General features: G+C 39.0%; 4 protein-coding genes across 6 annotated transcripts; 2 read left to right on the top strand and 2 right to left on the bottom strand.

The window, feature by feature from the left end:
* The first annotated feature begins 4,608 nt into the window (after positions 1-4,608).
* On the top strand, positions 4,609-7,663 carry LOC131312532 (putative clathrin assembly protein At2g25430). 2 transcript variants are annotated; one of them, XM_058340373.1, is made up of 2 exons: positions 4,609-4,824; positions 5,434-7,663. In XM_058340373.1, exon 2 carries the CDS (start codon positions 5,453-5,455, stop codon positions 7,397-7,399), a length of 1,947 nt encoding a protein of 648 aa, XP_058196356.1. In that variant the 5' UTR covers positions 4,609-4,824; positions 5,434-5,452; the 3' UTR covers positions 7,400-7,663. The 2 variants fall into 2 exon arrangements, with proteins under 2 accessions (XP_058196356.1, XP_058196363.1); XM_058340380.1 differs by having other exon boundaries at positions 4,628-4,968.
* Positions 7,664-19,322: 11,659 nt separating this feature from the next.
* Positions 19,323-20,414, bottom strand: LOC131317527 (glycosyltransferase BC10). The gene has a single exon (XM_058347074.1). It carries the CDS (start codon positions 20,412-20,414, stop codon positions 19,323-19,325), a length of 1,092 nt encoding a protein of 363 aa, XP_058203057.1.
* A 15,223-nt stretch (positions 20,415-35,637) lies between these two features.
* On the top strand, positions 35,638-44,141 carry LOC131315939 (GDSL esterase/lipase At1g29670-like). Its single transcript, XM_058345186.1, has 5 exons — positions 35,638-36,502; positions 38,497-38,630; positions 40,215-40,460; positions 42,650-42,890; positions 43,775-44,141. The coding sequence occupies exons 1-5, from the start codon at positions 36,271-36,273 to the stop codon at positions 43,963-43,965; spliced, it is 1,044 nt and encodes a 347-aa protein (XP_058201169.1). The 5' UTR covers positions 35,638-36,270; the 3' UTR covers positions 43,966-44,141.
* A 1,881-nt stretch (positions 44,142-46,022) lies between these two features.
* LOC131316417 (uncharacterized) lies at positions 46,023-53,447 on the bottom strand. 2 transcript variants are annotated; one of them, XM_058345770.1, is made up of 5 exons: positions 52,904-53,371; positions 52,453-52,602; positions 49,184-49,429; positions 48,998-49,141; positions 46,023-47,266 (listed from the first exon to the last, which is right to left on the bottom strand). In XM_058345770.1, the coding sequence occupies exons 1-5, from the start codon at positions 53,270-53,272 to the stop codon at positions 46,223-46,225; spliced, it is 1,953 nt and encodes a 650-aa protein (XP_058201753.1). In that variant the 5' UTR covers positions 53,273-53,371; the 3' UTR covers positions 46,023-46,222. The 2 variants fall into 2 exon arrangements, with proteins under 2 accessions (XP_058201753.1, XP_058201752.1); XM_058345769.1 differs by having other exon boundaries at positions 48,998-49,429; positions 52,904-53,447.
* Positions 53,448-71,736: the final 18,289 nt, after the last annotated feature.

Genomic DNA, 71,736 nt, shown 5'->3' with positions numbered 1-71,736 from the left:
GTCACAATTGACTCTTTTCTGAAGAAGTTTCATCAACATTTTGACCGTCCAAAATACTTTTGGATGACCACAATTGAGTGTTGTAAACACTCAATCGAAGAAAATAACTAATTCAAGTTGTGTGAATAGTAAACTTTTTCTCTAATTTTTCTTGGGAAATGATTTTGCCACTCCTTTTTTTGTTAACGCCGCTCCCCTACAAGTGTATAGTGCAAAAATACACTTGCAGGGGAGGGGCGTTAACAAAAAAGGGAGTGGCAAAATCAGCAACCTTTTTCTCCCACTTTCTTTTCTTTTCCTCTACTTTCCTCAAGTTCCAAATAGAGTATAAGTGGTTGAATTTTATGTTACTCGAAAAAAATACTTGCAACTCCCTGACTCGACTGACCATAGACTCCTTATCGACTCAAACACTTCGCCTTTAATAGGTATACATAAGAATGCGACATGTAACCCGAGGTGGAAGTTCGTATACCAAGTGAAACTCTATCTCTAAACCATTAAGTACTCACTTCCTCCAAATCTGAAGGTTCCTACACTTCTAGTTGACATTTTCGTATTTAGTTGTATCAAATAAAAGTAGAAAAAGTCTTGTATTTTTGTTATCGGTTACAAAGTATACCTAGAGTGGAACAAGTCTTGTATTTTTGTTATCGGTTACGTTCAAAGAATCTTTTCTCGATAGAATTATAAATTTTTGAATATTTTTCCCACGGAGGTAGTCCACCGCATGCTCCATAAATTTTTGAATATTTCTCCCACCAAACGTTAGTTCCCAAGAAATATATTTTGCACCCGATAAGCTAACCTATTTTCTTGGAGCGTCAACCATGTCATAAAATAAAATGCATTAGCCCCGGTAATACGAATTGGGAGATGATGCTGTGCAGCGCAGAAATAAAATGCATTAGCCCCGGTAATATGAATTGGGGGATGGTGCGGTGTTGTGATGTGCGCAGCACAGCCTCCGAGCCGTCGGATCATGCATCCGACGGCTCAGATCTCATCTCAATAATGAACAGCTCTCGATCGTTGATTGTCGATATGAGATCCGAGCCGTCGAATCGTCCGACGGCTCAGAGATGTGCAACACGGTGCTGTGCACTCCCGAAGTCCCGGTAAAACTAGCTATGGCATGTCTATTGTGCTTTATGTAACTAAATAATGACAGCATTACAAATTTCCAACGAATAGAATGAAAAAAGACAATGAATCACTTCTTATGCAATCGAATGTGAACTCGATAGGTGGACTTGGCTCGACCAGTTATTTACATATGATGACTCCAAAATCGCCATTCTGTATCTCTTAAAAATAACTGATCACACGACTACAATCAACGAGATAAGAACACAATTAAATACATTGGCAAAAAAAAAAAAAAAACTGTCAAATCAGGCAATAAAAAATACCCCTGCTCTAATATGGGTGGCTCTGCTATGGCCTACCTCATTGCACCACCACCACAAACTAACCATCCAACGGTGTCACTGTTAATGGGTGGCTTTTAATTGATTCAATACCATTAATTCGACCAATAAACATATTGGTATGACCAATAAACATAGGTTTTGGATTTTCTTTGGACCGATGTTTATTGTTAGATTTGGGCTGTTTAGGCTTTTTAGGTATTATGAGCTGTATTTGTTTTTATCTGGACATTTTAGGCCTTCAGGATGTTGTTTGGGATTTTGTCCCTCAAGTTGTATTTCCCATTTTTTTTGTTGAAAATCCATTCCTCCTATCCCTAACAAATTATTACTTTTGCCGATAAAAAAAAAAAAAACATATTGGTATGAGACTTAATTTTGACTTCGTATGGTTGTGATAATTTATAAGGCTATATGTCTTTTCACAGTGAAAGACGGTTTTTTTGTAATTTTTCAAAGTGTAATTCTACTCATTTCTTTCGTGACACAATATTTGCGCTCCATTTTTTAGTAAATACACTTTAAAATTTGTTATCTTGAGTGATTTGACAATTACATTGGGTGTAAATATAAACACTAAAAGATATGTTTTGAAGTGTATTTATAAGAGAATAAAGTGCAAAAAATCATTTTACGCTCTCTTTCTCTTCTCCTTATTTATCAACCTGCCCTTTTTAGCTTCCTTTCACCTTCATTTTGAAAATAAATTAGAATGGGTTTTTTCTTCATTTTCTTTTCTGTTCTTTACGAAGCAAAATTTCATATCTTCCTCCTAATCACTTTACCTCCAAGTTTTGACTTTGTATGGTTGTGAAAATTTATGAGGCAAGAGAGATTATGTGCGATTGAACAAAATAAAGGCTTCTCTACAGATTCCTGGGAGAAGGAAAATTGAAAAGTCTATACTTTACAATTTAAAATTCGAACTTCAAAAAAATGACTAACTCTCAAATGTCCCAATCATCCATTCGTAGTCAATTTCAACATTCATAGTAACATTTAAAAGAATTATCTAGATATTATAATTTATAATGACTTTCAAAGTTTCGAAGTTTTTTTAATAGAACCAATTGAGATTAGTACTAATATTTTTAATCTAACTAATTAAGATTATTGCACAAGATTCATATTACATATAAAAATAGTGAATAATAGACAAACAATTTTTGGGTGGTGATAGTGCGAAAACTATTTTGTATTATCAAAATGCACGGGGCATAAAGATTTTGTAACATGTGTAATGTACGCGACTCTAGAGCAAATAAAATTTTGACCTTACAAAACCAATTTTAACATTATCTTTTTTCATCATTTTATAAAAATTTAAAATAGTGAAAGTGACAAATAACTACTAGAGTATCTCAATCACCATATCTCCTACGCGTTCATATGGTAATAATAGAAAGAAGTCTAGGCACACAATTTTTCAATAATGCCTCTGAGCACAACTGCGTCAGACTTTTTCTATGTGTGGATCTAATACTATCCAACAACTCCGAACACAGGTGTGTTTTGAAATTACTATCTACTACCCTTGCAACTTGTTTGGATGGCTGATTTGCAGTCGGATTTGCGATGCGGTCAGAAATAAAATCCAGCTTCTCCTCTTGTCCGGTCTTTGGAAGTGGAAAAACTTTCCCCGATTTGCAGTCGGATTTGGGGACTTTGGAGTTGTAATCCACCCCACAGGTGGATTTGCAACGATGGGGGTATCCCTGTCGTTGGTTATGCAGGGATATGGGAAGACTCATTTGCCCTTGAAATCTCTCTTCCATCCAAAGACTCGATCGAAATCAAGGGCAAAAAGAAAACGTTGAGACCGAAGAGAGAGAGAGAGAGAGAGAGAGAGAGAGAGAGAGAGAGAGAGAGAGAGAGGAGGAGGAGGAGGAGGAGGAGGAGTGGTACCTTGCATAGCTTGTCAGCGTCGGAGAAGAAGGGACCCTTGTCCTTGTTCATGTCGGCGTTGAAGAAGAACCCGTGGGATTGAATTTTTATTTTTATTTTAAAAGAAACAATAGAAACGAGGATGGGGTCGGGGTCCTATATATCTCACATATATGGGATGGGATGGGGTATATGTGAAGAGAATATGTGAATTGTATTTTTTGCCATAACTATGTATGTGAATTGTATTTTTTCTATAAAAAAAAATCACTTTCCAATTACATTTTTTAAAATTTTTTCAAAAAATTATAATTTTTCTAATAAATAATATGATTAAAAACATTTGTAAGACAAAAAAAAAATTTATTTTATCCCACAATTAACAATAAATATGTATTTATTCTAATTTTAATGAAATTAATCTAATTTTTTCATTAAAATAATAAATTAGGGGTAATTAAGTCATTTGGTAACTTATCTATTTATATCTACTTTCTATATCTTTCTTCTTAAAAAATCATCCAGATACTCGATTACAAATCTACTATTCTTATGAGGTAGACTCACTATTTTTACATATCATTCTTCATTCCATATTCACTCTCAAATCTACTTTCTTTCTATATCCGTCTAAAATCATATTCTTCGTCCAAACGGGCCGTTCTTATTAGGATGTCTTAATAAAATAGGTCCACCCCTAGCCCTGTATAAACCCTCCTTCCCTGACTTAACCCTCCAACTGTAATCGACACACACAATCCGACGAGGGCAACTCCTCTCCAGTCAAGTCTTTGCATCCAGTCCTGTCCAGTTTTGCCCCTTTGTTGGCTCTTTTTGGGCCCAAAATAATAATTAGAATCGTTCACTTTTTATAACTTGCCGAGAACATTGGCGTCGTTAAAAATCAAACTGATCCGATATCATTTGGTATAGTTCTGAAATGGATTAATCTTGTAAAAAAAACGGTGTGCAAGTTGTTTAACACATTCTATGTGAGCTTAATACATTTCAAAACTATACCGAACGACATTAGATCAATGTGATTGTTTCACATGGATAATGTTCTCAACAACCTCTAAGATACGAACAGTTCTGATTATTATTGTGGGCACGAAAAAAGTCCAAAACAAAACTGAACCCGACCGGACACTTTTGAAGACTGGACAGGAGCTGCCCTCACTCCGACACCCCCCCGACTCATCCGCTACGATTAGGTCCCAGATCGACGGCCCAGATCCTTCCGGACCCCAAACCACCCCTTCAATCCACCTTTTATTTCCATTTCCAACCCCAACCTTTCCCCTCCAAATTTCTCTCTCTCTATCCCTCGCCATCCCACTCACCGAAGCTCCCTGAGAGAGAATCTAGAGAGTAGAGAGAGAAACTCCAGCCAGCGGAGCCGCTATCTCTGACCTGACCTCCGTTACAAGACCAACTCAACAAGAAAAGTCAACTGTTCCTCTCCGTCGTTTCTCCGACAGATCTACAAACCAGACCTTCCAATTCAACGGTACCCAAAATCTTTCAAAAAAATCCCAATTTATTTCGTTTCCATTTCTGGTCCATCTTCCAGTAGTAAATCTTAATTACTACATTCAACTTCGATCAAAATATCGGTAGTTTCCCAATTTTGTGTCTGTTTTGGATTGGCAAGGTAATTTGGATTCCAAAAAAAGACTTTGGATTCCAAAAAAAAAACTTGTAATTCCATACCATTTTATCTATTTTTTGAGCTCAAACCCTAATTAATGTCACGGTAGATCCAACTACCATATTTCCTTCATTGTGCTGCTGGAAGATATCTATCTTCTGTAGACTGTAGTTGGTTTTGTCTTTCTTGAAAATCTAAGGTAATTTGGATTTAAAAGAACTTGTGATTGCATTTCATTCTGTTTCTTTTTTGATCGAGTTCAAACCCGAAAAAGAAACAGAATGAATGAAGTAAAATTCAACTAGTTGGATGATCTAACTTGGATCTATATCAGTTTTGATCCAACAAGTTGAAGTTTACTTTGTTGTGGTGAATGTACTTTAGTTTCTAATTCATTGCTAGTATCCCTTTTTTGTCGTTGTCGTAAATATGGTTGCTAATTTACTGTGGTCTGTTTCGGATCTGAAGGGCGGATCGGCGACCGACGATGGCACCGAGCACGATCCGGAAGGCGATCGGCGCCGTGAAGGACCAGACGAGCATCGGCATCGCCAAGGTCTCGTCCAACATGGCGCCGGAGCTGGAGGTGGCGATCGTCAAGGCCACCAGCCACGACGACGAGCCAGCCGACGACAAGTACTTGAGGGAGATCCTCCACCTGACGTCGTACTCGCGCGGGTACGTCGCCGCGTGCGTTGCCGCCGTTTCCAAGCGGCTGGGCAAGACCAGGGACTGGATCGTGGCCTTAAAAACCCTCATCCTCGTCCACCGGTTGTTGGCCGACGGCGACCCCGTGTTCCACCAGGAGATCATGTACGCCACCCGCAGGGGGACGAGGTTGCTCAACATGTCGGATTTCCGTGACGAGGCCCACTCGAATTCGTGGGATAATTCGGCTTTTGTTAGGACTTACGCGCTGTTCCTGGACCAGAAGCTCGAATTGATGTTGTATGAGAGGAAGCAGAGTGGTGGCGGAGGAGGTGGTGGTGGTGAGCTTGAGAGGTATGGATCGAGGGAGGAGAGGTGGCGGTCCCCGCCTAATAGGGGATACGAGTACGATAACTTCGAATCGAGGGAGGATAGCTATGGAGGAGGAGGGATGAGGCGGGTGAGGTCGTCCGGAGACGTGAGGGAGAACGAGAGGAGGGATGTGGTTGTGATCACGCCGTTGAGGGACATGAAACCGGAGAGGATTTTCGGAAAGATGGGTCATTTACAGAGGCTTTTGGACAGGTTGTTGGCTTGTAGGCCGACGGGTATGGCAAAGAATAGCAGGATGGTGTTGGTGGCGTTGTACCCTGTCGTGAAAGAGAGCTTCAAGCTGTACGCTGATATATGCGAGGTGTTGGCAGTGTTGCTCGATCGGTTTTTCGATATGGAGTATTCGGATTGCGTTAAGGCGTTTGATGCCTACGTGAGTGCTGCCAAACAGATCGATGAACTCGTGGCGTTTTACAATTGGTGTAAGGATACGGGGGTGGCTAGGTCGTCGGAGTTCCCCGAAGTGCAGAGGATTACGGGAAAACTTTTGGAGACTTTGGAGGAGTTTGTGAGGGATAGGGCGAAGGCTGGGAAAAGCCCAGAGAGGAAAGTAGAGCAACCGGTAGTTAAAGAGGAGGAGGAGCCTGTACCAGATATGAATGAAATTAAGGCGTTGCCAGCGCCGGAGAATTACACACCTCCGCCTCCACCGCCACCTGAGCCAGAGGCTCCGAAGCCTCAGAAACAAGAGACGGGGGATTTGGTGGATTTGAGGGAGGAGGCGATGACCGCGGATGATCAGGGGAATAGATTGGCCTTGGCATTGTTTGCAGGCCCTGCGACGAATAAAGGGAATGGATCGTGGGAGGCTTTTCCGTCAAATGGGGAGCCGGAAGTAAACTCTGCTTGGGACAATCCCGCAGCAGAAAGCGGTAAAGCCGATTGGGAATTGGCTTTGGTGGAGTCCGCGAGTAATCTATCCAAGCAGAAGGCGGCATTGGGTGGTGGGTTTGATCCGTTGCTCTTGAACGGGATTTATGATCAGGGAATCGTGAGGCAACATGTCAGCACTGCCCAATTGAGCGGCGGCAGCGCCAGCAGTGTGGCGTTGCCTGCTGCAGGGAAGAGCGCGACGCCCGTTTTAGCTCTTCCCGCTCCCGACGGAACTGTGCAGACCGTTGGGGGGGACCCATTCGCCGCATCATTGAGCATTCCTCCCCCTGCTTATGTCCAAATGTCAGATATGGAGAAGAAACAACAGTTTCTTGTTCAGGAGCAAGTGGTGTGGCAACAGTATGCCAGGGATGGAATGCAAGGCCAAACTAGTTTGACCAAGATCAGTGGTGGCGGATACTACACTCCCGGAGTTCAACCGATGATGCCTTATGGAATGCCTCCGGTGAACGGGATGGGAGTACCACCGGCAGGGTATTACTACACTACTCCTTACTGATTTTTTTTTTCCCACTTGTGTTCCATAAATAGTTCATTATTACTTCTTTTGTTTCCTTTAATGTTTCCATTTCTTGTGGTTATTATTCCTTCCACTGTATTTTATTGCGACCTTATTCCTGCAACTTTGTGCACATCAATGGGGTAGAGGCTAGGGAATATGAGCTTAAGAGATCATTGCTTATAAGGGGATTTGAATGTTGGGTGATTTGTAATCCGATTATGATGTCTCTCCATGTTTTGTAATATTTGGATTTTTCTTGCATCTTCCATTTTTGCCCGTGTGATTCTTGCTTCCTAACCATTAGGGTAACAACATTTTACTCCACTTTCTAAAGTTGTATCTTTATTTGACTGTGATTGTGCCAAAAAGATGCTCTGTGACTTGAACTTGACTCTTGTTCATTTCTTCCATGTGATGTTTGTTTCCTATTCACTAGGGTAACGACCAATTCTTAGTGAAGTTGTACCTTCGTTCACCGACTGATTGTGCCGAAAACACCCTATGTTACTAGAACTATACTCGTTGTATTCATTTCTTTTGTATGTGTCGATTAGTTTTGTAATGGGTTGAGTTTTAATCGCTACAGCGACGTGGAACCTCAGCTTCTTCTCTTGTAAGATTTACCTAAGCCAAATAGTGTGTCTACAACATGATTTTCATCGCATTTTTATGTCATTGGAAGGTTATGATTGGTTGAGAAAACTCTATATTAGAAGAAATCAAGAAGAATTGTCTCGATGATAGGAACAAGATAGGGGAGAGATAGGGACAACATAACCAAGTCCAAAGTTGGCCTTGTTCGCTGGCTAGTTTGGGTAGTGGGTGAAGGGAGAAATAAGACAATAATTAGAGAGAAAAATAAGATAATGATTAGAAAATAAAACTAAAACAAAGTTAAAAAGAAAAACGAATAGAGCCAAATATGGTTTTATGTTCTTTTGAGTTTGGTGAGAGGACCATCAGTACAATTCTAATTTTGGCTTGTCATAGAGGTGTAGCTGTAAGTACTCGGCACTGCGTCTGAATTGGAATGCGTTGAGGACAATTCCTTGTCTGACCTGTTGTACAGATCAGTTGAAGCTAAACTTACTGTCAAACTCTTCTGTTTGAAGCTCTTTCTGCTCCAAATTGACGTGTAGTATAGTAGTGCTATATATATGGATCGATTTTGACCCTCCTCTTTTAGAATGCAGTTATCAATTCGGGAGTGCTAAAATCACTCTCCTCCTCTTTTAGAGTGCAGTTATCAATTTGGGGAGTGCTAAAATCACTCTCATCTTCGGGAATCAAGACTACCATGAGAAACAAGCCCCTCTATGGGCACACCATTTGTTGTCACATTGGTGTATGTCACAATGCATGGGACCCATTTCGGGGTATCAAGTTAATGATCTGAACCGTTCAATTTATTTAAATTATTATTATTAGGGTTCTTGTAAAAAATCAGCTCATTTTGGTATTCGGTAATGGCTTGATTAATTCATTCAATTTTTGTTCCTGCGAATTCAGAGGTGAAAATCGATCAAGTTTTTACTGATTTTTTACAGGGTCTCTTAAAAACATGTTTTAAATGAATTGAACGGCTCCGGCCCTTTGTGTGGGGACCCCAAGGTGAGTCCCATATAATCTGGTGTACATTTGGTGTGCACCAAATCAGGGACGGAACTAGAATTTTACTTTAGCAGTGGCGAAATGTATACTAAAAAAAATAAAAAGATGCATTGCAATATGTGTTCAACACTTCTTTTCTGAATGAGTCAATTGTTTTCTTGACCATGATTACCTACCACATCAATTTACACAAATCAATAAAACTGCCATTTTTTTTTTCACATAGTGCAAGTACCATCTATTGCTCAATACAAACTCAATAAGGGATTCAAAACATTCAATAATTTCTCTAACTTTAATTGAATATTGAAAAATTGAAGAATACTAACTTTTTTCCTAATGAAGTTTAAGAAATCCACACAAAACATGCAATGATAAATGATTTTTTAATTTTTTGAAATTCTACTACTGAATAGTGTCGGCATTGGAAATTTGGAAATCTGGAAGTCCATTAAACAAAAGTCGTGCACAATGCCAATTGTTTTGGTTAACTTGTTTAATTTTTTAGGTTAAGTTATTTTATGATAAATTATTTTAGGTTAAAGTGTGGAGTTTTTTTCTTAATTAGAACTCATCATTTATATTATTTTACTTTGACCCACTGAATTTAGTTTTGGAATACTATTTTGGGTCTCCTTTCTTGAAGAACAAAAACAGAGAATTTATGACTAGTATAGAACACAAAATAAGAGAAAAAAAAATTTAGCGGTGACGAGTCTATATAAGTTGAGGATAATTTTTTTCCTTTACAAGTAATAATTGCATTTTTCAAAATTCTTGTCGTGGCTACCACCCCTACTAGACCTCCCTTGTTTCCATCCTTGCACCAAATGATGTACCCATAGGTTTTTTTGGCAAAGAAAACTAACGGTTCCCAGACAATTGTGTGGGATACTAATAGCTACCATTTGCTTAGTCACTACTTTTTTTTGATCAGTCACTACTTTGCTGTTGCCTCTTTGGGTATAATATTTTCTTGTATCCGAAGTGACTTACAAGATACTTCATTCCTAGAAGGGATGCGAAGAATATTTCACACATGCATTAAGTTTCAAACTACCCTTAAAAGTGTTTGATTCTCTCCAATATTTAATATTTTGGTCACTTTGTGTAAAGCTTTAGTTTACAAGATGGAGCATTTGACTTCTGTTCTCCGAATTGAGTTACAGTTTGGGGTCAAAAGTTTTGCCCAAATGGAGTGAAGTCTGGTTTTGGAAATGAGTTGGTAAATTAGTTAACCTATTCGGGGCGGGGATCGGAGAGGGTAGAGTTGGATCGGACAAAATGGTCATTCCACCAGTACTCTGGTTTCAAACGTATTAACATTGGAACTATAGGAATGCTACGTAAACTTTTATAGATTGCTTTCCGATCATTTATCTCTCACATATTTATCGGCTCCATACCTATGTGAAAGCAGTGGTCGATAGGAGTGTACGTAGACTTATTGGTAGAACTGTTTTTTTTTTTTTTGAAATGAATTGGTGGAACTGTGATGCATTGAAATGTTGTGGAGAGTTTCTTGTTTGACCAGAGGTGTCCGTATCAGTTGAAAGCCAAACTCTTCTATCTGGGAATAGGGAGGATGGATTTTAGCCCCGAAATTGACATGTATTGTTTCTTATTCTAGGAGTCAAGACTAATAGCTACTTCCCCGTCCGGAATAGTCTTTTTTTTGAGTTCGTATTACTTTTCAATCGATTATATCTTATAATTTATACTAATATTTTATGTAATTTTGAAAATATTGTCTTATAGAACTAATTAAGATCTATCAAACAAGATCTATATTTGATATAAAATTTATTACTAATTTAAAAATATAATTCATTTTTTATCCGGTTAGGATTGAACTAGAGATTATTAAATTCGGACGGAGGAGTATACAGCTATGAATATGATTGGTCCCTGGTGAAAAAAGTGGCTTTCCAACTTGATTGTGATTTGACGGATAAATAAGAAGTATAATCCTAATGAAGCCTCTGAAAATGAATTTTTTTTTTTTTTACAAAAAAAAAATTGAACTTTTGTTGATGATATGAATTCAAATGCTCATGATGGTTGTTACGCGAACTGAAGTGTCCTAAGCCATGTTTCCACCAAAAATTTTCGGAAACAAGTTTTGCATCTCATTTATAATTTATTTGTTAGTAAAAACAACTTGAGATTTTTTAACAACTCTCTCTCAACAATCTATAAATTTTTCAACAATTTATTGGTTAGTGGAAACAATTCGGCATTTTTCGACAACTTGTTGATAAGTGAAAATAACTTGAGTTTTTTTCAACAAGAAGTGAGCCTTAAATTATTGACTATTGGAAACACCCCCAAGCCTAGTTTATCTGGTTGTACCCCTTGACTTTCAAGAGAGAGGTTTTGGCGTCCGAGTCTATAGAGAGATATGGAACCCTCTTTAGTTGTTAATTTGCTAATTTTCCGTTAACCCTCCACTAATTTATACAATATTGGAAAAAAAAAAAAACTAGATTGGATTTATTGTTTGGATTCACCTGTCCAAACTCATTTGGCTTCAAAAGTCAAACAGTAATTTTTTTCTCTATTTAAATTTTTTTCGCATTTGTTAGTTTTGTGTCAAACTTTTGTCACTTATTAATTCTTCTCGGCGAGAGAAATCGGAAAAATAAAAAATTTGATCAAAACTCATAATTTAAAAAAAAAAAAACAAGAATAAGTAAAAAAAAGGTTGTCTTAATGATTTTTTTTGTCTTTATTCAAAAAATTATGACAACGAATTTTTGGAAGGGCAATTTCTAGAGCTTCGAATGAGAAGACAAAGAATGGAGTTAGCAACGACAGCGAATTTCTCATTTCTTTTCTTCTTCTTTTTTTTTTCCTTCGTCGAGACGAATCAATAAGTCACAAAAGTTTGACGCAAAACAAACAAACGCAAAAAAATTCAAATAAAGACAAAAAAAAATAAGTCATCCTACTTTTCAATCCAAACCCATTGGAGGTAGAGATATGATTTGTCTAATGCCACAAGATTGCATTCACCCAAATTTCTTTGTTTCGCCTTGCGGGTTTTTTTGTTTGTTTGTTTCTTCTATAAGTTCTATATTGAGTTTTAGGCAATGGGACCCGTTTGTTTTAGAATTTGAATTTTGGAGCAAAGAAAAAGTTCAAAGTCCAAAATTCTAAAATGAATGGGGTCTGGATGACGAGAATCTTGAGAGACATGACCTAATGACTACGAATTCATGGGAATCGAGGATGGGAGATATTTGGACCCAAAGAGACTGTTTTTTCTTTTGACTTAAAAAAAAAAAAATTAGTTTCAATATAATGTTTTACTTTTTATATTTCTCTCATTAAGAAAAAACAGTAATTCATAAAAAAAAAAATTGACACAAAATTAACAAATGCGAAAAAAATTGAATGAAGACAAAATAAAAATAAAAATAAAAAAGCGAAATAGATTTTGGGGTAATCTCACGATTATACTACTTTAACTTTTTAAAATATTAATCCAATCAAAACATAGCACAAATACTTCCACACAAAAAAACACATGGAATCACAACCACCAAAAATATTCCGACCTTTTTTTTGATGGGTAACTTCAGTGACTGGAACCTTCATAACTGCTCGTGTTGTCCCCATCACATAAAGCCCTCGGCGGTATGGTCGCTCTCGGTTGATGTGGTGGGCTCATCTGGCTTTGATTGCTCGTTGTTGGTGGACGCTAACATCGGTTGGGGTTCTTTTGGGTTGCGTTATTTTAGATTCGTTAGAAGTTTTCAGCTTGTAGTGTAGCGGTGGTGGATTTCTTTTAGCTATATTAGTTTAAGCATTTGTCTGTACTTGTTGTGGCCGCAAGCACATTACACACACTTTTCACACTATGTTCCGTTCGTTAGGCCTTTACTGGCCTTCGCTTGTCGTCAACGTCCTTAGGCCTTTTGTTGGCGTTTATCTGCAGGCGATAGCATAGCAGTTGTGTCTTTTATGTGTTGCAGATTAGTACGCTGTTTTTTGTTCCTTAAGCCTTAGTTTGGTCTTCGCTCGTCGCCGGCGTGTCTTCATTATTGTAACGGCGATAACACAGTTGTACTTTCCTTATTATTATTAATACATTTCTTGCTCTTCCTCCAAAAAAAAAAAAAATAGCCCCCTCGGCGGACTGGGAGATGCTGCTGAGTAGGTGTGTTTGGCAGCGGTGCTGAACGGCCGATTTGGCCGTTCATCTCGGCAATCGATAACTCGAATCTTAATTTGAGCGATGATGAATGATTTAGATTTTTATGCGCTCGGATTAGATCAGAACTGTCCATGCCAAGATGAATAGCCGGATCGATTGCTCGACACCGCTGCCAAGCACCCCGCTTAGGAACTGGCTGGGAGTATTCTTTTTTCTTTTGATCGGCATTGGAGTATTCTTTCACTTCAAATTTGACTATCGTTGGTGCTACTGAGGAATTGACAGCTCCGATTGGAGTTGCTTGATGCATTGTCAAATAATTTTGGGTTATTTCTCAAGTTTAGGTTACTTGTAACTATCAAACTCATTGAAGTCCGTTTTTCAAACTATGTATAAATTCAGGCTCAAATTAAGTTGATGAAGTAGCTGGATTGGGTAAAATACGACCAAAAAATTTACCGAAAACAGAAAAAATATTTAAACAAGTGTTCAGAGCTTAGTCACATAATTCTTCAAAATGACATAAGCTCGCGCTCTCAATTCTTGCACTTAGGAATTTTAGTTACTATTTTGTAGATTCTTTAGAGATGCTTTTACGTACTCACATGAGCTTTATGTGACTTTAATTCCAGACCACGCGGGCTTGGTTAAAAACTGTTGAGTTGTGTTGGGGCAACATTATTCGTATTGTAGGATTGTAAAAATAAAAAATGCTTCTACTTGGAGAGCAAAATAAAAAACAAATAAATAGAAAGCAAATAGACTCCCTATCGAGGAGAGCAATGCTAAGAACACAATTGTTTCTGGAGTTTGATGCATGTGAGTCCACATACATCGAATGGTTGCAGACACGATCCTATTTGGTTTAGATTTTGAGAAAGATTTTTGAAAGTAATGAGTGAAGAAAAATAGATAGAGAAAATTTATTGAAAACCGCATCGAAGGATTCTGAGACCCCAAAACGAACGAAGCCATGTCTTGGTTGATGGGAATTGTGTGGAAGGACCGCCCATGGATTTCTGTTCACAGGTTTCCAAAGAGTAATCCCATCCTTTGCCTACCCCACGCTTTCTCCGTCGTCATAAAAGCAAAAGAAGCAATCCTATAAGAAGATAATTTCAAAACATAACTCTGGACATAATTATTTAGTGTCGATTGATGTAATTGGACTTAGATACTATGAACATTTTTAATAAAGGTCCATTAGAAAATTGGGTTTTTAGACCTTTGTAAAGTAAGAGAGACGCCCCTCCCATTCCCAAAACATTACATGTTTGTAGCTTTGTGCTATGTTATGTGTGTCTTTGGCTCGTTTGTGCCCGCTATATATTACACATTTTCCAAGTCACAAAAGTGCAACTTTCACATCCTCATAAAATCACATTTCCCCCCCCCCCCCCCCAAAAGATGTTCACAACCATCTTTATCGCGATGAATGGCGTGTATATGATAGATCCCTGCTCTTTAACGGGGGGTTTCACCATGGGACACGCCCTCCTTGTGATGGTCAGCTCGATTTGAGGCAGCTTTGTCCCGACTGTAGTCGCACGGTGGAACACAAATTGAAATCCGAAAACAACTGCAAGTCTCGGACCCTCCTTCGTTTTTAGGGTTTTGTTAGGGTTAAAGGCCAAATTTGGTTAGGCAAGAACTCAACTATGAATATTTGTACTGGGGGGGGGGGGGGGGGGCTCATTATCTGGTGGGAGAGTAAATATTAGAGTTTTCAATTAGGGTTTGAGAGAGAGATTCTTGTTCTTTGGGGCTTGGTTAGATTTGAAAGAGGCTACTGCAGAACTTCTTCTTTGTAGCTTCTTTGAGCATTCATTTTGTCTTTTATTTTAGTAGAAGTCATTGATCGACTGCATGTGGAGTATGTTTACATCCCAAAGTAAACGAAACCGCACAAAATTTGTGTTCTCTCTTTCTTGCCTCAGCACATTGGTTTCATTGGCATAGGTAATTAGGTGCACACACCATTTTATACAAGTACTTCACACACACCTACCCTCCTTTTTCTTTTTCGCCTTTAACCTCTTAATAAAGGAGGTGCGACAAAATAAAACTGAAGTGCTAATTATAATATTTTATAATCACCATAATAACTATTTTCTCTATATTTAATTTCTTCTTTTCTCCCCTTTCTCAGCTTTTCTTCTATTGCCTTCAACTTTCTCTTTTGTTTTCAGTCCTTCACTGAAGAAAGTTGATGGCCTAGGGAACCTTTTCTTTGTTTTGGTAAATTATGTCCTACTAGGGAACTTGCTTTAGAGTACTTCATAATGGGAGTCATAAATTAATGAAAAAGCCAGTTTGATATTTTGTCCACTGAAGGTTAAAGTAATTCATTATTGCCTTTGAAGGAACAAAGGTGATAGGTGAGTATCATTTTAGGCTTAAAGGCAGCATAAAGTATCAAGTTAGGCTTCAAAAGTGCTTATTCTAAAGAAACATGCCATTGTCAAGTAATTATTTGGTCCAACATCGAGGGGTTGGCCGGCCTGGTGGTATATACGCGATAAGGAATTTATGTCCTCCTAAAGACTTGAGTTCAATTCTATGATAAAAATAGTTGAGGCTATTTTATCTTGTGCGTAAGCGTGTCTAAGAGCTGTAGAGGGGCTCTACAGATTAAGTTAAACTAAATAATCCAAAGTTGTATATGGATTGAAGTGAGGAACTTTTTAGGATGTAGAATTTAATTAATCCTTTTTTAGGATAAATGTGGAAAGTTATATCTTTTTACGTGTAATCTATGTTTTCCAAAAAAGTTAAATTTTTGAGGTTGGACAAATAAATTGAGACGAATGGAGTATTTATCGCCTAAAATAATCACATTTAGGTTATTTGTTTAATTATATATATGTATATCAAATGATTGAAAGTCAACGTCGGTGGTTAAATGGTACCACCCAGGGGGGCAGGTGATCTGTTGCACCCTATTTCACCATGCTGCAGTAGTTGTTGACTCGTTTCAATGAAGAAGGGGACCAAAAGTAAAGCTGAGGGGACCGACCACCCTCGTACGGCTGTATCGAAGGGTACCGACGGGCACGCGGAGCCTATTTCAAGTTCTGCACGGATGGTTTGAGCCGTTTAATAATTAAAAAAAAATATCGATTGTTTGTGTAAGAAATCAGTTCAATCAGGTATGTGAAGGTGTTCGATCCAATTTTTTATTTTTTCATCAAAAAAGCTATGTGCACAACAAGCTGTGCACAACAACTGTGCACAGCAGCGGTTTTCTCCCGCCTCGAGTCGCAAAAAGATGATCGGAGCCGCTCATTTTGTTCAAAATATGTCGTTTAAGGTCTCTGTAAAAAATGAGCTTCGCTCGATATCGTTAGAGACGTTAACAAAACACCCAAAATCACTTCAGAATTTAGCTCATTTTTTACAGAGACCTTAAACGACATATTTTGAACAAAATGAGCGGCTCCGATTATCTTTTTGCGACTCGAGGCGGGAGAAAACCGCTGCTGTGCACGTAGCACAGCTCTTTTTTCATTCAGATTTCGATCCCTATCATCTGTGCGGGATCCAGAGTGGGCCTTGTGTGCCTGTCGGTACACCATCGGTATGCTATCGGTTGGTACGAATAGCAGGGTTCAGACCAATACCTAGGCACCTAATGATATCCGATCGAATTGATTTTTTTCATACTTGTTCAACTCGACGAGCTCTACGAAGTGAACGTTTCCGATCATCGAAGCGAAATCGGAGCACGGCTCCCTTGGTCGGGACAACACATTGCTATCCCTTAAAAGTGGGACAGCAACTCCTCCAACTCCGGTTCTTGTGGCCTTACCAATTAGTAGTAGTACTTATCTTTATTAGAGTTAACAAGTACTCCGTATCTTGTTGAACTTTATTTCTTGAAAATGTGAAAGGCTCCATTTTAAGGATTCCCCTCTGTACTGTCCCCCCAAAAGCTCGGGTCTGGCTCGGACTACTTGGGGACAAAGGTCTCGAATGTATACTCTTCCTGAGAACATACTCCTAATTAATAATCGCCCGAGTTAGGCATTGTTATTCACCAAAAATAAAAAAGAGTTAATTGAAGCTTCTTAACAAAACAATTATTGCGCCCTTTGGGCGTTTTTAAAGATAAAAAAAAAACAAAAACAAAACAATTATTGCAAAATGAGTGGGGGATTCTTTTTTGAGTTTAGAAATCCGATGGGCTTTTCACCTTTTTTTATTTTTTTGAACTGCGATGGGCCTTTCACTTGATTTGTAGAACAATGAGATCAAAGATAGTTGGGCTTCTAACTAATGGGCGCTTATCCAAGAAGAGCTTACATTGACGAGCTTAAAACTAAATCCCAAACTAGTCTAGTTTTTTTTTTTTCCGTTCGTTAATCCTAATCTATTCTATTTTAGGAGACTTGGGGAGGGAATGAGTGTTAATCGAACCCTGCCTATATGCATGTGAGTATAAGGGAGGCACCAACTGTACTTCACTCCATTTGCAAAAAAAACTTGTAGTTCGAGTGAGTAAAAATAGTGAGATGCTCTAAATTCTAAAGAAAAAGAGCAAGTGACAAGTGCGAGTAGGCTACCTGCTCTGGATTTAAATGACGCACTCGCTAGTGAACGGTTGGATTAGCTTCTAGGATTAATCGAGGCGTGCGTAGGCTAGCGGTTTTGTGAATATAGTCTGGTAATCTGGTTTTAAAAAATCTAGGCTACTTAGTGGTTTCTCGGTCCGACCGAACCGGACAGAAGGCCGGTTGGCGGTTCGACCGGTTGAAACGGTTGGTCCCATTTTTAGAACATTGGGCTACTTTCTGCACTCTACGGATGTAAACGAAATATCAAATGCCCGACCAAGCAATCGCGGAAATAATGCAATCGCTCATAACTGGAGTTCTCTTTCCACATAGGCGGAGCTATGTAAAGACCACTAGGGGCACGTGGCCCGACTCAACTGTATAATTTTGGTTTGGGAATTGATTTTGGCACTCTCAGATTGATAACCACACTCTCTAAAGGATTGCCAAAATCAATTCTATATAGGGATTGATTTTAGCACTCTCCAAAGTAATAAAGACATTCTCCTTTGAGAGTGTCGTTATCAATTTGGAAAGTGCCAAAATCACTTCCCTTTTGATTTTACTTGAACCAAACAACTACTATCGTTTATGCAATTTATTCAATCATGGACTCAAATACACACATACACAAGGATATTTGTTAACTCACTCAAAAATCAGATGAACGTTACCTACTTTATTTGAGATTCATACCAACTCTCACTTCGATGATTTGGATCATTTATTTTATAAGAATTAATCTTTTAATCATTCCTAAAAAAGGATCCATATCAATTGCATATTTGCAAATACTTGATGAAAATCACACAATTATTTTGTTAAATTCTTAAGCAAATTAAATTATAAAACAAGACACATGTTACTTGATCAAATACCTACATTTAAGGAATGAACTACAAATATTTTGCTCAAACTGTTTAAAATTCAAGCCCTACAAAATGAATGTTTCTAATTATCAAAGTACAAGGCCAGCATGGATTCATATATTCCATATGGAAGCATGAAACTCCTCTTTATTTCCCACGACGCAACATACAAGCCTGTCGCATCACTAACAAACATCAACTCGTTGGTGGGTGGGGTCATTCTCGGAGCTTGGCTCTCGTCATACCAAGTTTGTTTCATTGTGATCCAACTGGTACATATTCCTGACTAAGTCACTGTCAAACTCGAGAGGAGAGTTAAGCTCTTATTCTCAAAGTGATTTATTACGATTTCAATATTTGCGTCAGCTCTAACCGCACTTTTTGTATCTTTGTTTTCTTACCTTCATTTTAAATATTTTCTTACCAAGTTTCTTTGCGATAGTATTTTCTTAATATTAGATAATAGATTGTTGATTATGTTTCAAATCAGAAGAGGATTTTGGGTATAATACTCCATCCTCTTGTGTAGAGATGTAAACTCAGGTGCACGTAAGCTGGCCCGAACACTCAACCCATGAGTTAATAGGTACACGTTATTCCAAAATAACTGTGTCGCTATGTCTAATAGAAACAAAAAAAAAACATGGGTTCGTCCCATATTTTTTGCGGAATTGTAGTACCTACTAAATTACCCCACAAGAGGTTATAAATTTTATTGATTTTTCATCCTAATCTTTGAATATGACGTCACATGCTATTCTCATCAACGGATGGATCGAGTCCGGTGAGAACTTCCTAGCAAACAAGAAAGGGTCGTGTCGTTTAATTAAAGACGAATCAGAGCCGTTGATCTCATCGCCACCATACCTAGGCTTGTCCATTCTCAAGGCCAAGATCAACCGAGGCCCCACCTCAGACGCACTATACGTCCGAGGGTGTCCGCCGTGACTCCCCCTCCAATCCACGTGGGTGAGCGTAGCTGGCATGCACCCACGTGGATCCAACTGGCTCAGGAGTGTAGGAAAGTAATGCTCCTCAGGATAGCACGTGGATTTACTCAAACAAGGCAGCTTGAACTTTGACCACAACCTTGTGTCACTCACAACTATCCTCGCGTGCTTACGTGTCAACACGAAGAACTGGGATCCGATTCGGAAATCTTCGAACGGCACCTCCGGTAGCATCATGTGCTCTCCACGCGCGGCCCACCGATCTTGGGCGCCTTTCTCATTTTTCAAAATCTCGATGAAGCTCTTGTTTGACCCGATAAGAGTACCGTACGTGAAATTGAAGGAATGGAGAGGGATACAAGATGGGGAGAGAAGGGCAAACATGTAATTTGACGGGTCGTGAAGAAGCGCGTGGGATAGCAACCGACGTGCTGCAGAGATGAGAGTGGGGGAGTACCGGAGAGTGGGCTTGGACCCAGGTATGACCCGGTTTTCAAACATGCCTGCGAAAGGCGGGTCGTATGGGAATCTAGGATCGGCGTGTACGTATACGTTGTATTGATTTTTGGGGGTTCGATTGAAGTAGACTTCCCAAAGTGGAGCGAATGGGAGTGGTGTGGTGGTTAAAAACATGAAGGCTAGTTTTCTTGGCGACTTTGGGTTCGGATTGACTCTGGTAGCTCGTCGGAGAAGTGGGCCGTCACCGCCCTCTTCCGCCGCATGTGGCGGCAATGTGGTGGTTATGTTTTTGCTCTTTGTTTGATTTTTGATTGGAGTGGTGGTGGTTGGTATGAGGATTGTGAATGTGATTGCAAGGGGGAGGCAAAGAAGAAGAGCACAAAGGAGAGAGAGTGGAGTTGGCGATAGCATGTTTTCATCTACCGAAACTAGAGAGTGAGAAAGTGATTTAGCATTGGATTTCTAAACTAGTAATGTGATTTAGGTCTTAGATTTGGTGCCTTAATGCTTAACTGCGACATTATACTACTCCATATATATTGGTGAACAAATGTTAGGTTTAAATACTATAAAGCCTCGGTGCCATGGGAAGATTTGTCCGATCGTTAGCTTCAGAGTCCCGAAATTAGTCGAGGGGTGCGTAAACTGGTCCGAACGTCCGGTTATGAAATAATTTCAACGTGATCACTTATTGGTAGTTTCTTGTTTTCGGATGTCTGCTTTTCTAGGATAGACGACAGTTAAAGAAAGGAGATGTATTTTAGAGCAGCTTCCTTGTTGGAGTAAACTATACTGTGGTTTTGGGGCGTCTATCATGTGGTTCTAAAACACTTTTCACAATCACATATTTATAGCGACCAGCTCTCTCCATATCATTATCTTGTGCTCCTTCGTATCTTCAATTCTGAGTCCGTTCTAAGTTGAAAGTGATGATCCGCATTCATCTTGTAAGACTCACTGAGTAGAATATTATGGTCGAACATCAATAAGCGCGTGAACGAATTGGGGTTTCTTCATTAAAGTGGACGGTGGTGAAAATTAAAACTTACACACATCTCCTTTGTCAAACAAAAATATATATTATTCTGATATCTAATTCCCGATTAATCGATATTTTACGGTAATATTTTAGACCCTATGATTTAGGGGATCATCGAGATGAACGGTTTGCAGGGGAGCACAAGCCATGTTTATATGGGAGTTTATACATGAATGCTGATTTTGGCGCTCCATTTTTGTACGTAGACGCTCCACTTTTAACGTGAAGTTACTAATAATTTCATCTACAAAGTGGAGCACTTGCGTACAAAAGTGGAGCGCAAAAATGACTACCGTCCAAGAGGACCAAGACCATCTGATCCAATGTTTTTCCTCCCATCAGAGATCTGGCCTTGTTGGCTTTAGGAGTTTTTTTTTTGGTGTTTTGTCCTTATTCAAAATTTGTTTCACATTTGGTAGTTTTGCGCCAAATTTTTGCGAATTATTGATTTATCTCGATGAGAGGAGTTGGAAAAGTAAAAAAAAAAATTCACTTTTGCCCAAATACTTTTGGAAATATCAAAGATCAAGACCCAAAAGCTGACATTTGGGGCTTTTATCTTGGATATTTGCCTTTTGGGCTTTCAGATATTTTCAAAATTATTCGGATTAGAGTTAAATTTTTTGGGTTTTCCGATTCCTCTCGTCGTCAAGACAAACTTATAATCCATAAAATTTTGGCAAAAAAAAAGATGCAAATTTTTTTTTAATAATAACAAAACGTCAAAAAACAAAACACCAGCTCACATGCAGGAACCGTGGGGCATGTGGTTGGAGAGTGTTTACAATGTGTCGCCGTGTCGGGTCACATTTATGGTAATGGAGTATTTACCTTTTACTAGCACCGAAAAAAATGTGACAATGCAGTAGAGGATATAGGATTTGTGTCTAGAATGGATCTGAATCACATGTATTTTTATATTAATAATAAAAATATTTTGAATAAAGAATATTACTACTTGTGAGGTCCGAAGAAGAGATGATGATTTCTGTATGTGTGTAGCCACTGTTTAATTTTATACATACTCTTTGGGTGAATTCGAACCTCGTCCGATCGGATGTCGCGGCCTGGCCAATCATAATGTGGTTTTCGGAACCTAATTGTCTGGCCAAGAATATTATAGCCGCATATATAGAAAATTTAAGATTTTTTTTTTTGACCTAGGGACTTGCGGAGGCCAATCTATTTTTCTTAATTGAAATTTAATCTGAATGTTAGTACTATACGTGGGAATTTTTGAAGTTGTGCAAGGGCCAGATCCCCCTTCATCCCCTAGGACCACCCCTGTGAGAATGGTTTCCTCTGATTTACTGTTGATGAGCCATTTTAGGCAAATTGAGATCCAATTCATTTTCTTGCATGTGTAATTGTTTACCTCCAATTTTGGTCAAAATTTGAAAATGAGATTAATTGGTTAATTAATGGTCCGAGGTGTTAATTTTAGGCCTTAAATTGGCCTAATAGCAGAATACTTGCAAATTGGGCCGGGTTGAATGCAATTGGGCCATAGTAAATTTATAAGGGCTTAAGTAATTTTGGGGTCAATTAGCCACGTTAATTTCCAGACGTGGGCCAAATTAAAGCCCAAAATTTCATTATCATGAGTCTGGGCCCATTTCTTGTGGAAACCCAGATTGATTCATCAGGCCTGGACTTACTCTCTAGGACTAGGCCAGTTTCTAAAGACAACTGGGCTTACTAGTATGTCCAAATCAGTTAAAGCCTATGTTCATTTACCAAGCCTGGGCTAATAGGGCTTCAATGATTGGAAGCCCAAATTTATTTCGGGCTCAGGCCTAATTGTTGGGTCAATTCAGCCTGAGAACTTAGAGAACTTAAAGAGGTCTAAGGGATATGGCGGAATGAGGAGCATGGAATAATTCTCTTTGGCCCGGAAAGCTCACCACTTGAGGTTGAAAAGTCAACAAAAATGGACCTTTAATTGAAGGCCTAATTTGGTAAGAGTACAAGCAGCTTAAGCAGGTTGCTCATAAGCAGCTCAATCAGATCTATACAAGTAGCTTACTTCGGCATGCTTGGTCTTTTATGTGAGAAAAGAGGGCACAAGTTTCAAAAATTCCGTTTGTCTTGAATCTTCTTGCATAAAGAACCAATTTAGAAACATCAAGGGTCCACAAGAGACGAAAAATGGCTAAAAGGTCCTGTTCTTTTCGAGAGAAATTTCGGCCTTTAACCTTATAAGTTCCAAGATTCCCCTTTGGCAAATATCCATGCAAAAAGATGCAATCTAGGCCTGAAAAGCTTTCATGCCTAAAAATAGTTACTTTCGGGCCTAAAACAAAACATGCAGCCGAAGTTTTAGAGTATGGAGCAAGATATAGGGACACTTGACACTCATGCATTGATTTAGCCCAAGCAGCTCAACCCTGGAGGAGGACACTTGGCGGCCATGCAGCTCGTGCATGCAAGCAGCTCAAGCCTAAAGCTTCTGCCTATAAATACCAGAACTGAAGGCCTTAGCAAAGGTCCACGACCATCAAAACCCAGCGCTTATGCAATTTATCTTTCAATTACATTTACTTTCCAGCAAAGTTTTTATCCAATCTAACCCAGCCTAGATTTTATTTCCTTTCCTTGTATTAATCCACTTAACCAAATACGGCCTTATCATTTAGGTCATACATAACCGCTCTACATACGAAGTCAGATTTGAGGCACGCAGGCCGTAAACACCAATTTGGACTGGAATCCAGTCCTGACATGCTAGCAACGCAAGTTAATTTAATTTTGCGTTTTTTTTTTGTTGAGAAAAACAGTATTTTGGTTTGTATTAATTGTACATACTCCCTTCATCCCGATTTGTTTGTTCTCTTTTCGACTTATACATGTTCTAAATTGACTGTCCAATTTAAAAATTAATAGATCAGATTATGTAAATTTTCAAATCAATGGATCAGATTTGGTTTTCTTAATAAGTTGAAAACCCGAGATTGAACAAACAAATCGAAACGGAGGAAGTATTATTTGGCTAGATGAATAACCATATGCAAGTGATTAAATGGTGTCAACTTTCAATAATCGTCTTGTTTAACTGCGGGCTAACTTAACCTCAAAGATTTGACCCAATGAAAATGAGAAAAACATTAAGCGTTTTTCCTCCATGAGATCGCATGTTCGAATAATTTCGAGGAGGCCAAATATTTCAAGTCTTAGGGCAACTAGAGAGCTTGCGTTGGTCGTTAACTTCAGGACTCTGAAATTACTTAAATAGAGGCGTCCAAACTCATCTAGACATCTGGTTATTTTAAAAAAAAATCTACGGGCTAACTTGAATAGTCAAAACCCTTGTTAATCTTAAACACGGTTGTTAGCCCAAAGGTTTTTATGAATACCTTGTTGATTTTGATGATAACAAATATATTTTATTGAAAAAGAAATATAATTAATATCGTGATATTTGGTACTCATTTGAGTTAATGTTTATTTTGTAGGATTTGGTTGAAGTACACAAGGACGCATTGCTACACCAAATCACTATCTCAATAGTCAAGATAATTGAAAGGAGGAAGATTAAGGACAAATTTCCTCCTAACTTAATTGGCTAGAGAATGATTCAAATGAAAGAAATTATTGGGTGATAATTTTGTGAGATTAAATTTTCAACGGCTAGTGGAAATTCCCACGCACATGCATTTCAGTGGAAAAATGGAAACTAGATAATTGATTGATTGGAGAATATTGAGGATGGAAAAAGTAGAAGATATATTTTCGGGAAACAAGAAAGGAGCTGATTAATTACTTGATTTGTGGAAGGAGCCTATTCTTTCCAACGGCTATTAATCTTCAACAGTCAAATGGGGCTTTATTCTTGAAGGATATATATACACGTGTGTCGAAGGAAGAAATGTGAGATGATCTCTTGAAGAAAAATTGCAGTGAGCTACTCTTGAATCTCCGTTAATCATCTCTAAAGCCTTATCTTGAATATCTTTTTACACTAGTTTGAGTGTTGTTCTTGAGCATCAATTGTAAAGGGGATTGTACACCCTTGTTCATATTCTTGAGAGAATTATTTTTTTGTGAGTGGTTTTGGAGAGAAAATCACTTGAGGGTTAGGTGTTACTAGCACCGGAGTCAAAACTAGTTGGGTTAGGTGTGACTAGCACCGGAGTCAAAATTAGTCGGAGCAATTGGGGATAATTGCTCGTTGTAAAGGTTGTCTAGCACCTGCGAAGCTAGAAGATTGTAACTATTGGAGATAGTGCAGCAAATCCCAAGTTGGACACTTGGGAAGTGGACTAGGCCGTGAAGTTGCGGACCGAACCACTATAAATCCTTTCGTTCGATTCTCTTTTCCCTACTCTCTTTACTTTCCGTTTTGCATATCAATAATATTGCATGAGTAGAATAGTATATCATTGAAATTAGAATTGTAGTGGAATAGATTGCAATTAGTTTTTTAAAATTCCGCGTTAAATTTGAGATACCCAATTCACCCCCCTTCTTGGGTTGTTATTTGGACCAACAACGGTATACCACACCTTCCCAACTGCTTCTTATGGCCCATCAATTCTACTTTTTGGGGTCGTTGGATGCAGTAAAAGAAGGAGATAAGTAATACCCCTCATTTTAGACTTGGGGCCCATCTATTGCCCTCGTTTGGGAAGGCAACTTGCAGGGGTATTCCATAATTCGGCACCTTCGGTAAGACCGGAGAAGAGGGGATCCACCAGTCTTATTTTCAGATAGGATTTGAGGTGTTATTAAGTTATCCCCCCAATACCCCTGCAAATTGGACGATTTTACCCCTCTTTATCCCCCTCCCCCAACTCGCCTGAGTTTTTGAGATGAACAGTGAAACAAGAACAAGAAGAAAAATAAAAACAGTTGATCTGAGAGAGGGAGTACTAATTAGGTTGTGATGTTCACCAGGAATCGAAGAGGGAGTGTGTCGTAGCCGTTCTCTCCTCCTCTTCTTTCTTCTTCTTCTTTTTCTCCTCCTGCTGCTGCTGCTGCCGTGCTCTCTCTCTCTCTTCGATAAGAACAAAGAAAGGGACAAAGAAAAGTGTCTGTTTCTTGCAACCCTACCATTAATCAATCAAAATGAAAACTTTGACCCATCTCAATAAAAGAAAAAAACATCTTAAAAAAGAACACTTTGATCGGAAAAAAAATAAAATGAACACTGTAAGGCTTGGTGTGGGTGAAAGCCGAGAAAAAAAATTAAGTGTTTCAAATTTCAATTCGTTTGAATCGATGGAAAATTTTTAGTTTTCTGATCATTTTATTCTAAATGGTCATAATTAAATTTTGACTTTAGGGCTCTCGTTAGTTAGCCCTAAGAGATATTTGATTTTACGACTTTCTTAGGGCTAATTAACGAGAGCCCTATAGTCAAAATTTAATTATGACTCTTTAGAATAAAATGATTAGAAAAATAAAATCTTTCCACCGATTCAAACGGATTGAAATTTAGAACACTTAATTTTTACATCATCCGCACGTAAAAACACAGGAACACTTAATTTCGGTTTTATTAAATATTTAAAAAAAATGATAAAATTTCCTACTTTAAACATTATTAAGTATTTTTATTAAACATTTTCAAACAAATATCCGGTTTAAACATTTTAAAGATAAACGAATTTATTTTATCCAAATAATAGGTATGTAATTTAGCATTTTAAAATTTCAAAATTTTTAAAAATATAACATAAATATAATAAAGCACTTAAAAACGAAACGTCGCAAGGCAAAAGGGTCATTTGCCAGCTTTTTACATCATCTACCATTCCTTATACCCCATATTAATCTTTCATCCAAATCAAGTACTATTTAATCCCACTTCTCTAATACCTCATCCAAATAACCTACTATTTAATCCATCCACCATAAACATTACATCAATATGGAATATCCCTTATTAACTAACATCCCCTACCATTTTATCCTCTTATTAACTAATACCTCAAATTCTTTTTTTCCGCATCCAAATGGGCCGTCTATGTCAAATAACTCTACGCCTCTACGGCAACGTGACACGTATCTCTGCCTTATTGGGGGCCATCATTTCTCGTACGTCTACGACACACGTATCTCAACCTTTTTTTGAACAACACGTATCTCTACCTTAAAGCCTTGAGAGAAAATCATCTCCTCTTGGAAAAATTTTCAGTGATGGATGGATACCACAAGGTGCCCGTTCGATACATCCGAGCCGTCTATTGTGTTTTTGGACGGCTCAGATTTGGAGAGAAAAAGTGTTGGAGTGAGAGGAGAGAGAGAGAGTTTCAATCTGAGCCGTCCAAAAGTGTATTGAACGGCCCGAATGTACCGAGCGGATACCACGTGGAATATACTCACCCGGCACTGAAAACTTTCTCCCTCCTCCTAGTTTTTTTTTCTTTTCAATATTGTATATATATTAGTAATTGTTAGCATGGAGTTAGCAGGTTAGTCCACAATGAGCTTCAGAGGCTATTCATAGCCTAAATCTCAAATGCTCATAACGGAACTTGAACCCTAACCTTTCACTTGGAAATGACTAAAGAAATGCCAACTGGGTTAGAACCATTGACGACTCCTCTTAATTAAAGAGATAACATGCCATTGTGTATGTGTGTGTGTGTTTTTTTTTTTTTTCAAGTAAAAAAAAGGTAAAAGGGGCTACCTGCGCCAAGGCAACCTTTCTATTAAACCAGAGAGTCCCTACCAGTTTGGGGGCTGGACAAGAGGGGCTAGCTAGCCGATTGAAAAAATGCTGGGAACTACACATGTGACCATAGGCCCTCCTCAAGACGGGTTTGAGCCATAGTTGGTCCCAACCACACCTACCCACCGAGCAGGGGCAAGCAAGCTGACTCAACGCTCAAAAGCGGGGCCTTTTTGCTTAACTTAGTGTGTGGGTGATCACAGAAGGAGTTTTTTTTTTTTTTTTTTTTTATCCCCTAAATTATACATATTTTTTCTACTTAGTCCCTAAACTATCAATTTGATGATTTCATCCCCTCAACTATCATACCGTTACCTACTTAGTCCAATAGATAACGGAAATTAGAAATTTGGACAGAAAATGTCACGTAAGGCCTTATTTGGGACTCTGTAAAATAGATACTTGATTATGACAGCCTTAGAGATAAAAATTAATTATGACCCTTTAGGATAAAATGATTAGAAAAATAAGACATTCGCATCGGTTCAAACAAATTGAAAATTGGAGTATTTAATTTATTTACAAAGTTCATATATTAAAATCTTACGTGGCATTTTATAGAGACTAACACATACATATATATTTTTTAAAAAGACTGAGTTCTTTATATAGAATTTAGACTGTTTAGATATTAAAAATATGGTTAAAAATCAAGAGCTCTAATTTTCAATACGTGTGAACCGGTGTGAAGATCTTATTCTTCTGATCATTTTATGCTAAAATGTTATAATTAATTTTTCTTTCTAGAGCTCTCATAATTAAGTATCTGCTCTACAGAGTCCCACACAGGCTTTAGATGGCATTTTCCGTCCAAATTTCTAACTTTCGTTATCTATTGGACTAAGTAGATAACGGTATGATAGTTGAGGGGATGAAATCGTCAAATTGATAATTTAGGGAATAAGCAGAAAAAATGTGCATAGTTTGGAGGATAAAAAAAAAAAAAAAAAACCCTTACAGAAAATATATTATAGGAGCAGATTTTGAGATTTTAACTCTTGTCCCGTGCCATCATGGAAGAAGTTCTAATTTGGAAACCCCAAATTGTAGAATAAAGCACTTCTAAGAGATTATTTCAAAAAATAATAATAATAATAATCGTTTAACCTTCAGTTCCTCGTACGCATTCATTCATACTTCCAAGATTCATTTCAACTGTCCAGCCAAGTCCTTTAGCAGGAGTTTATTGGCCTATATGCATTACTCCTGTGTTCTGTATGGAGGTCTTCCATAAACTTGAACCATGCCTGAACCGAACCAGTATCCAGAAGACAAGGTACAAATATTCTTCTTTCTCTCCGGTGGCCATGTGGTTGCCGGTGGCTGTTGCACCCGTTTTGGACGGCTGTGGTGGTGCCCTTTGGTGTCCAGTAGCGTACGGTTAGCTTTTTTGGGCTGCTGTAGGCTTTGGATGGTGTAAGGGTTTTGGTTTTGGTGTTTGGGCCTAACCCATTTGTTTGGACTGGGTTTCTTTTGGATGTTTTGTTGATATCTTACCAATCTTTGGGTGTCTCGTTTTTCTTTTCTGTTTTTTTTAAAAAAAATGTGAGGTGAGGTGTAGTAACAGATGAAATACTACTGTTTGTGCATGAGTGACGCGGCGGAATTCACGAGAGACTAGTTAGCGTACTAGTCCTAACGAGATAAACAACTCGTCGCAACGAGCAATTCTTGCGCACAAGAAAGAAAGAGAAAATCTCTGAATATTATTGATAAAAGTTATAAAAGTTTTAAAAGTTGAATAATTGAATAGGTTACAGCCCTTTTTATAGGACTCTAACCCTAGAAATCCTACAGTAAAAGAAATAATAAATCATGCCAAAACAAGCGGCATTAAATAAAACATATTTCCTAATTAATTAAAATAAAATTTTAATTCTTGTAGACCAAGAATCCTAATAAAGGAAAAAATCAAAATCAAACCGAATACGGAAGTTAATAATTCTAACCTAAACGAAAATATTCCTAATCAAATTCTTATTCTAAAACAATAAAAATAAAATACAAAAATTCTCCATTTTTGTCCTACATCAATGAGGTTCTCCGGTGTATCACTACAAAATTTCTACTTTGTATTATTTTTTTAATAATATAAAAACTTTTTTTTACTGATAAAAAAAGAAGAAGAAGAAAATGGTAGACATACAAAATTGGTAAACATTCAGTACAACAAAAGATGACGACTTTTATCTCATGTTTTAAAGTGAAAGTTATTACTAATTACAGCTTAGCATACAAAATTGAAGAAGAAAAAAGAATAAATATAGATTGAGGGAGGGAGGGAGGAATAGATAGATAGAGAAACATGGGTTTTAGAACACAAATCGCGGGATAGGTATAGGAGAGATCGAGGAGGCCAGAGAGGAAGAAGATAAGAAAAAGAAGTCGCGAGAATATTCCATTCCGTTGCATGCGTAATTTGTACAACAGTTTCAATGGTTAGCTGGTGGGGTTGAGATTGTAGAGGTGGCCTGGTCGAAATGGGTGGTCGTGGCTGTTCTTAGGGTGTTGAGGTTTATTGATATTGGGGTGAATAGAATATTGAGAGAGAGAGAGAGAGAGAGGGGTTAATATAAGACATTTGTTCAGATTTTGCACGCCCAAATGTCAGATTTTGAAATCAAGTTTGTCAAGTTGGTTGTCTAATTTTTTTTTTTAGTAGTGACCTGAGTTCGAGTCTTACGAGGAGCAGGTTTGAGGTTCAGGATTATGGATAGCCTCTGAACTCCTGTTAATCCCTGCTGATGTATATACCGTATGACAAAAAAAAAAAAAAAAAGAGTCAAATTATAGAATGTGATGGTCCTGGAATGGAAGTTCCCTGAGATCAGGGTCAAAATCTGAGTTTTGAGTAGAATATTGTTGAAGTGAATAGAGCATGTGCTATATGTCAATGGAAGTTCCCTCAAATCTGGGTCAAATTATAAATAATATCTGAGTTTTGAAGATATTATTGAAAAGGGCAGCATGTATGCATAATGATGAAACCAAATCAATCGAGGTTGGTTACATAGTGTTCCATAATCTTCGAAAATCTTGATCCTCTTTGCTGCCAATATCGATTCTGGTCTAACGCTTCCTTTAATATAGCCCTCAACCGTAATCATATCACTCTTTCAAACTTGAGCATCAGCTGGTCTACGTACAATAAACTTGTCTAAACCATATTTATCTATTCTATTATAGGGTATAGAATAAGACTTTTATCCATTCTATCTTATAGGATATAGAATAACTAGTAGTTGCTCGTGCCTGAAGGCACGGCGCAACACCTTCTGAGCATAACTAAATAAAATTATCCTCTCTTCTGACCAACCTAACATTAAACCCGGATTTCACGATTTTATTGTTATCTTAAAGCTTCAAACAATATACATCTAATTAGATTCAATTAAGCAGATATAAGAAGAAAAAAAATCAATCTACAACAATGAATAAAAAGAAACCTGTTTAAATTTCAGGACAAAGTATAGTCATAGCTTAGGCGAATTAAACCATTGCATAATAACATGCTCTTTCCAACCGCCCTAACTTTTGCCAAAACATATATGCAAAGGGTCAGGACAATGACTACCTACTGCTTTTTTTCTTCCTTCCCTTACATACAATGCCACAAAATCAGTTAATCACCGATCTGAAAACCAAGAAAAATTAAAAGAAAGATGAATATGGGAAATAGAGTTGAAACTAATATGATTACAATAGCTCGCATGTTTGGGCACGGATATCAATTCCCTTCCTTGAGGGTCTTCTTAATGGTGATCATAGACATAGAGGCACGATTTTCCAATTTGAAGGAGGCACCTCCCTCGAAGCCCCAAGCCATCTAAAGATGTCATGGCATAACACAACCAAGCAACAAAAGCAAAATACGTTGAGCACATTATGAGAGTTCAAAAGGCTGAACACTTACAACTCCGTCTCAATTTTCCTCTATCTATAAAACTTTCTAGACCAATTAAAATTTTCAACATACATTCAAAGTACCTACCCATGTTGGATCCAAATACTTTTGACTTCAAACTTTCTACTTACACTTTTTCAATGCACATACTTCCGACATCAAACTTCGTACTTAACGTATTTACTTAACAAACGATCTAATTGAAATCATCTAAGAAACAAATAGAATTTTACATGTAAAATATGAACCAACAGCTCTGAGCTACAACTTCTAATCACTAGGGAATTCAACAACCTTGAAATACTAACTTTGAACATTGCCTTCTATGCCTTCAATTTCAATCCTTGCTCATTTGCATTCCTTTTAATATTGCATATCTGACCATGAATAAAGAATTACCCCGAGTATTCTGTTTAAACTTTAAAATTTTGAGAGAGGAATATTTATCTTCACCAGGGTTATAAACAAATCCAATTTGATTGAACTATACATAAGCAAGAGAAGGAGATACATTAATTATGCTTGAAAAATGAATGTGAAATTGGTTGTTTTTTCCTACCAAAATTTGTGTTTTAAAATAAGCTTCAGATATCCAAATGGTCAATTCAATGCAAAGAATATGAGTAGCAACATATCATAGACGAATCCAATGCTACCCATTTTGCCCTCTTTTTAATCACATGCAAAAGTCAATCAATGATTCAAATTTTCTTTCCATTAGTCGGATTTCTTTAACATTGATATCAAAACTTTAATAGAAACATACAACAATATTTTTTTTAATCCTAAAACAGACATCAATTGAATTGATCAGAACTCAAGAACAAAAACTAATGAAGAACTCGTAAAATAGAGATTCTTACCGTTAATGATGGATTAGTTAGAAGCTGATTGCTACTGTATGAAGTTCTTGATTCAAACTTCACTTTGCCAGTCAAATCCCAGGGCTACAATAAAAATGAAAGTCTGGGCCTTATCAAAGACATTGAATGCAATGAGAAAGTTAGGTTGATTTTTTAAATATAACTTACAGTGTCATTCCCATCCGATTAAACGTCATCATAGGAACCTGCAAAGTAGGAAATAACATTCATTAAGTATTCAAGCAATTATCACATATTGTGTAAATGCACAAAAATTCTCAATACTGAATGATGTTTCAATGTAGTATACTACAACTAAAGGAAAAATAAATAAATAGACACGGAAAAAATGGCCATAATCGAGTACTTATATAGATTTGCAAAGAAAAAGATAAATTATAAAGTCAACTTTGATAATGGACTTTAACATTAATATACGAATATGTTAATTCTAATCGTGGAAAGATTTGACTTGACTTGTGGTTTTTTTTTTTTTTGCAAATGTATTTACGTTGTGATATATTTTTCATTGAAAATGCATAAATAATGGTTGTGATACATTACTTTTCCAGAACATTTCCAAATTATAAGCATGATTTAAGAAAGATGTATACCAAATGTGTGCCTTAACACCTTTGACCTGAAAATCTATTCAGCGCATGCATACGTATAATACACACAGATATTTTCTAATAAATTCCAAAACTGATTGTTCTACTTCCATAATAAATAAAATCACTCAAAAAATCATTCCTTTTACAAAAAATGGAAGGGAAACATGTAAAACTTAAAAGAAATGTTGAATGAATGGTCTAGATTTATGCAGAAGGAGAGGATAAATCTTGAGTGTTGGTTATCTATTGGATTCAAATGCAACTCTATTTTATTATATAGATGGCTGTTTAAATATCTTCTGCATATTCCCTTTAGGCTCAGTTTGGATGGCAGAAATCTTGAGAAAAAATAGGAATGTAACACCAGACTTTTATGATTCCGACGTTTGGAATGACAGGAATAGGAATGTGATGTCACACTTTCAGGATTCTCATGTTTGGAAGAGACAAAAATATGATTGTGATTCATGATGACACATCTGACCTGAAATCATATTACTTGATTGAGTGAGAATCTGATCGAGCCCTTACCCCATGGGAATTTTAGATTCCTGGCTCAATCAATTAAAAAATAATAATATTGACTTTGATAAATTTCCAAAATAATTGATTCCTGCATAAGATTACTGAATTAATCTAAACACTAAAATGAAATTACTTAAGGTATTGTGTTCCTAGGAATTTCATTCCTAATAATCAGACTCCTATTCCATTCAATAAAATTCCTAGTAATCACATTCCTATTTCTACTGAAAATTCCGGTTATTCAAACTGAGCCTTAGTTAGTATGGATTTATCCTAGGTGGCATCTCCAAATAAAAATCGCATAGCAATTTATTTTCTTTTGGCAAGATTGTAGAAAAACGAAGTTCTACAGAAAATCTTTTTATTGTATCTGATTAGTGCAATAAAAAAAAAACATATATAGGATATATAGGATCTCACATCTATCCACAAAGAATTTTGAGTTTCAGTCAAACAAGATTAAATTAGCTCATCCATCGTCTAAGTAGTAGTACGGAGTATTATTTTGAGGGAAATCGTAGTAAATATGGCACAGACTTTTTTATTTTCTTATTTTTGAGATATGCACTTCTTATTTGATCTTAAGTTAGTATTAGAATGATATGTAATGCCCCGAAAATATGATTCCTTATTTTAAAGATACTTCACAAATTAATCTGGATTTAGTTTAAACATTAGTTTCAAAACTAAAGACTGAGTTTAGTATTGAATTAAAATATAACAACTCGAAGTATTAATAATCGATACAAAAATGCTACTTGCACAACTGTTGTGTTGGTTGTGTACGTAATTCTGACTGTTCAGATGTATTTGGACGGTTTAGATTTTTAAAAAAACTCTTCCAAGGAAATTTTTTAACTTTTATGGAGAAGAGTTTGAGCGAATCCTGACCATTTATTACAACAATGAGCTGCTAGAGATTGATTATGTGTTGTGTTTTACACAACCATTATGAGTGTTGCACTTTGTAATTGATAAAGTTTTTGTTTTAAAATAAGTACGGGGCTACAAATGTACTATTACACAACAAAAGCCATCCTACTATGTAAAACATTCGGGGCTCCACCGATTCTTCTCTTTTTCCCTGTTTTTTTTTTTTGAGCAGTGCTACAGCCACCGCACCAAAATGCGGTGGCCGGCCACCGCACGCCGTGTGGGGCCCACTCCGGGCCTCGCACCGATGATCCGAGTCGTTCAATAATTTTAGAAAAAAAAAATCGAGTGGGCAGCGCGAAACATTAGCTCGATCCGATATGTGTAGGTGCTTGGATCAACCTTTTCATCTTTCTGTACACCAGAAAATTAATCTTTCCATTTTTTCCGATTTTCCAAAGATGAGAAGGTTGATCCGAGCACTTACACATATCGGATCGAGCTAATGCTTTGCGAAACCCACTCGGTTTTTTTAAAAAAAAATTATTGAATGGCTTGGATCATCCGTGCGAGGCCTGGAGTGACCCCCACACGGCATGCGGTGGCCGGCCACCGCATTTTGGTGCGGTGGCTTTAGACTTTCTGTTTTTTTTTTTTTGTTACGTAAGAGGGTGTTTTGGTCATATTCGGGAAAACCCAAATTAATTACGAGTTTAATTAAGAGTTAATGTGTTTAATAATTTATTTCAGCTGGGACAATGCCGAAAATAATGGGTATAAAGGTATAATAAATTCGTTTGTTGAGGAGAGATAAGAAAATTCCACCTTTGTTGAGTTGGTTAGTTTAATTTTAAATTGGTTCCTATGATTAAGGGATCTAATTTAGTCTTATACACTATTTTAAGCTGAAACGTGGTTAATTGTTTGCCCCATGTTCTTACCGGTTGCTACAAAATGGGGGAATTCGAGACACGTGGCAGTTTGTTATTCGTTCGATCAAGAATAAGAAAAGATCTTGGACTTAGTCAAAGAGACACATGGCAGCAGAGGAGGAGTTTAAGGTTTTCTGTAGAATTGTTAAGTCCTCTTCTTCATTGAGGCAAGTTGAATCCAGTTGTCACTACTTTTTTTTTCCCTCGAGTTTCATCCAGTCGCTTGTGGGAGGTTTAGATTAGGCGTCATTCTTGATCAAAATTGGAGTGGTTTTCTGCTCCTGGCACGCTCGCGCATTTTTTTTCATCACATGCAAACTTTTGTTAAGACTCTGTTTCTCTTGCGTCTTGGAGAAAAGTGCTGCAACAGAGGGCCTAGGTTCTAAGGAGCAAAAACACTTGATGTACGTAGTTGCTCGGCGAACTCCAAGGCCATCGCGGTCATTGCGCAAATATGTTTTGATATCGGGGCTTGTTGTATCGTTTAGGTTTTCATTTTGGGACTCGGGTATAGGTCTTTCGGTTCAAGTTGGTTTCTTGCCAACTTGGCTCTTTTTTACTTCCGGGTCTTGGGTGGCTAGCTTTGTGCCGGTTCGTCCCGGATCCATTTAATCTTTGTCTATCGATTCGCAGATTAATTTCTGAATTAATCTCTTGTACTCTACTTTAATTATTCCCCCTCGATCGCTTTCACTTAGGCTTCATCCCCACTTGCTCCACTAATCACTACTATATATCATTCTTCCCTCTATATATTCCTTCTTTCTCTTCTTCAATTTTCCCCACCCTTTGCAACCACCTTGATCACTATCTTTCCAGTTTTGTCAACTCTCTCTCTCTCTCAATGGCGAGTAACCTTAAGGTTTGGTTAATGGTGTCATTCATATTATTGCCATTGGTTTTTGGTGTGCCACAAGTGCCTTGTTTATTTATCTTGGGAGACTCATTGTTTGATAATGGAAATAATAACGACCTTGTAACCGAGGCAAAAGCCAATTACCCACCTTATGGCATAGATTTCCCCCAAGGGCCTACCGGAAGGTTTTCTAACGGCAAAAACATGGCGGATTTTATCGGTATGGTATCTTCTCTCCTCCATGTGCTTTTCGCTTCGATTTAGTACTATTTCTGGAAAACTTTCTGACGAGTATCTCTTTCGTTTTGAGATGACCATCGATCAGTTCGATATCTTGTGAAACTAGTATCATGGAAAATGTATTCCAACATAAACCATTACTATCTCTGAAAAAAAATTATTCAAGAATGAAGAACGGGAAACTAAAACGAAGAACAATAAACGAAAGCATATCACTCATTATTGTACTCTTGGACTATTCCTCAAAACATTTAAATTTCTGCTACTTTTTCACCAGAGAGAACGAAGATTTCGACCTCGAAGGACCATAAAAATAATTCTCACTATACCTAAATGTAAAATTTACCAATGTGCAAGGGAAAAAAATTGTTCCTGAAAATGAACTTTGTGCGTTGTACATATTTTTCCGCAAGGAGAAATACGTTTCCAGTTATATTCACCTGGTTTGTATGTAAGCTTCTGACTTTGATTAATCACATAATTTTACTATAGGTCGATGGACATGCAATGCGTGTGCAAATTGAATTTTGTCAAAATTGGATCAAACAATAAGCGAGGAGCTATTTTGCAAATGCTCTAGTATTTAGAGAGTAATCGTAAAACGTTAGGCTTTTTTTTTATTTTTTTTGAGATTTTGTATTTTTCCCTATTAGATAATAAACTGAAAGTGTTTAAAGTAATGAGAATTATGTACGTACCCACAAACAAAACCCAGATCACACACAATACGCATGATATATATATATAAGCATGTGCATGTCGTAAAATAATCCGGTAAAATTCACAATTTAAATTTATCGACCGAATAGCAAGATTATCTTAACTCACCAATTTTGACGACAACTACGTACTTTGAAATAAATGTAACATTCTATATGTTACAATTCAAGCAGTTCCATGGCTTAAAATCAAACAACACACTTTAACTCCAGAGTAAAGAGAGAATGAGAGATTGGCTTTTGGATTTTTATGTCACAAAATATCCTTCATAATCGTGAGATGACATTTTTTTTTTAAAATTCATCCCTCTAGAGTTAGCTAGGTACCCCACAAACAAAAGGAACCCAACTCTAAGAAACCCATATTCAAATATTAAATGCCATGTAGACTTAAAAAAAGAAGATGGTGAAGAACACAAATTAGTCTTTCATGGAACATCGTGGCAAATCCAATATAAACTCCATGCTATTCAAATTAAAAAAATAAAAATTTTTAGATTGGCTAAATTAAAGACACTAATCAAAGAAATAAGCATATCAAAATATACCTGTATCCATCTACCTCCATACACTTCGCTTACAAGGCATCTCTCCCCTATTAGATAGGGTAGAAGACGTTCTAGTGGAAGGGAAAGTGACATAGGGTGGGTAATTACTAGGTTAGATGGTTATCTGGGGTGGAGTCTTATTCCAACCAATGCATTGGTCCAAGTGTGCCCGGGCCACTATTTGCCCTAGGTATGCTTTGTACGGGACACACACGGTGGTGTAATGACCTAGCTCATCATGGAGATGTTTTTTCTTAAGTCCAAAGTCGACTTTGAGCACCAAAGCCCAGGGCTGGCTCTGAGATTCTTGGAGCCTAAGTCGAACTTGTAAAACAGGGGCCTATTTTTCTTTAAAAATAAAAAAATAAACCTCAAGGAAAACAAAAGAAGGGGAAAAAAGGCCGAGAGTTGCTTGGGCTGAGAATTAAACCTTGAATCTGTTGGATATCAAGACTTAAACTTACCACTTGCCTGGCTATCTCCTCTGGTATCTAGAAGTCACTCATTAAGTGTGTGTGTGTATATTACGTACCTAGGTATAGGGGCCCCAATTTTTCGCCAAATTTTGGAGGCTTAAGGCAGCCGCCTTACTCGGCTTAGCTCAGAGCCGGCAGTGCCAAAGCCAAAACACTTGAAACTATACATTTTAGGATGCACGAGTGTATTTATCATGCTCATGACTGATGAAGTACAACTTCATTTGGCAGCTGAATTTCTAGGGTTTGGCAAGCCTATTCCACCATTTGCAAGTACTACTGCAACAGATGATCAGGAGATACTCATGGGCGTAAATTACGCATCTGGTGCAGCTGGGATTCGCGACGAAACCGGACACCAACTGGTAATTAATGAACAACTATACGTACTTAATTGACTAGTACTACTAGTTTCAGTTTTCAAATGTTATAGTATTTCAACATTGGCAGAAGCAAATTAATTGGCTAATATCTCAATTTGATTCGTTGTAAGATCCGAATATATAGCATCATACGATAGATACGGATGAACTAAAACTTTGGCTTTGGTTCCAAATAATATTAGGAATGATCCTTAAAACAACTGTGATATAAGAACGGAAATCAATACTTTCATATACTTAATTATTTCAAATAGTTTTTATTTTTTATTTTAATTTTTTTGCGTTAAAGACACAATTAAAGGCATTTGCGTATAAGTGTTGGTCGGAGGACATTTGATTTTTTTATTTATTTTGGAGTAAAGTGACTTCCAAACTGCAAGTATACGTGTGTGGGGAGATTTTTTAATAAATTAATTAAATAGCGTTCCATAGAAACAGTTCCATCGCTGTGCTTATTTATTTAATTTATTTTTTTGGTCAAGTAGAATATGATTCAATAACTTAATTAGACAATCAACGTCAACTAGCCCGAAAAACAGAAAATACACAAAGTTCAACAAAAGAAGGCTATAAGGGAGTCCTGAACCTAGGTTCTAAGGGTATTCACAATGCTATAATCAAAAATTGATAACCAAAAGTTGCCACATCGGCTTTTGATTATTTATTTAAGAGATTGTTAAGGTTAGCAATGTAGATGTCTACAATGGCATAATCAAAATTAGATAACCAAAACTTCTCACATCATATTTTCAAATTACAAAAAATTAAAAATTGTGAATAGTAGAAAATAGTTTTTCTAAAAATAGTTTTGAAACTAATAAAGACTATTTATTAGAAATAGAAAATAGTTTTTGAAACTTTTTTTTTGGAAAAAGAATTATATTTAAAAAACTGTTTTCTAAAAACAAAACAATTTTTTAGTAAAATATTTTTTTTGGAAAATATTGTTCGAAAAGAAAGAGAGAGGAAAAGGGAAGAGAGATAAAATATTTTTGTATAATGATTGGTGTATTTGATTGAGAATATGTAGAGTCTATTAAATTTTGTTATTGTCAAAAGTTTGCTAGTTTTGGTTATCCAAAGCCCAAAATTTGATTATTTCTAAGGAGTTTGTTAAATTTGATTATAGCATTGTGAGCTATATTTTGCACTAACATTGCTAACTTTAAAAACATTTTACTTTTGATTATAGCATTGTGGATACTCTAAGATGTCCAACACCTATAGCATCCACCAGGGCACAAATTCCCTAGCTACAAAAGGGATTGAGTTAAATCTATACCCAAAACAATTTTTTTTTTGATTGGTATGAATCTATGAACCAACCATACAAGGAAAGTGTTACAATCCATGTCAAAAATAAATTTATAAAAATTTGGAGTTAACTACTACTCCGTAGAATAGTAGTCAAGACCGAGTGTCGATTCATAGGGACAGTATGACTAAGTTACTATAATTTCGATTGATTTCTAAATTAATTCGGAAGAAAAAGATATGAGTTGTTTGATTTCACAAAATTAATTAATTAATTAAGAAAGCTACTACTCCAATATTTACTTGTTGCAGGGGGATCGTATTAGCCTGAAAAGACAGCTGTTAAATCACCAAACTATTGTATCGCGCATTGCCTTTGGACTTGGAAGTAAAGAAGCAGCTGCAGATTACCTGAGCAAGTGCATATATCTGGTTAATATTGGTAGTAACGATTACATAAACAACTACCTAATGCCACAAAATTACGCTACAAGTGCGTTGTATAGCCCAGATCAATATGCCGATGTTCTTAACCAACAATACTCGAAACTGTTGAAGGTATGTTTTTTTGGATTGATGTTCTCTTATTGGACTTTTTTTTTTTAATTTGATTTTTTTTCTCTTTCTTTTAGGCCTTCTCTACGATTCAAGCTTTCTTTGTATCTAGAGTGGCCTACTTCGATGTATCATTTGTCGAGTTCTAATAAAAAAAATCTGCCGATCAAAAAAAAAAAAAAAAACTGTTAAAGTTATGTTTTAGAATGACTAGCATCTCGGTTCTTCTACCCTTTATTCTTTTTGAAAGGGAAAGTTACACTAGTAGGGCCTATATAGTTTTTCCTTTCGTATTTTAGTTTTTTTTTTTAAACAGCAAAAATATTATTATTGATAAACTTGATAACGGATATATGGAGGGAGAGAGAAGGGGGAGAGAAGTATTTCAGTTCTCACATTGCATACATATTGAACTTCAACACACTATTCCATCTCTAATTGGTCCACTCCCTGATTGACGACATGGCCAGCTCAACCCCAAGGCCCAAGAGGCCTGAGCCTTGAGCATCCCAAAAATGCCAAATTTTAGGGGCACTCTCCTAATTTTCTTATTTGGGTTTGAGTAGAAGTCTTTTTTAGCCCAATAGAAGGAAAAAATGGCCCATTTCAAGTTAAAATAAAGGTTCACACGGCTCCAATGAAAGAAGGGCCCAAAAAAAATTCGGTGGCACTTTTGTAAATAGGAGATCTAGATGGTCCATTTAATTTTCGAAACAAACAAAACCATCTCTCAGTCTCTCACGTTTTTGCCCAAATTGAAAAAAAAAATTGAACGAAGAATGAAGAAGCTAGGGTTTTCTAAGAAGGGCCCTGAAATTGAACGAAACTAAGAAGGGTTTTCTTCTCTTTTCTTAAATCGGCTCACCATCACCGCACCCGGCACCACGGTCCATCGGCCACGCCACCAGTGCACCAGCAGCACCACCAGTCGTCCAGTCCATGTTCACCATTGGAAGAATAAGAGTCTACTTTGTTGTCTTGGTTTTTTGAGAGATAGGTCATTGGTCCTAGGCACAACCACCGTTCAGATTGTGTAACTGACTAACTGTGTAAGTCTCTCTTCATTTTTAATTTTTTAAGCTTTCGAGGTTTTTTTTTTTATTGGAGCTTCCATTTTTTTTTTCTCTAAGGGCAAATTTTTTTTATTAGGTCTTGGACACTAAAAATCCTTGGACCGGCCCTGATCGATGACACGCCAGTATCTCGAGTTATTACAATTTATTGTAAAAATTGCATACATATCAACCAGCCGGATCTACGTACCGATGCAAATTAAAGTTGAATGATCCTCCAATGATTGAAGAACCTGGCCATTGATTTTACAAGAACTTTGAGCCCTAGTGGAAAACTGGTCTCTCTCTCCTCACTGATTCAATCGTTTTTATTCAACATCAGTAAAAGCAAAGCTTGAAAATGATCATTGGCACAGAAGGATTGGACTATATATATTTCTTTTCTTTTTTTACATATTGAAAAGGTTCATGGTGGAATGGTCCACACAAATTTTTATACAAGATCAGTGTTCTCAAAAGCCAAGAGTTCCCTAATGCCACTAACGATTTTCTACAAACTTATCATGTGGACTGTTCGTGCAGACCCGACCTTGACTTTTCAGGGGGCTAAAAGCAAAAATTAAAAATAGAATCCAGTTTCATGTAATAACCGCAGTATGTATGGTCCACACCTTTTTCTTCCTCCACCCACTGCGACCATCATCACTCTCCTCTCCGGGAACCCCCGTACCCACAACCTCTCTCTCTCTCTCTCTCTCATCCATATAATATTTCACCATTTTTTTTGAACAACAAAGAAAGTAATATTTCATAAATATATTCCACCATTTAGGTCATCCGAATGCGAATACTGTCAAGTCCGTAGATTTGTAGGCGTTTCAACCCGGGTGAGATGTTTAAAATAAATAGACGACACGCGTGAGATGTCTAAAATGCTTATCACTAGTGGCTACATGAAGCGCATGACTATTTTGTGCGCCAAACGCAGATTTAGCGATTTTTTTTTTTTTAACAGAAGATTTAGCGATCCAAACCAGAATTAACATAACTTCGATGTCTCTTTGGGCGGCAAGGCTTTATCTTTGCCCTCTGAAAGTACAATTTCCAGCTTCCTCCCTCATTAAAGGGGAGTGAGACGCTAAAGGGTATTCCTTTCTTTGCTTGTTTTTGTTGTCGCAGATTTTGTATAACGAAGGCGCAAGAAAGATAGCTCTGTTCGGACTCGGTTTGATCGGTTGCATTCCGGCTGAAATAGCTAATTATGGTGCCAATGGATGCGTGGACACGGTTAATAAGGATGTGCAGCTCTTTAACAATGGGCTTGACTCGCTGGTGAATGATCTTAATCACGACCTTGCGGATGCCCAATTTATCTACATCAATGTGACTGAAATTTCATCCGGCGATCCGTCTGTTTTTGGTAAGCTTCCTACCTATATTCTCTAATACATGTTTTTTTTTTTTTTTCATGTTTTTGCAATTTGTTTATGTTTTTTTTTTATAATTTAATCATACTGAACAGGAAATTAGAAAGTTCTGATGAAATATATTTTTGCTGATAAAAAAAAAATAGTTAAAACGCGTAAGTTAGAAAACCGTCAAGATTGAGTAGATGAGAAACCCAATATGAACCGAAAGGTTTTTTGTGAAAGCACAATAAAGTTTCCAACACTTAACGGGTACGTATTACCTATTTATAGGCTTTCAAGTAAGTTTCACGTTTCAAAAAAAGTTTCTATATTTACGTTTATTCTGATGTCGGTAAGGCCTTGAGCGGCTCATTCAATTTTATCCTGTAAAATTTGACAATAATCAACTGAATGAACCAATCAAGCCCTTACCAATATTCAAATGAGTTGATTTTTCATTGGAACTCTTAGAAACATGTTTTAAAAAAATTGAACGGCTCCGATCATTTGTGTGAGACTCCAAAGCGAGTTTCACACAATTTGAGTGTCAAAATAGGTGGTAGCGGATCCATCCCCATTTATGAAATAGCTTGATTCCAAGATCTTCCTTCGACATTAATTGCAAACTATTTCCAATTCCTTCTACTAGGACAATTAATTAGGTATTCTTAGAGGAGAACATTTGACATTATCAATTAATCAGTAAAATGTATTGCACAAAATTTTCACAAGTTTAGAACAATATTTTTTGCAAAGTTTAGTCATTCACATAAGGTATTGTAATAATATCCTAAAAATCAGTATACTCATTACTGAAATTGGACTTAGTGAAATTGAATTTTATGTTAATCATGGGTGGGCTAACGCAGATAGTAATGTCGCTTACCCATTTCAGGTATAACAGTTACAAATGCTCCTTGTTGTATTGTTTCGACAACCATAGCGAAGGGACAATGCGCTCCGAACCTAGTTCCATGCGATAACCGTAGTAAGTATGCGTTCTACGATGGATTTCATCCGACTCAAAGCGCGGGTGAACTCCTAGCTGCAGGAGCATATACTTATCTACCTCCATTGATATTATAAACTTTCTAGCTTAACACTATGAAGGGGCCTTATTCATAATAATCCTCTGTTTTTAGGATGAAAGATGTAATAATCACAATTATTACATGCTTCAGTTGTTGTTGTACTAATGAATATAACATTGGCTAAAACATTGCCTGGTTTCGAATAAAAGGTCCATATGCTTCTACAAGAGATGATCACATCTTTACTTGTTCTCCCAAATGATATTAATGGCATAGAAGAACAAAGGTATAAATTTCGGGATCCATTATGAGCAAATCACAGCAGCATGCATGGATTGTCAGCAGAAATAATTTCGACATTCCGTCCAAAAATAGTGTTGCAACTGAACCCTCATTAGACCTTGGTTGTGCGCAACGACGACTAAGGATCTGGAGCCTCTATGGAGCTTTCGCTATTCTTAATTCCCTGCCAGTGCACTGCTAATTCCTTTGCTCTGTTTAAGGCCGTAGTTGGTACCCGCCTGTAGTGCTTGCGAGACAGAGAATTAAGTAATTCCACTTTTCAAATGACATATTATCCTAGAGCTTATATTCCCTCTGGCCTCAAACTAGTATTGAACATATATCCTACTATAGAAGAATATTCATTCTAATGTAATTGTAAGGAGAAAAATCTGCTTAGTGTTGGATTACGCTCTTTGGGATCAAACCGCACGTACACGCCGCCAAAACCTTAATGCCTGCAAAATAGGTCACGGTGAGCGCATCTTTGTCTCTCATCGGCAAAGGCCCTCCGATGCCTAAGTTAGAACTTGTACCAACTGCAAACCCTAATTCACATAAGTAAAAACGATTGCCAGAGACTATGCACCTTTCTCCTTAGATTACCTCATACGTATAGTCAGAGACTGTGCATCTTTCTCCTTAGATTTTACCGCTTCAAGCTCATTTGCTATGTCTTGGCTCAACATCACCCTCTTGCTCTTGCTCTTGATTGCTTTCATATGTAGTCACCAAAGTGAGCTTCACGGAACTCGACTCTTCTATGGATCTATATAGAAATATGTGTTTAAAGAACGTCGCATTCCTAGATTCCATGATAGTGTTTCAAATTCATACACAAGAAATCGATAAGCAGTACTATTGTGTGCGTAACCAATTAACACGCAATCAACAGTTCTCAGCTCTATCTTCTCCTTTTTTAGGTGGATGTACAGCTACCTTTGTGAGATATCCCCACATTCGAAGGTAACTAATTGTTGGTAGGCTTCCTATATTTTCACATCTTGTAAGGAGTCTTGTTAACTTTCTTGCGAGATTCCTTGTTTAGTGTGTAATCTGCAGTGAGGATAGCATCCCCCACAAGTTCCGTGGCAACCCAAAACTTACCAACATATCATTCATCATTTTTTTCAAGGTACGATTAAAAGTAAAAAGATACTTATTGCCATTTCGTGTTTGGACGTACTTTAGATCACACACATCAATATAGATTAAATCCAATGGTTCAGTGCCTCTTGCAACTCATTGATAAGAAGTTCTTGTCACTTGAACCTACACAACGGCAAACACTTGCCAATCCTACTCATTTCTCAAGTGAGAGGAACATGTTCCTGTAGGAACCACTGTTAGCACACCAAACAGTTATGGTCAAACCACTTAAGAAAATACCATCACAAGTATTTCCATGGTTAAGAGCCATTTGTGCAAGCACTTGGCCCGACAGAGCCGAGTACAGAAAACTGTTTCCACGGTGCAGACCAAACACAGAATCGAGGCCAAGCTGTGTAAGGACCGAAGCCGAGTAGACAACTCCAGAATCCAAACGATCAAATGATCTGAAGTCAAGTCGCGCACGACTGACCGAGGCCGCCATACAATTTACCACAAAAAAATCCAAACCGAGGCGTAATCGCGCACGACTGACCGGCCGATGCCAAACAGGTTATTCAATAGGTGAAGTGACCCAATCAGTTTAGCCAAATAGCTCATTGCTAATTTCATGGACGTGCAAGATTATAATAACCACTGGCACTATAGATACTCTCGAATGTTAGCTCATCATTTAAGTTTCCAAAGAAACTGTACATGTTCTTACCAAGAACAATATGAGCAAAATTGACCAAACATTTACCTTTCAAAAGCCAACAAAGAGTTAACTCCGAACATGGAGATCTATGGAACCCTTCCAACTGAAACATGATGCATGCACAGTAGTTGCATTACTTCAAAATCAACTACAGTATGTGTTTTTGCATCGAAAGAGCCGGCGGAAAAAAAATAACTTTACACAACAGAATCGTCGTCAATTGCTATAAATCCGCACTCTCCTCTGAGAAAATAGAGGAAACAGAACTAGTAGCTAAAGAAGACTCTGAGAAAAGAGAGGAAACAGAAGTACTAGTAGCTAAAGAAGACACAGACGACGACGACGACAAGGAAGAGCTGAAGTTGAATTCTATCTGCAATCGCTGGTGGAGAGCAAAGTAAGAAACCGGTTCCTTTTCCTCTTCCGATTCGAGCTCCCTAAGTGGTATGGCCGCAAAAAATCTCTTGATGAACTCCCTGCAACACTCTTTTCCCCTGCAAATCTCCCCTTCGCTTACATCTCCAGAATTAGTCGGTTCCTCTGAACCGACTCTTTCCCTATCCACCTTAGTCGGTTCAGAGGAACCGACTCCTTCACTGTCCACCTTCCCCTTCATCACAGTCGAGTCGTCAAACCTCATAATGTACGCTCGGTCGCACCCCTCGTAGAGCCTCTCACCCAACGTGTCGATGATATAGTAAGCATCTGAATCAACCTTCAACACGAAGAAATGATCGTTCCAACTTACTATATAAAGCGTAGGTCTATTATTCTCGTCGCCGCCCTTGATCTCGTCCCATATCTGATCAAAAGACATGCACCCCTTCAACGACTGAAACTTCTCCGGTCCGAAGAATCCCACGAAGGATTTCTCCGGCAGAACAGAAACCGGCCGGATGCCCGCTTGCATTACTGTCTCGAGGTCGAAATGCTTGTTCGGGTATTGGTTTATCAGGTCCTCTTTCCCACAGAGGTTTCTCCACTCAGAGGAACCTTCGATAATGAGTCGGTCGAATTTGGGCCTTGTTGGCATTCCTTCTTGGTTTGAGTGCAGCCAGTGGGCGATGACGGCGACAAGAGCCGTACATGCGCTCTCTCCGGCGGCTTTGTCGCTGCGTTGGTCGAAGGAAGCGAAGAATACATCGGTTTTAAGCTTTGTTTCCCCATCTCTGCTGGTTAGCTCCTTTTCTTCCCAGTAACCAGAGGTGCTGGTTTTTTCTTTCGAATTCTCTCCAGTTTTGCAAGATTGCTCAATCGTATTTACTTCCTGAAAAAAAATGTAAGCAATTTGTTAAGACGTTAAATTTCAGCATCACAAGATGCGTAAGAAATTCGCAAAAGATAATTAGCTCGATTTCTTGCTATTACTGGAATTCCCTAAAATCCCTTACGATTTTGAAGAAATTATTTTAGAATGATCTGTTTTGCTCAATGTAGGCCGCAATGTGTCCTTTGTGTAGTTATCATACCGTTATGTTATTAGATTTGCAATAATCTTGTATTTCTGACGGACCTTTATAAAACGAATTATTTCAAAATAATCTTTGTGATGGAATCTAAGGTAATGAGCACAAAAATTGAATCGGGTCTTTAGGCATGCCCTATGTCTTCCGCCGCTTTTTCTAGGCATGCCCTAGTTAGATTTGTCCCCAATAAAGCCTTACCCAGGCCCTATTCTACCTATCGGAAATATGTCTAGCTGAAGATTTTACAGGGTCAATTCGGTGAGTCATCATAAAATACTTTTTAACTTTTTCCCCTGTTCTTAAGTCAAAGTTTGAAAAGATCTCTTCTACTAAAAAATTACTATGAATTGGAACCGTTGTTCAAAGTAAAGGAACCGTTGTTCAAAGTAAAGGACTTGGTGAAATAAAAATGAAATGGTCAAGCAAGTCAACGCGATATTACTTACGCGTGTGTTAAGGGTTGGTCTGAGAGTGGGACAATCAGATGCTTGTAAGAAGGCACCTGAGAATCTAGAATGTGTTGACCAATTTCACTATACTTAGGCTCCGTTCCAGAACACCTTCTTAAAAAATAAGTACTTATTTCATATTTTCAAACTAAAAAATAATGTAAATAAAAAATAATTTTTTGATTTTTTTTGCACCATATAATAGATCTCGATAAGATCTATTAAACAAGATCCATATTGGTAAGAAAATTATTTGCGTAAATATATTATTTTTGAGCTTGAAATTGCCTTCTTAAAAAATAAGTACTTATTTTGAGTTCCGGAACGGGGCCTTAGTGTCGAAGGTTCAATCAAAATTACAACTAAAGATTTCCGAAGATTTGTATGGTTGTTGATGGAAGTGTCACATCTACATATCCAAATGTGAATCCAATTTGATGGATGGCTCAAATAATACTCGTGGTTAGGGACGACTCCAAAATTAAATAACAACCTTGCTACAGATACTAACCAACCATCGGTGAACCAATCGTCACGTGGGACCATTCTGGGTGCCGCACAGATGACTCGAACCGTTCAATGATTTGAAAAAAATGAGTGGGCCTATGAAAAATTAGATCAATCTATTATGTGTCGGTGTTTGATCCAATCTTCCATTCAGATTACAAGATTTGAACAAATACTAGGGGCTCATTCTTGTAAGAAAAAAAAATTCTCATTTTTCTATGTTTTGTTCGTTTTTTTTCTGAACTTTTGTTAGATTTGCCTAATAATTTTTTAATTAATCATCCGTCACAGCAAGAAGAGTCTAAAAAGTAAAAATTTATGACCAAAAGTATAAAAGAATTCATTTAATACGAAAAAAGAACCAAACAACTGTCCTTTTTTTTAAAGTGTCATTTCACATAAACTTCTTTTTAATTGGTTCATATTTTTATACTTTTTTTATTCCTCTCGTCAAGAGAGAATGATTAATCCTAAAACTTATAACGAAAAGTTAAACAAAAAGTTACGAAAAATAAAAAATACCATAAAAAAGTTTCAGATAAAAAAGTTGAGAAGATTGCAATCCAAGATACGTACCGGTCTCGAATAGGGGTTGACCGAGTCAAGATCATCATCGTCGCGAGTCCTCTTAATCAACGGCTCTCCTTTGGTCTTCCCCGGTCTGAAGCTCAACCTCCTCCTCTTCCACGAGAAGAACCCAGCCTTCTTGACCGAGACCGACTGAGTCTCCGAACTCAGACGTCCCGAAGCCGACTCAATCACCGTGGTCACGTCAACGCCGTTAGACGTGGAAACCAACTCGTTCTCGGACGTGACGTCCGAGTCGAACATGGCGGATTCGTCCGAGTCGTCGTCAGCACTCGCTTCTTCCGGACTCTTTAACCTCTCTTTATCGCATGCTGCTAATTCGTCTCCTTTTGGGCCCTCCATATTCTTCGACTCGGTCGAGTTTTGAACGATTCCTGGCGAGTCTTGGGAATCCCTGACCTCTACAAAGCTGAAGCACACCTGGAGCATTAATCAAATACATAAAGGTTAGTAATTCATATGAATGTGGGTACCCCTAATAACACGATTCTTCTTTTTTTATGGATTCGGAATGCCGCAAAACAGCTCCCTGCAGAGCGGTGCAGTACGTATCCGGATTGTTCTAAAGTGTTTTCAGCGATCCGGAATAAAAAAGAACTCTTCCAGGGAATTCTTCCTCAACTTTTTCCTGGAAGCAGGGCCGGCCCGAAGGCAAAGTCCAAGAGGCCACAGCCTTGGGCCTCCAAATTTTGGGCCCAAAATAGGACACACTTCTGTATGAATGTATATCATTTGTTCATGGTTTTGACCAAGTACCTTCGTTGGTTCAGTTGTAAGATGACATAATTCTTTACTAAAGGCCTGAGTTCAAATCCTTGCACGGAACTTTCTTATTTTTAATTGTTTTTTGACCAAAAAGAAGCTCAAGCTTTGCCTTTGTAGCTGCTGTGACTCAAACATAGACTAGGAAAGTTTCCAGGAAGTCGCTCAAGCCACCAGAACAGAGGCATTTAACGTGCTCAATATGGACCATAATATTTATATAATAAAAATTTGGATTATTGTTCTTTAATTCAAAAATACGTAGGGCCCACCTTAAGATTTTGCCTAAGGCCTCCCAATCCCTTGGGCCGGCCCTGTCTGGAAGAGTTCGTTTTCAATCCGAACTATTGATTGCGGAGATAGACGGTCTGAATGCGTCTTGCAGGGCGTTCTACAGGGAGCTGCGTCACAGCATTCCCGAATCCATTTTTTTTATTAATCACAACGGTCCCCAATTTGAACATATGCCTAATTAAAAATGGTTATGAACGTGAGAAAAGAATTTGTCAGCTAAATCAAGCTGTACTTTTGGATTCATTAACAGCTAGTAGTACAGTAATAAAAAAGAACGGCTCCATAATCACAGCTAAGATTCTTGAATTTTTTTTCAATCGGAAAGTAGGCGTGCAGAGTCATGAGTTCGCAGTCTAAACACAAACGAGTCTTGAACCGTCGGATGCCCATATCTTCCCGTACCCATAAAAATAACAAGGATTTACATCAGACGAATCCGAAAATAATGTGAAGCCATCAACGTAAAGCACACAAAGAATTTACATGGTCCGATACAAAAGCTGTCTATGTCCGAGAGCGAAAGCGAAAAAATTCCAGTACGATGAAAACTCAGAAAAAGTATTAACCCTCCGCATTCTCTCTCTAGAAACTAAATTAACACACTATGTTTGCCTAGAGATTCTTGAATTTTTACAATCGGAAAGTACGTGTGCGGGCAGAGTCATTAGTTGGCAATCTAACACAAACGAGTCGTGAACCGTCCGATATCTGTATCACCCATTACCCATAAAAATAACAAGGGTTTAAATCGGAGGGCGATCAACATAAAGTGCGCACACACAAGGAATTTACATGGTCCGATACAAACCTGTCTGTGTCCGAGAGCGAAAGCAAAAAAATTCCAGTGCGATGAAAACTCAGAAAAAGTATTAACCCTAAGCATTCTAGCTCTCTAGATATGTTTGGTACTCGCTAAAAACATAAAATTAATTTCCTTTATGAAGACAACCAAACAAGTTCTAATCCCCTTACAAATTGGAATCCCAGTGGTTGATGGACTCCACCACCAAAGAAGGGACCCCAGAGATTATAAAACAAATTAGAAAGTCTCACTCGCCCCAATAAAGGTTTGGCTTAAATTTTACTAGCTAATTGGCTTATTTTTGTCTAAATTTTGAATTTTTGTTAGTTTTTCATTTTCATTTTTTTTTTCATTCGTCTTGACAAAAGAAATTTAAATAATAGTACAAAATAGCGATCAGAAGTTAAAAACAGTAATTAAAAAGACAAAATAAATCAAAGTAGAAACAACTGACTTTTTTATGGTTTTTATTTTTTCCACCAAATTTGATCATATTTTAAATGTTTAAAATTTCCCTCGTGACAGATCAGACAAATCTGAAGAAATATTCCCAAAAACATTAAGCCACTTGGCATTAAAAAACAAGATAAGTACTACTCAAAACTTAAAAAATGAAGCGTTGAAAAACCAATCACACAATACTTAAAAAAAATATATACGAAACATAGATATATGTAGAACCGTCGAAACACGTTAAACTCACTCAATAACTTTATTTACATCTACTCCTATGTCCCAAGCATTTTTCATTCACTATTCCATAACATTATACTCCCTCCCTCCTGTAATAAATGCACTTCAACAAATAGATGCTAACTCAGTTGATCAGGACTAGTACATCTCATTAGGAGGTTAAGAGCTGTGTGCAGCTATTATTCCATATGTATTTTTTGGAATTATTTCTCTTCTTAAAGAGACTACTACTAGTTGGGTCGAGCTTATACTAATTGTGGATTTGTTTTCCATTTGATGTAATTTTAATATTCGTACTCTTGTACCGCTATTTTTATAATAATAAAAATTGTGCAAATACAAACTTTTTTCTTCCAGGTTTTATGATACTCCTCGCAATATTTTAAAGTTACATGTAGAATTCAAATCCAAATAGGAAATGGCACAACTGAAATCTTATACTACTATATTGGGACAGTAATTCGAAACGAACAAATAAATCACACTTATCTAAGAATCTAAGAAAACTTTCTACCTCTAGTTTAATTTGTTGGATTTGTGAACGTGCACTTTTGCTCTGATGGGGTTCTCAATTTTCTGATGTTTAGGCTTACGCCTCTCAGATGAATAAAATTTTCTTATAAGAAAACACCCAATAAAATATTGAGAGAACCGGGACCGTCGATCCAACGGTTATACACCAAAAAAAATTACTAGTATTGTTTTTTGATCAGTTGGGTTAGAATTAGAAAAACGTAGTTTTTTTTTCTAAAAAATAAAAAATATGACTAAAAAATGGACAAAAAGAGTATATTCTGTACCACTACTGGGTCAATGGTCCAACCTATCGAAATCTGATTTTAAAAGAAAATGGTCCACCCTATAGAATTCTACACGTCCGAAATTAGCTTACCGAAAGTGTGGCTTCTCCGTTAGCTCCTCCGGCGACGTTAAAGTTGACCGGAACCTTCGCTTCAATCTGGGCCTCCATCTTCGAAGCCAATTCCCCCAAATTCAACGACGCCTTCCCCACCACGGCCAATTTAGATTCCGTTTTCGCCCCCTAAATTCCATCCAAATCAATTACTTCCACAAATTCTCAAAATATGAAGAAAAAAAACAAAACAAAACAAAGCAAAAAACAGGAAAAGTTTATAAACAAAATAGCACTTGAATTTTAACCGAAATAATCACACATTATTTGGTAATGAAAATTCTGATGAACACTGATCCTACCTCTGTACCGAGGAATCTCAGACCATTGATGAGATTCCTTGGTAAGGAGGTACGAAGGTTTCTCGGAGTATCTCCTGTGAATTTTGATATGTATGAAAACAAAATTAATCGCAATTTCTTCGACTTACATATAACAGAGTGAACGACACCTCCCACGGACCAAACGTGCTTTCCTTGGCAACGGTCGAGAAGCTGCACGTGTTGTCGAATTCATCGTCGTCCCAATCGATGGGCTCGCCTTGCTTTACGAGGGTTTGGCCGGAAACATGTTTCCGGCGTTGTTTCGACGTTGGGCGGTGGATTAATGGGACCAGACCGTGTTTGGGACCTCCTTTCCATTTCATCTCCACCGCCATTACCTTCTCTCTCCGATCGTCGTCGGCACCGTCATCAACGAACCCTTGGAGTTTTATTTGCTTTGCTTTCACGAGGAATTTCTTCGCGGCCGCGGCGGAGGGTGGCGGCCACGGCGACCATTTCATCATCTTCGCCACCATATGAGAGAGAGAGAGAGAGAGAGAGAGAGAGAGAGAGAGAGAGAGAGAAAGAGACAGGGAAATGCGAATCCGGAGAGAGAGAGAGAAAGAGACTACACTTTTATACTCGTGTTGGATAATTAATTGGCAGCTTTGAAGGAAAGAGGCCGTGTTTTTTTTTGTGAAAACGAGTATTTTCGCAGAAAATATTGGGTGCTGATGGAACCCTGTATCGTCTGCTCTAACGTCATTCCTCACCACATGAGGAATCCACGGCTAAGGATCCCTGGTTTTTTTCCACCATATATGACCACAGAATTGAATTACTGCACATATTTGAGGTGATCAATTGGCCTTTTAGAATGATTGTGGGGTTTGTTACATAAAATAAATACTAAATAATTGTGGGCTTGTATCCCTTTTGATGGAATTTAGATCCATGTATTTTTTTCACCAGTTATGATTAAATAATATATTCAGTATCTAGTGGAAAAATTTACAATTCGAATTAAAGGTGTATAAGATGTACTAATAACTTCTCAAAGTGAGAAATAAATAATAATACTACATCACCTGTGATTAAGGTTCCGTTCCAGAACACCTTCTTAAAAAATAAGTACTTATTTTATATTTTTAAACTCAAAAATAATGTAAATAAAAAATTATTTTTTTATTTTTTTTGCACCGTATAAAAGATATCGATGAGATCTATCAAACAAGATTCATATTGCTAAAAAAATTATTTGTGTAGACACATTATTTTTGAGCTTGAAATTGCCTTTTTAAAAAATAAATACTTAAAATGAGTTCCGGAACGGAGCCTACACATTAATGTGGAATAGTGTAAGATAGGCAAAAATCACGATTCCTCTGTGACGAACCACGAAATCAAGAAATTTCCTGCTTGAAACTCCGAAAGTCAAATGACCCGGCCTCCCCCGGCTCTTCCACCGTCTGGGCTCCCTTTCCTCTCTATGGGCTCACCCGACTCAAGCCTACCAAATTCTCGGTTAGTTTCGTTGCTGCTTCCACTGAAACACTGTGGAATTTGAGGTATTCAGAGTATTAATCTTATTTCAAATTTGTTATAGCCACAAATAAATACATAAACACACTCACAAGTCACGCAGGCCGCCCACGCACCGGCAGTGGCAGCGTGTGTGATTTTCTTCTGAGCGCATTTGTGTATATGTTTGTTGCGTTTCGGTTTGTCGAGTGAGCCCCTAGGCAACTGCCACATAAACAGTAATGACACGTGGGGTAGGACCGAGGTGTTTGTATTGTTGGAAAAAGGTGGGCGTGCAAGTATGGGATGAGTACCCGGAGGTAGTGGGGGGAGCACGTGATTGAGGTATGGAGTCACAGGCCCAATAAGAAGGCGACACGTATACGCGGGGTGGGAGAAATACACACGTGGTGTACGCGCTATGTAAGCAAAATGTTGTAACGAGGGAGATAGACATAAATAACGCGGGGTGGCCGTGGAGGAATGGAATGGAATGGAATTGCGTGGGAGAAGATTATAAGATACAACCACAACCGAGATGAGCTTCGAAGAAAAGAAACAATCGGATGAATGCCACGTGTTGACTGCCGAGTGATTTCACGTGCTGGTCACTTGGACAGTTGGACCTGCATTTTCCACAGAGCAGATAAAGGCATAATCCATAATCCATAAACTCTAGACGCCATGAGTAATTATAATATAATCCGGGAGTACCGTCACATGGTGCTACGAATTATTTTACAATCACACGTTTTTATATGAATTCTACAAGAATGTGTGATTCTATAAAATTTCCCAAACTCCATACCCGTGTAAATGAACAAAAAGTCCATACCTTGAGGATCAAGATCTAATCAAAAAAAACAAAAACAAAAACACTCCAATCACAAGGCATTCAAAAGGGCATTGAGAAATTCTATAGCGCAAGGTTCTGTAAGGCGCACATGAGCCATTGATCTTGACAATGAATGGTTGAGATGTGATTTTTAATTATGACAGATAAGAATCATTTAAACCGGTCATAATTGATTTTTAATGTGGACTGTTAATTGATGAGATCGACACTTATATGCCGCTCGTACACTACACGGGGTGCTGTAAAGCACCCCGGATCCCCAAAAGGGACTAAGGGAGGGATGGTGCTACGTCCTAAAAAAGGACAGAACCGTGATGCCCCGTCGAGTGGGGCCCGCTCCGGTCTCACTCTGATTGATCGAAAACGTAGAACTCGTCGCATATAACAAGTATGTAAAAAAATCAGGCCGATCGGATATTGTTATGCGCCTGATTGAAACAAATACAATAACTTGGAAATAATGGGTTTTAAGTGGGTTTGATCTCGTGTTTACACTTCTTAATACACACGAATTGACTGATCAATCGTTTCTAGAAGCAAGTCTTTTTTTAGCTTGTTTCCCAAACAAAACCTGGTTAGAATCTGTGTCTATAAAAAACAGAACTTAACTGCTAAGCAATAAGGCTGATGTATCCAAGGACGGTTGGTAGCAAGACTAAGGTGCCTGGGAGCTAATTAGGAGTATTTCTTATATTTTAAATTATAAATTGAAGAGCACATATTTTTTGAATCGTAAAAAAAAAAAATCAGAAAATATAGAATTGTATGGATAATGATTTGTAGAATAGATTTTGCAGAGAGTGGTGTATAAAACGGTACTCGGAACTCTGCATTCTTCAGTTCACTTTCTAGAATGCGTACATTCTTTCAAAATGCATTGCATAATTTGTCGCCAAACAAGCAAAATGAAACAATACGTGTGACGCAAAATGAAAAAACCATGGCTACCAAACACCCTAAGGATTAACCAATTCCGGACAAATTTAATTTTGTTCACCATTCACTTAAGAGGGTGAACATTACTCTTTTCTTATTGGTTGAAATAGCATGTATTCTATCACAAAATGATGTCATACTTACCAAAAATGTATTGCAAGGATGAAACTTAAACCATTTCAATCAATAAAAATTAGTTTTAAGGCAGGTAAACAAAATTACAGTAATTCCGGACTACTAATTTTAGCGGAGTACAACGAAAGGTGTTCTTGAACTAATGGGCCGGATTGTTATACAATGGGCCATTAGTGTGGTTGGGCTAGACTCAATTGTTCCCTTCAAAAGCAGACAAATGTGAAACTGAGTTGGTCTGGATCCGGTTAGGCACTGTTACCCTATAGGAAATAAGTATTTATTTGGGAAAATTTTAAAAAAAGTCTCTGAATTTTTAAGAATTTTACAAAAAAAAAATTCTTAAACTTTAACGAATGATAAAAAAAACGCCTGAACTTATCATTTTGTTAACAAAAAAGCTTCCGCCATTGAATTCCGTCAATTTGTAATTGATAGAGCTAACGGAAGGCATTAACCTTCCTTCTTTTTTACTTTTTACTTCATAAAATTACTTTAAAATTTTTTAAGTAATAAATAAATATGAAATAAAATTATTTTTTCCTTACTATCTGTCAACAATTATTTTAACCCATTTTTTACTATTTACAAAAATAACCCCTTTTTTTACTTTCAAATTTTACCTTTGCCCTCTCTCTCTCCCTCTTTTTTTTTCTTTCCAAATTTCGACCCCACACCACCAATCAACCCCACAATTAGCCACCAAAGCCTTAGCCCCAATTTCAGAATTTTGAAATTACTTTTTTTGGGGAGATGATTTTCACACTTCCTTTTTTGATAACTACACTCCTTTTTTTTCTTTTAGCAAAAAAAATTCATACTCTTTCAATACTAAAAAACAAAAAAAGCAGTGTGGCTATCAAAAAGGAGAGTGTGAAAATCACTCCCTTTTTTTAACCTTCATTTTATTTTTTTACTTTTAACTCTTTCTTTTTTAGTAAAAAATAAATATGCAATAAAAAAATTTCTTATTATTTTTTAAAAATTACTTTCACCACCGTTTTTTAGCTATTTACGAAATTGGGGCTAGGATTTTGATAGTTGGTTGTGTGGGGTTGAATTTCTAAGAAAAAAAAAAGAAAAGAAAGGGGTGGGGGGTGGGAATTTGAAAGTAAAAAAAAAAAAGAGGAGGGTTAAAATTATTTTAGTAAATAGTAAAAAATGAGATTAAAGGAATTTTCATTTAATTTTGTTCACCCTTCACTTAAGGGGTGAACTTTACCATCTTCTTATTGGTTGAAATGATATGAATCCCATCACAAAATAATGTCATGCTTACCTAAAAGTGTTTGCATGAACGGAACCTATACCATTTCAATCAATAAAAATGAGTTTCAAAGAGGGTGAAAAAACTACACTCATTCTAGAGGACGCGGGGGCTCTGCTATGCCCCCGGGCACGGGACCCCCTACCCACACCTAAAAAGGTACCCTTTTGGAGGAAAAAAAAATTTAGCCTTCCTATTTGCAATCTTATGAAGCAGAAACGTGATTATAAGAGCTTTAAAGATAAAATTTAATTATATCTCTTTAGAATAATATGATGAGAATAATAATATCTTCACACTAATTCAAACGGATTGAAAATTGGAGCAGATAATTTTTTATCTGTATTTTTAATATATAAACAGCCTACAAAAAATTAAGTACTCCAATTTTTAATCCGTTTGAACAAGTGCGAATATCTTATTATTCTAAACATATTATTCTAAAAAGGCATAATTAACTTTTGTCTTTAAGGCTCTAATAATCATGTTTCTGCTCCATAGGATCCTAAATAAAGAACAGATACTTAATTACGAGAGTTATAGAGACAAAAGTTAATTATGATCCTTTAGAATAATATGTTCAAAATAATGAGATATTCGCACTTGTTCAAACTGATTAAAAATTGGAGCACTTAATTTTTGTAGACTGTTTATATATTAAAAATACAGTTAAAAAATTATCTGCTCCAATTTTCAATCTGTTTGAACCAGTGTGAAGATCTTATTATTCTGATCAAATTATTCTAAAGATACATAATTAAATTTTATCTCTAAGGCTCTTATAATCACGTTTCTGCTTCATAGGATTGCAAATAGAATGCCTAAATTTTTTTTTTCCTCCAAAGCGGTATCGTTTTTGGGTGTGGGTAGCGGGTGCTATGCCTACCCTGCGTCCCATTAATTTTATAGGTATTGGATTGAGCTTATTTTTTACGGAAACCCTTGAAAAAATGTTTTACATTTAATGAACGGTTTGGATGATTTTTGTGGGACACGTGGTGGGTCCCACAATAAAATCTGTGCAAAATTTGTGCACAATCTATGCACAGTTTGCTGTGTATGTAGCAAGACTGTTTTAATTTAGCGGAGTACAAGGAAAGGTGTTCTTGAACTAATGGGCCGGATTGTTATACAATGGGCCATTAAAGTGGTTGGGCTGGACTCAATTGTTCCCTTCAAAAAGCAAATAAATGTGGAACTGAGTTGGTCCGGATCCAGTTAGGCATCGTTACGCTAAGCGAAATAAGTATTTATTTTTTAAATTAAATATGATATATTAGGAGAGAATGACTGGTTTCGTAAAACTGAAAATAAGTATTTAAAAAATAAAAACCTTAGCCGATAGAAATTATAAAAGGCAAAGAGGCTAGTGAAATAAAGAATCCCTTGGATCACTCAAAATAGATACAAAATTTATTACTAATTTAAAAATATAACTAATTTTATGACTAATTTTTTATCCGTTAGAATAGAATGAAAGACTTTTAAATTGGAACGGACCCATTACCGGACTCTTTTAGCATTTTCCCGAAAACAAATTAAAAAAACAGAATTACCCAAGATTTTGAAGTCTTCTCTTTGTTTCCACATATTTCCACAAGTTGGAAACAGAGCCTGAAGCAGAGAGGGACGGAGAATCATCTGAATTTGTACAGAAGGACGGAGAGAAGAATGAGAAGATCACGACGCCCTTGTGTTCTTCATCCCTTATTGTTCTCAATTCTCATCAACCCCGCTAGTCACTCTTCATTCTCCAGAAAGTATATCAAGCTTGTTGAAAGTATACCAATCATTTGTCCCCAAGAAAGAAATAGAAAATATGAATGGATTATTCCTAAACAAGTCATCAAAGGAATAACGAACATACCCAGTTTCCAAATTGCTCAATGGAATCTTCAACTGGGGCTTCTGATCAGGTATGCTGAATTGGTTGCTCTGTGCTTACTTGGTTTTCCTTGGCCTCAATTAGTCATCACCTGTTGGAAAATGTTTATAGATGTTAAATAGTTTATTTTGAGTGCGAATGAAAATTGATTTGATTTTGGAGTCGCGTCTTTTCGTTGATAAGTGTTAGCTGTGAACGGACGCGTCCTTTACGAACAGAGGTGTTCCTTTCTTTCTTGTGGCTTTTCGGAAAGTCACCAGTTGGTCTATAATATCGCATGCTTCATTCATTTTGAAGGAGGTTTTTTTGAAAAGTTGTTTGTTCATACTTTCGTAGAGTTAGAATCTTTTCGTTTGAGAGGGTACAAAATACAAGATGGTTCTCCAGACCCTCCAATTTTAGTGCTGCTTTGGGAGGATTCCCGATCAAGTAGTGTTGGGAGATAGATGTCCATGCAAACCGCAAGCACCGTAGCAATGACGAATCTGTTTGTAAGTGCAGAGTGCCACACTTGCCTTGATCAACAATTTGTTCCATTGACTTTCCAAAAAAATAAAAATAATTTGTTCCCATTGATTTCCAGGTTTTGAGTTCCGATTATGGTAGCATTCATATGATTGTTTTTATCACAAAGGCAAACCATTTTTATAACATGACCTTCACTCTTTCCAGGTTTATGTGAATAACTTAGTTGCGGATCACAGTTTGGTTCGCCGCTCGTCTGAATTTGAAGCTACAATACATAACAGAGACAGATCTTCACTGAGGCTTTTCTGTCATAAGAAAAGTCAAGAGTCTGAGTATGTATCCAGTAGGAAGGAATGGATTCTTTTCCTTTTCTTTCATTGTTGCAGGACTAATATTACGAGTATCTTTGGTGTATATTGAATGTCTGGACAGATCTAAGGATGATAGAGAAACATGGGGCTTCTTGAAGGCCATGTTTGAAGACGATGGGACAGCGACGACAAAACTGCTAAACCATTTTGGCTTCAGTCTGCCAAATGAAGCAAAAGATAGCAAGAAAGATGATCTTTCTCAGGAAGCAAGTGCTATTGGTGTTGAAGATGAAGTAGCTGATGAAGAAAAATATGATGTGGATAAAAATACCTACCTTTACGGTGATGGGGAAGATATCTTTAATTGTCTTCTGAGTTCTCCAGCTGGAAAACCTGTTTCGGATTCTGGGGATGGCTTTACTTTTGGTGGTTCAGTTCCCATTGTGGAAGAAATGCAACAAGAAATGGATGGACACAAGGACAGTGATGACCCACCCTTTGATGATTCTATTAAACGTGCATTGGTTGTTGGGAACTACTGTGGAGGCTTCGGTTATGGCCTCGGTAACTTTGGCGGACCGCCGTTAAACGAGGTCTCATGTTGGTACGATCCATAGGACAGCACAGGCGGGCCACGGCTTATATCTTTCGGTTACTCGATCGGTATCGAATCTCCTGTTAACGCTTCGATTTATTACCGAAGCAAGCATTCCGTTAAGGTCTCTTTAAAGAGTGTAGCATAACAAGAGGGAAGCAGGAGCGATACGTGGCGGATAGGACCATCGAGGCAAGGTCTGGACATGTGCTTCGTAACCGCCTTATCCGGTGCGTCATCTGTGATGTCATCCAAGGCGGTTACCCGAGCGTATCCTTCACGCGCTAGCTTGGAGGCCAAGCAAACCTAGGTCTATAAATACAAGGGGACTCTAACCTAAAGATGTATGCCATCTTTCCCTAACCCTGGATCTATATCCTTCTTTGAGATCTAACTTGATCGTCGGAGGGTCACTGGGTTATTCTAGCCCTAGTGACTTGTTGCAGGTTCAGAGGCGGGTGAACAGAGCAACGGAGGAAGAATACTAACTCAGGTCAAGGTCCCACCAAATCGAACCCCTACAATTGGCGACTCTGCTGGGGACCTAGCCACTTTTTTTTTCAACATCCACTTCCCCATTTCTCCTCCGTTCAGCGTTCCTGAATCAAACATGGTTGAGATCGACGACGCGCATCATGGTGGTACCGCCCACGGGCTCGGTTCCCTCGTGGACCACAGCCTGGCTTCCGGCGGAGCAACCGCCCTTGGAAAGACCCATGTATCCGTCGGAGTTGGCGCCGGAGCATCAATTCCAGACGCAGGCCCATCCTCCGAGCTCCACTCCTACATCCGCCACCTTGAGCGGAAAATCGACGACCTCACGACGGTGATGGACCGCGACAGACACATCCGAGACGAGTTGGCGGAGATCAAGCACCTCCTCCAAATCTCCCTGTCTCATTCCTCTGGAAGTCGCGGCGGAAGGAAGGACCGTCACACCCCCCCTCGCAGTCACGAAGTCGGTCACCTGCTGGAACACAGATCCAGCCCCTCCGTCAAGGATCATCTCGAGCCACCAAGAGCAGCAGACATTCGAGCCGCAAGAGGCACGTCGCACAGGGACCGTTCCCGCTCTCCCATCCAGCTTCGAAGGAGACCATCGACCTTCGAGAGGCTCGGTGCTGGAAGCGTCTCGGCCTCCTCCACCCACTAGGTCCGTGTGGGCAAGATAGGCCGGGAATCTACCCTTAGCCTCACAAGGGCAACCAGGGGAGATGACGACCTTGAGCTCCAGACCAAGGGATATCGCGAACGCCTGAAGGGTTCCAGAACCATAAGTCCCATCATCTCGCACCCCGGCGGCGCACACAGCAGAAGCCCGGTCACCGAGCGTCTCGAGCCTTCCGCTCGGGACAACCACTGTCATCGCCGCCAAAAGCGCTCCCCCAGGAAATCGGTTAGTGTTACTCCAAAGAGAAAGGAATATGAGCGATTGGACAAACTTGTCTCCAAGAAGCGTACAACGACTGAGCGTCCAGACGGCCTTGACCGTTCGATCCGACCTCATCGCGACGCGCGACTTACACGACTCACGACCTCCCCCTTTACAAGAGAGATCGACTCGGTTATCCCTCCCAAGGGATTCACCCAACCTAAGTTTGCCAAATACGACGGCAAGACCGAGGTGTATACTCATTTGGTTCGGTACAAGCTCGTCATGTCTTTGTTTCTTCGGAACGAACCCTCGGACGATGCCTTCCTATGCAAAGTGTTTCCTGCAAGCCTCGCCAACCTAGGCCTCACCTGGTTCAATCAACTCCCGGCTCGGTCAATTTCTTCGTTCGATTCCCTCTGCGATGCCTTCATGGCCCGATTCGTAACCAGCAACAAGCACGAAAAGGAGATCGACTCCCTCTTGGCCCTCCGCAAGAGGAACGACGAAACGCTTGCGGCAGTACGCTGGACGTTACTGGGAATTATTCAATGAGATAGAGGGTTGCGACGCTGTCATCTTAGCCCGAGGATTCAAGCTCGGTCTCACCTCGGAGGACGAGCAAGTCTATGACGACCTCGCTCGCCATAAGTCAAACTCCATGAAGGACCTTATGACTCGAATTGAGGGCTGGTGTCAGCTCATCGAATCCAAGGCAGAGAGAGGCATTGGGAAGCCTACGAGTTCGAAGACATTAAACACTTCGGTATCCACACCAGTCTCCGCACCTGTCCCAACGCCAAAGAAACAGGTCAACCGCACCAAGCAGTCGCCGAGGAGGGGACCGAAGCCAAGCGATTTCAACGCCGAGAAAACTGTCTTCACCATTCCCATCTACCGGATCATCGACCAAGTGAAGGATCAGCCATTTTTTTCCTTCCCAAATCAAAAGCTAGGAACCGAAAATGGGAAAATCAAGAATCCTATCGTCCGATACAGTTATCACAACGAGTAGGGTCACTTCACCATAGCATGCAAGCCCTTCAAGGCTTACTTGGAACAGTTTGTTGCGAGTGGCCACCTCGGCAACTTCATCGATCACAAAAAAACGATGGCTCGGGCACAACGGACCGAAAACAAGACCGAGGAAGTTGTCCGGATGATCCACGTCATACACGGTCCTCTAAACCTCGAGGCCGCTCGCATCATCCGGGTCGAGTTGAACGAGGCATCCTCCTCCAAGCAGGTCATGTTAGTCGGTCCCGGACCAAAACGCCCCAGAACCGACGACGGTTCCAAATGCACGATAACATTTACCAAGAAAGATCTCGACCAAATCCAGCTTCCCCACAACGACGCCCTTGTGGTCACGCTACGCATCGAAACTTTCAACGTCCGTCGCATCCTCGTAGACCAGGGCAGCACGGCTGAAGTCATGTACTACTCTCTGTTCAAAGATCTGAAGATCCCTGACATCGACTTCCGTCCCTCCGAAGTTCCTCTTATCGGCTTCAACGGAGCTCCTGTCTGGCCCATCGGTATGATCACTCTTCCTGTCCGTGCCGGCACGGTGACTCTTGAAATGGAATTTGTGGTAGTCGACGTCCCTAGCCCTTACAACGCAATTGTCGGATGCACCTGGTTGCATAGGCTTAAAGCGATTGCCTCCACCTATCACCAAGTGGTCAGTTTCATTGGCACTCACGGGCACCAGGAAGACTTGTACGGAGATCAAACTGCAGCCAAGAAGTGCTACATCAACGCCGTCCAAAGTAACAAACAGACCTCCCGGGTTAATCTCATTGAAGTCCCCGAGGCCCCAATTTTGGAGGACGTCGGTAGACCCCCCGACGACAAAACCATAGAAGACGTGGCCACCATCCCAATAACCGAAGACGGTTCTCGCTTCTTCCTTGTCAGTTCCTCACTTAGTGATACTGATCGGAATGAGACGGTAGCTTTTCTCAACCGGAACATCGAAGTGTTCGCTTGGACCCCATATGAAATGCTCGGGGTCGACCCCTCTTTCATTTGCCACGAACTCAACATCGACCGAGCCAAACGCCCGATCTTGCAGAAGACAAGATGGTCCTCTCCTCTTCACTCCGAGGCCGTTATTGAAGAAGTTAACCGACTCCTGAACGCAGGGGCAATCAGAGAAGTGCAGTATCCCAAGTGGCTGGCCAACACCGTCGTAGTCAAGAAAAAGAGTGGCAAATGGCGGGTCTGCGTCGATTACTCAAACCTCAATGACGCCTGCCCAAAGGACTTCTTTCCACTCCCTCGTATTGACCAGCTCGTCGACGCCACCTCCGGACACGAGCGACTTAGCTTCTTTGATGCCTATCGGGGCTACCACCAGATTGCCATGAGTGAAAGCGATGTCGAGAACACGGCCTTCATCACCCCCCATGGCATCTTCGGGTACCTTGTTATGCCCTTCGGTTTAAAAAATGCCGGGGCAACTTTTCAGCGAATGATTACCAAGATGTTCGAAGGGTTACTAGGCGACACTATGCTGGCTTACATCGACGACATGGTGGTCAAAAGTTTGCGCACCGGCGATCATCTGACTCACCTCGCCAAAGTCTTTGAGATACTCAAGAACCACAAGCTCTGCCTCAATGCCGAGAAGTGCGTCTTCGGTGTCAGCTCCGGCAAATTTCTTGTACACCTCGTCTCCCAACGCGGTATTGAGGCCGATCCTTCCCAAATTCTCGCTATTACTCAACTCTCGGCTCTCCACAACAAGCGTGATGTTCAGTGTTTGACCAGCATGGCCGCAGCCCTGAATCGGTTTATAAGCCGCTCTTCGGATAAGTGCCAGCCATTTTTCGCACTTTTAAAAGGCAGCCGACGGAGTTTCGATTGGACAGAAGACTACGACCGAGCCCTCCAACAATTAAAGAAGTATATATTTCTAAAGCTCCACTCCTCGTCACTCCTCGGGACCAGGAAAACTTGTTCCTCTACCTAGCAGTCTCTCCCCACGCTGTAAGCTCGGTCCTTGTTCGCCAGGAGGATTGGGAACATCAGCCAATCTACTACTCCAGTAAAACAATGACTCCCGCAGAGACGCGTTATCTACCACTAGAAAAGCTCGTTCTTGCCCTCATCTCGGCCTCTAGGAAGCTCGCTCCTTACTTCCAGTCACACCGCATCGTCGTCCTTACCGAATACCCTTTCAAGTCTCTCCTCCGTAAGGCAGATCTCTCCAACCGAATCTCACAATGTGCCGTCGAGCTTGCCAATTTTGAAATCCATTTCCAGACCCGGACTGCAATAAAAGCTCAGGTGCTCGCCGACTTCATCGCCGAGATTAGTGCTCGGCACTCCTCGGCAAGCACCTGAGCTTTTATTGCAGTCCGGGGCTGAAAATGGATTTCAAAATTGGCAAGCTCGACGGCACATTGTGAGATTCGGTTGGAGAGATCTGCCTTACGGAGGAGAGACTTGAAAGGGTATTCGGTAAGGACGACGATGCAGTGTGACTGGAAGTAAAGAGCGAGCTTCCTAGAGGCCGAGATGAGGGCAAGAACGACCTTTTCTAATGGTAGATAACGGGTCTCTGCGGGAGTCATTGTTTTACTGGAGTAGTAGATTGGCTGATGTTCCCGATCCTCCTAGCGAACGAGGACCGAGCTTACAGCGTGGGGAGAGACTGCTAGGTAGAGGAATAAGTCTTCCTGGTCCCGAGGAGTGCCGAGGAGTGGAGCTTTAGAAATATATACTTCTTTAATTGTTGGAGGGCTCGGTCGTAGTCTTCTGTCCAATCGAAACTCCGTCGGCTGCCTTTTAAAAGTGCGAAAAATGGCTGGCACTTATCCGAAGAGCGGCTTATAAACCGATTCAGGGCTGCGGCCATGCCGGTCAAACGCTGAACATCACGCTTGTTGTGGGGAGCCGAGAGTTGAGTAATAGCGAGAATCTGGGAAGGATCGGCCTCAATACCGCGTTGGGAGACGAGGTGTCCAAGAAATTTGCCGAAGCTGACACCGAAGACGCACTTCTCGGCATTGAGGCAGAGCTTGTGGTTCTTGAGTATCTCAAAGACTTCGGCGAGGTGAGTCAGATGATCGCCGGCGCGCAAACTTTTGACCACCATGTCGTCGATGTAAGCCAGCATAGTGTCGCCTAGTAACCCTCCGAACATCTTGGTAATCATTCGCTGAAAAGTTGCCCCGGCATTTTTTAAACCGAAGGGCATAACAAGGTACCCAAAGATGCCATGGGGGGTGATGAAGGCCGTGTTCTCGACATCGCCTTCACTCATGGCAATCTAGTGGTAGCCCCGATAGGCATCAAAGAAGCTAAGTCGCTCGTGTCCGGAGGTGGCGTCGACGAGCTGGTCAATACGAGGGAGTGGAAAGAAGTCCTTTGGGCAGGCGTCATTGAGGTTTGAGTAATCGACGCAGACCCGCCATTTGCCACTCTTTTTCTTGACTACGACGGTGTTGGCCAGCCACTTGGGATACTGCACTTCTCTGATTGCCCCTGCGTTCAGGAGTCGGTTAACTTCTTCAATAACGGCCTCGGAGTGAAGAGGAGAGGACCGTCGTGCCTTCTGCAAGACCGGGCGTTTGGCTCGGTCGATGTAGAGTTCGTGGCAAATGAAGGAGGGGTCGACCCCGGGCATCTCATATGGGGTCCAAGCGAACACTTCGATGTTCCGGTTGAGAAAAGCTACCGTCTCATTCCGATCAGTATCACTAAGTGAGGAACTGACAAGGAAGAAGCGAGAACCGTCTTCGGTTATTGGGATGGTGGCCACGTCTTCTATGGTTTTGTCGTCGGGGGGTCTACCGACGTCCTCCAAAACTGGGGCCTCGGGGACTTCAATGAGATTAACCCGGGAGGTCTGTTTGTTACTTTGGACGGCATTGATGTAGCACTTCTTGGCCGCAGTTTGATCTTCGTACAAGTCTTTCTGGTGCCCGTGAGTGCCAATGAAACGGACCACTTGGTGATAGGTGGAGGCAATCGCTTCAAGGCTATGCAACCAGGTGCGTCCGACAATTGCGTTGTAAGGGCTAGGGACGTCAACTACCTGTAACGCCCCTGAATTTTGGTCAGTAAAAATTTCGTTAAATATTTGAATTTTATTTGAATTACTTATTTTCCCTTGAGTGGCTATATGATTTCTTGTTAATTTTCGTCATAGTTAGATTTTGGTCTTTGGTTAAACCCTCGACTAGAAACCCTTCATGACCAATCGAATTAGATTCCAACCGACTACTTGGAGAAACCGAGCAACCAAACTCACCTAGTTACTAGATGAACCTTTTGAACCTTTGCCTTTACCCATTGGTCCATAATGGTTAGGGTAATCTTTGTCCATTGGACAATAAGCTTTTCATTATTATATTTGACTAAAAGTACATGTAGTCTTTCAAAATCTTATTTTAAGATAAAAAGTACTTGTACTTCTTTTATCCATTGGTCTTTAACCGCAAGAGGAATTATTATCCATTGGGTAATAGCCCTAATCTTCTAACAAGGTACAAGATTTTATTTAAATAATCAAGATTTGGATTCCCATGTACTTTTATGCATTAAACTATTGGGGTATATCTAAACCCTAGATTTCCAAAGTACTTTATTTATTAAACTAGTACTTGTACTCTATTATAAACTAATGGGGAGAATCCTAGCCTATTATTTAATTGGAGTACTTGGTACCACATCTATAATTAAATATTATAGGGCTTTTGTTCCCATGCTTTAAAGTACTTTTTGATTATTTTACAATAAAAGTTTCCTAGTAACTATTGTCCATTGGACAATAAAAGTTAGGGGATTTATTATCCATTGAAAAATAGAGTTATTCTTTCAACTAGTACATGGGTTTATTAAACTAGTCTTTTTCTAAAACCCCATGTGATGAAGAACATATATATTTTTTTTTAGTAAAGTACTTAGTAGCCTTTAAAGGCCTAAGATTCTCCTAAGTACTTTTTTATTATTTTATATTGGGGTTTTGTACCCAATTGGATTAATTTATTGGGGAGTTGATTTTCCTAGAGTACATTAGTACACTAGTTTATTTGTTTAATCAAACATGTGCCTAATTGTAATTCTTTATTGGGTATTTGATTTTGTGAATCTTGTATTTTGTACTTTTATACTATTATTATGCACACACACATATATATATATATATATATATATATATATATATATATATATATATATGTAGTGTACTTATGAGAGAGAGAGAAAGAGATTGCCGAGAAAGAGAGGGGGAGAGAGAGGCCGAGAGAGAGGGAGAGGAGAGAGTGAGCCGAGAGAGGAGAGAGAGGGAGAGAGAGAGAGGAGATTTGATGTGTACTTTGATCTTTGATCTTTCTTCACATTTCAAATCCATGGGTGAATCTTCCTTACTAGCTAAGAAACTAACCCTCCATTGTCCTCCATTGTCTTTTTGTGTTTGTTTAATACCCAAATCTTGTACCATTGTCTCCTTCTTTCCAAACAAATCTTCCTTAAATCATCCTTAGTGCAAATCTTAGCCATGCAAGCCTAGGGTTAAACTTTGACCATCCATGAGTGCTTGACAAGTGTCAAAATTTGAGATATGGTGAGAGAGGAGGGGGGGGAGCGGCCTTAGAGAGAGAAAGGGAGCTCAAGTTTAGGCTATAAATAGAGCCATTCCCATGCCATTCAACTCACACCTTTCCAATCTTCAACTTCTCTCTCTAGAATTTCCTTTGTTCTTGCTTTGTTCCTCATGTTCTTGAGTTCTTCAAGAAACTCATCATAGGCCGCCACTAAACCGCCACCCGACCACCCTTCGATCCATAAAGTAGAGTAGTGTTAGTCAAGAAGAAGTTTCGAGAGAAACCATTCTCTTTCGAAGCTCCCGAAGGCATACCGTAGGAAGTTACTCCGTCCGACCACCGACTACCGCCAAGAAGTAAGGTAGGAATTCCTTATCCCTATTCTTAAGTATAATGTAGGTACCATATTTACTCGATGAATACGTAGGTTATTTACCATGTGAATCCAAGTATTCGTATTTTGATCTTTAAGATGATTATGAGCATGCATATATGAATTGCTTGTATTACTCGTGGTGTGATAAAGCATAAGTGATTTCACTCCAAGGGCGTCCGTACATGTGGCGTTGTGCTTTGAATAAAGCATAAATGCTACACTCCAAAGGCGTCCGCACATGTGGCGTTATGCTATAAGTGGTGATTGAGCGTGATAAGTAATATAGAATTGGATGATCTTGTTAGAATGATTCATGCTTATTTTTGTCCTACCGCGGAGTCTTTGCATGTAACGAGACACGAGAATCGAGAAAGTAGAAACATGACACCTAGGGTGTGATTAATGAAAGGAAATGTTTTCCGAGGAAAGAAATATTTTGAAACTACATACTGACCGATTTTGGGTGACATTATGTGAGTTGTGTACGTGTGTAAAAGTAAGATTTGTGAAAAACCCAAATGAGAACCCGGAGCGGCGAAATCATTGTGGGGATACTCGGGAACCCGGAGCGGCAGAACCGAGGGTTTAGTTTTTCGAAAACCTCAAATGAGAACCCGGAGCGGCGGAATCATTGTGAGGATACTCAGGAACCCGGAGCGGCGGAACCGAGGGTTTAAGATTTCGAAAACCCCAAATGGGAACCCGGAGCGGCGGAATCGAGGGTTTTGAATTGAGGCTTGGTTATCCGCAGTATGGAGCCAATGCAATTGTGTGCCAATGGGAACCCGGGACGGCGGAACCATTGTGAGGATACTCGGGAACCCGGAACGGCGGAACCGAGGTTGGGTGTGTTTAACAAGTGGTTTTTTTTTTTTTTTTTAAAGTTGATTTGTAAATGAAAATGTTGACACGGTCTACGATGAGTCGCATAGGAAAAACACGGAAAATCTTGGACACCAACGATAGTTGATTAACGAATGTGGATGTGTCATTGTTAGCTGCGTATATATGTATCATGTGAAAATCGATGTTTTATTATAACCTATTGTTTATAAGTTATGGGTTAGCGGGTATGGGATTGTTCTGCTGAGCTGTTGTAGCTCACGGTGTTACCTTTTGGGTGACCCTGACATATTATATAGGTGGCGACGCCGATATAATGTGTCAGATTTTGTAGATGATCAGGGCAAGCAGATCACCATGGAGGCTTTTGGAGCTGAGGAGCTGGCAAGAATGAAGGAGCAGGTGGAGCTGTAGTTAGGAACCCTAGAACCCCCTCCATTTGTGTAAATATTGAACCCTTGTGGGAGTTTTATTGTAATAACGAGCCAGACTCCATTTGAATTTATGAATAAAATGTCCTTTTAACGTACCCAAAATTCGGGGCGTTACACTACCACAAATTCCATTTCAAGAGTCACCGAGCCGACACGGACAGGAAGAGTGATCATACCGATGGGCCAGACAGAAGCTCCGTTGAAGCCGATAAGAGGAACTTCGGAGGGACGGAGGTCGATGTCGGGGATCTTCAAATCTTTGAACAGAGAGTAGTGCATGACTTCAGCCGAGCTGCCCTGGTCTACGAGGATGAGACGGAAGTTGAAAGTTCCGATGCGTAGCGTGACCACAAGGGCGTCGTTGTGGGGAAGCTGGATCCGGTCGAGATCCTTCTCGGAAAATGTTATCGCCCATTTGGAACCGTCGTCGGTTCTGGGGCATTTTGGACCGGGACCGACTAACATGACCTGCTTGGAGGAGGATGCCTCGTTCAACTCGACCCGGATGATGCGAACGGCCTCGGGGTTTAGAGGACCGTGTATGACGTGGATCGTCTGGACAACTTCCTCGGTGTTGTTTTCGGTCCGTTGTGCCCGAGCCATCGTTTTTTCGTGATCGATGAAGTTGCCGAGGTGGCCACTTGCAACAAGCTGTTCCAAGTAAGCCTTGAAGGGCTTGCATGCTGTGGTGAAGTGACCCTGCTCGGTGTGATAACTGCATCGAACGATAGGATTCTTGATTTTCCCATTTTCGGTTCCTAGCTTTTGATTTGGGAAGGAAAAAAATGGCTGATCCTTCACTTGATCGATGATCCGGTAGATGGGAATGGTGAAGACAGTTTTCTCGGCGTTGAAATCGCTTGGCTTCGGTCCCTTCCTCGGCGACTGCTTGATGGTGTTGACCTATTTCTTTGGCATTGGGACAGGTGCGGAGACCGATGTGGATACCGAAGTGTTTAATGTCTTCGAACTCGTAGGCTTCTCGATGCCTCTCTCTGCCTTGGATTCGATGAGCTGACACCAGCCCTCAATTCGAGTTATAAGGTCCTTCATGGAGTTTGGCTTATGGCGAGCGAGGTCGTCATAGACTTGCTCGTCCTCCGAGGTGAAACCGAGCTTGAATCCTCGGGCTGAGATGACGGCGTCGTAACCCTCTATCTCATTGAATAATTCCCAGTAACGTCCGGCGTACTGCCGAAGCATTTCATCGTTCCTCTTGCGGAGGGCCAAGAGGGAGTCGATCTCCCTTTCGTGCTTGTTGCTGGTTACGAATCGGGCCATCAAGGCATAGCAGAGGGAATCGAACAAATACATGACGAGCTTGTACTGAACCAAATGAGTATACGCCTCGGTCTTGCCGTCATATTTGGCAAACTTAGGTTGGGTGAATCCCTTGGGAGGGATAACCGAGTCGATCTCTCTTGTAAAAGGGGAGGTCGTGAGTCGT

Source organism: Rhododendron vialii, chromosome 2a, assembly GCF_030253575.1.
Source record: "Rhododendron vialii isolate Sample 1 chromosome 2a, ASM3025357v1".
NCBI lineage: Eukaryota > Viridiplantae > Streptophyta > Magnoliopsida > Ericales > Ericaceae > Rhododendron > Rhododendron vialii.
The sequence above is the reverse complement of the archived record's forward strand: the minus strand, read 5'-3'. Positions and strand labels throughout refer to the sequence as shown.

What these genes read in the sequence shown, in the direction of transcription:
- LOC131312532 (XM_058340373.1), top strand. Translation starts at nt 5,453, where the DNA reads ATGGCACCGAGCACGATCCGGAAGGCGATCGGCGCCGTGAAGGACCAG.
- LOC131317527 (XM_058347074.1), bottom strand. Translation starts at nt 20,414, where the DNA reads ATGCTATCGCCAACTCCACTCTCTCTCCTTTGTGCTCTTCTTCTTTGC.
- LOC131315939 (XM_058345186.1), top strand. Translation starts at nt 36,271, where the DNA reads ATGGCGAGTAACCTTAAGGTTTGGTTAATGGTGTCATTCATATTATTG. An exon ending in ACGAAACCGGACACCAACTG is followed by an intron (nt 38,631 to 40,214) that starts GTAATTAATGAA and finishes TACTTGTTGCAG; the next exon opens with GGGGATCGTATTAGCCTGAA. An exon ending in AATACTCGAAACTGTTGAAG is followed by an intron (nt 40,461 to 42,649) that starts GTATGTTTTTTT and finishes TTGTTGTCGCAG; the next exon opens with ATTTTGTATAACGAAGGCGC.
- LOC131316417 (XM_058345769.1), bottom strand. Translation starts at nt 53,272, where the DNA reads ATGGTGGCGAAGATGATGAAATGGTCGCCGTGGCCGCCACCCTCCGCC. An exon ending in TGTCGTTCACTCTGTTATAT is followed by an intron (nt 52,603 to 52,903) that starts GTAAGTCGAAGA and finishes GATGGAATTTAG; the next exon opens with GGGGCGAAAACGGAATCTAA. An exon ending in ACGGAGAAGCCACACTTTCG is followed by an intron (nt 49,430 to 52,452) that starts GTAAGCTAATTT and finishes TTAATGCTCCAG; the next exon opens with GTGTGCTTCAGCTTTGTAGA.